General features: G+C 50.1%; 3 protein-coding genes across 4 annotated transcripts in view; 2 read left to right on the forward strand and 1 right to left on the reverse strand.

Moving 5' to 3' along the window:
• Positions 1 to 577: 577 nt before the first annotated feature.
• Positions 578 to 10867, forward strand: KLF11 (KLF transcription factor 11). 2 transcript variants are annotated; one of them, XR_010070457.1, is made up of 5 exons: positions 578 to 761; positions 2975 to 3229; positions 4572 to 5565; positions 7594 to 9552; positions 10022 to 10867. XR_010070457.1 is itself a non-coding variant. In XM_063330464.1 (4 exons), exons 1-4 carry the CDS (start codon positions 720 to 722, stop codon positions 7896 to 7898), a joined length of 1596 nt encoding a protein of 531 aa, XP_063186534.1. In that variant the 5' UTR covers positions 578 to 719; the 3' UTR covers positions 7899 to 10867. The 2 variants fall into 2 exon arrangements, 1 of the variants encoding a protein (XP_063186534.1); XM_063330464.1 differs by having other exon boundaries at positions 7594 to 10867.
• A 5417-nt stretch (positions 10868 to 16284) lies between these two features.
• On the reverse strand, positions 16285 to 32874 carry CYS1 (cystin 1). Its single transcript, XM_063330466.1, has 3 exons — positions 32610 to 32874; positions 23658 to 23710; positions 16285 to 17692 (listed from the first exon to the last, which is right to left on the reverse strand). The coding sequence occupies exons 1-3, from the start codon at positions 32829 to 32831 to the stop codon at positions 17587 to 17589; spliced, it is 381 nt and encodes a 126-aa protein (XP_063186536.1). The 5' UTR covers positions 32832 to 32874; the 3' UTR covers positions 16285 to 17586.
• A 29249-nt stretch (positions 32875 to 62123) lies between these two features.
• The window catches only part of RRM2 (ribonucleotide reductase regulatory subunit M2), a 7224-nt gene continuing 172 nt past the window's right edge, over positions 62124 to 69175 (forward strand). Inside the window, exons 1-10 of the mRNA XM_063331181.1 lie at positions 62124 to 62251; positions 62336 to 62413; positions 62650 to 62793; positions 63435 to 63551; positions 64065 to 64198; positions 65292 to 65386; positions 66188 to 66321; positions 66730 to 66834; positions 66970 to 67083; positions 68455 to 69175. The exon at positions 68455 to 69175 is cut by the window's right edge and continues 172 nt beyond it. Of these exons, the coding sequence (XP_063187251.1) occupies positions 62141 to 62251; positions 62336 to 62413; positions 62650 to 62793; positions 63435 to 63551; positions 64065 to 64198; positions 65292 to 65386; positions 66188 to 66321; positions 66730 to 66834; positions 66970 to 67083; positions 68455 to 68607 (1185 nt within the window). The 5' untranslated portion in view covers positions 62124 to 62140 and the 3' untranslated portion in view covers positions 68608 to 69175. The remainder of the gene's footprint in view (positions 62252 to 62335; positions 62414 to 62649; positions 62794 to 63434; positions 63552 to 64064; positions 64199 to 65291; positions 65387 to 66187; positions 66322 to 66729; positions 66835 to 66969; positions 67084 to 68454) is intronic.

A 69175-nucleotide genomic window follows, 5' to 3' on the forward strand; every position in this document is an offset into this window, starting at 1 on the left:
ACCTCCCGAGGAGCGGCGGAAGGGACAAAGACGGATAATCGCGGGGGGAAGGGGGAGAAAAAAAACCAAAAAGTTTATTTTTGGCTGCATTTTATCGCTCCAATTGTGAGATTTTTCACCAGACGCCGCCGCGCGGGGGGCGGATGGGGGGGGGAGGGGTGCCTGCGTGCGGCGCGGCACGGCACGCACGGCGCGCGGGGGATGGCGGTGGGGGAGGGGAGCCGCGCCCCCGCGCGCCCCGCCCCGCCACACCCCCCCCCCCCCCCCCCCCCGCGCGCGGGCATTCCCGGCCACCGCCCCTCTCCCCCCGCCCCCCCCCGACCTTTCCCCCAGTTTCCAGCGCGCGCTCCCCCGCCCGCCGCACGGCCCCGCCCCCTCCCTTCCCGCCCGCCGCGCCCACGCGCCGCCCTTCCCGCCCGCCACGAAGCGATCACGCCCGGCCGCCGCCGCTGATTGGGCGGAAGAGGGCGGCGGCGGGCGGCGATTGGCCAGGAGCCGGGCCCCCCGCCCGCCCTCCCGCCCCGCCCGCGTTGTCTGGCGCAGGGAGTGCCCCGCAGCGCGGCCCCGGCGGGCGGGGGAGGCGGGAACGGGGGGGAGGCGGCGCCGGTTCCGGCTGCTGGTGCTCGGTGTGTGTGTGTGCGCGCGCGCTGCTGTGGCTGCTCGCCGGCCACACCGCTGCTGTTGCTGCCGCTGCCGCCGCCACCCGCCGGAGCCGCGCCATGCACAGCTCGCCCTGCTCGGAGATGGGGGATGCGTCCACGGTAAGCGGAGGGAGGGAAGGGGCGGCGGGCGCCCCCCGAGCCGGGGGCAGCCGGCCCGGGCCGGGCACGTGCTCGGCGGCGGGCAGGGGCGCGGACACCGGTGTCGCCTCAGGAGGGGGTGGGTCGTCCCTCGGGACCGTTACCCCCAGGGGTTGGTCGATTGGGACCGTTGCTCACCGTGGGTAGGGGTCGGTTGGGACCGTTGCTCAGCCGAGGCGGGGGTCGGTTGGGACCGTTACCCGCCGCGGGGGGTGGTCGGTCGGTGCCGTTCCCTCAGGGGCGGGTGTCGCCCTGGTCACCTGCCGGAGGGGGGGGCGGCCCTGCCATAGCCGCCGTGTGGGGGCGGCGGCAGGGCGGCAGCTGCCTTTCTCCTCCTCCTCCTCCTCCTTCCCCTCTTCCCGCCATCCGCCCCTCCGCGGCGCCGCCCGGCCGGGGGCAGCCGCCGTGAGGCGTGGAGCGGGCGGGGGTGGCGCGGCCCCCGCCGGCGGGAAGAGGCGCTGCCCGGAGCGGGGAGGGAGGGAAGGAAGGGGGGCCCGCACCGTCCCTGCCCGCGCACGTACGGGGTGATGTGAGGACACCGGCCAGCCGCCGTCAGCCATTCCCTGGCAGCCGGAGAGACCGGGCTGCTGCCCTAGCCTTAAAAAAAGGGTGGTTGGTTTTGTTTTCGCTTTTTTTTTTTTTGAAAAGGGGAATATTTTGTCACGTTTCCTTAGGGAAAACTGCTCTCCTGAAACGTTGAGTTAGAAAAAAAAAATAATCTGGCGGTTTGGTTGCCTGCAGTCGGGCTCTGAGGAAGACTCGCAGGTTTAGCGCAGAGCTTCGCCCGGGGCGGCTCCTGTTTGACAGGCGCTCTAGGTCCCGACAGCGCTTTTTGCCCTCGTTCCCCTTCTCGTTTTTTTCAGTGGAAGTTCTTGGAAGCGCCTCTCAGAGAGGTTAATAGCTTCAGAGCGCTTTAACCCCTTCCCGCCCCCAACCTTGGTATCTCCATGCGTGGTACCTCTTGTTTTAGGCGAAAGTCCTCGCTGAGTGCAGTACTGGCATTATGTTTAACGTGTTTGCCACGCACATCCCCATAGTTGGGACAATGTCACACAGCTTTGCATCTTTGTGACACTGTTGAGCCAGGATCATTCCACCTTTGTTAAGACAAAATTCGTTGACTAAGTGTGTAAATGATGTCATCCAACAAGCCCTCTAGGGCTTTAGACTGTCTTAAAGGTGTGTGCTTGTTGTTGCTTTTTTAGTTAAAACCCTTCGCTGCAGTATGTAAGCACGCTGTGTAACAGCATTAGGCTCGAGAATCTTGGTCCACGCTGCTGAATCCCAGCCTTTGCAGTTAGTTGGTGTGCCTAAAGACTGGAAGAGTTTGAATGTTTAGTTGAGACCGAGTGGGCACGTGAGCCAGAAAGCAGCAGCTCAGCATAGCTTTTGGAATCACTGTTAAGCACTGAAGGCATTTTATGAAGTTTGTGTATCCTTTCACAGAGAAGTCAAGTGTTTTGCATGCATGCATACACACACAAATTTTCTGTGATGCTTGCATTTGGAAACAATATGATTACATTGGTCTTCATGTTACTTCTAGTGTGTCTTGGGATACCTAGCACCTTTGTAGTATCATACCTTTCTAAAGTACAATACAAGCAATTTCCACTGCACTTTGAAGACTACTTTCCTTCCCTGCACCCCGGCTTCTCTGTTGGTAAAATTAAGATTAAAATGCTTCTACAAGGTGTGGTACTCTGAATCAGTGATCATACCTTAAAGCATCTTACTGTCAGCTGAAATTTATCTTCTCAATGTTACCAGAATGAAATCAGTACTGAATAGGAGTCGCCTTTTGGGTCTGGGAAACAGCCTTGTCTAAACAAGGTTGGAAGTCAGGATTTCTTTGCTCTTTTTGTTTGTATACAAGTGTGGGATGTGTTTACTCAGAGCAGTGTAATCTAGGAAAGTAACTCTGGAAATGTGAGCTACACACATATCTGTTCCTTTCCTCCAAATCATACTATTTATTTTTTTTTTTTTAAAGAGTGGCAGGGGTGGGAAGATGAGCCTGTGGGGGGAGGGTAAGAGTTGAGCTGACTGGTAAAAGCCTTGCCGCAGGCATGGGATCTGTTTCAGATGACCTTCATCGTGAGCAGACAGTATGTGGGTGGTGGTGGCTTTGTATTCTGACTTGTCCTAATAGCCAGTAATCCGATTACATTTAGGTTGACATTGTGGACATCTATGAGTCTATCCGTGAAAGGCAGCGTCATGACAGCGAAAGGTCTACCTGCAGCACCTTGGAGCAGAACGACATTGAAGCTGTTGAAGCGCTTGTTTGTATGAGCTCCTGGGGTCAAAGATCGCAGAAAGGTGACATATTAAAGATAAGGCCACTTACACCCTTCTCGGATTCTGGTGATTTCACAATGCACGCTGAGGCTACATCTGAATTACCAAAGGACTATTTATCTACGCTGGTAAGAAAAACATGAATGCAAAATAAATATGCCTGATACCTGGGTGTTACATCTCTGCAATGTTTTAACTTGGCCAGCAAAGACAGCTTGATCATGTGTCCCTGCGTACAATAGCTATGGTGCAGCCAGTGCTGTGTGTGTACATGGAATAGTGAGGTGGGAGTGTTGAGTTTGTTTTTTTTCTGCTGTCTCTGGAATGGCGAATGTAGGGGTTTGATCCCTTGTTAAATCTAGATGTGAAAGCGCTTGCTGATGGGTTACTTAACTTGACAGCTGAGGATGCTGCCTGGGTGGTTATTGCAGGTTTCTTGGAGCACTTGGAGTAAAAATGGCAGAATGAGCCTCAGTGATTCAGCACCGACTTATCTGCAAGCACTATATGAAAAAGGTACTTGACGACATTTGGCTTCACTCTGGTCATTATAAGAGAAAGTACAGGTTACCATTATGAAATATACAGTTTAATTAGTTTCTGTGCTATGTGTTTGTACATGTAGTCTGTTATTTCTCCAGAGCATCGGTCTACTCTGGCTGACTAATGTCGGTTGAATCACAGGTTTTTTTGTTGCAGTTTATGTTGCAACAGAAGTAGGAATTAAAAAAAAAAAAAGGGCTTGGTGCTGTTCGGGTTTCAGATGGTTAAGGCCCATTTCAACCAGTACGCTTCTAGTATACAATTATGTCAGGAAGAAGGGGAATAATACAGGGAAGAGGCTGACATAGTATGGCAGCAAGTTGACGGAGTTCTGTCATACTCCTGCCGCTCAGTGTTGGCACTGTCTCTTGAGCAGCACAGGACACAGGCATGAGATTTCTGTGGTAAAGGAGGAAGGAGAGGTGGTGTCAGCAAGAGCGCAATGGATGAATAAGAAGGGATAGAGTGTTTCCATTTGTATATATCTCAGAAGTTGCCACCAGCTGATGGGGTAATCATTGATAAAAGTTGTCAGGCTTCCTGGAAGCTTGAAATTGAAATGGTACAGTATCGATATCTGTTGCTAGTCTATTTTCTGTGAACAGCAGAGAGAGTCTCATAGCCTCTTACAGCTGCGCCTGTTGCTGAGGAGAAAGGAATGAGAGAGTTTTTGTAGCACAGTGAGTGGACATGCAATGTTTTCTGCAGGTTTACATCTGCCTCATTGCCTTCGTTTTATTAATGTGCCTTTGAGCATATTCAGAGTGGCCATCAGATGAGGCAATGTGTGCTTTAATCAGTTTGTCCCAAGAGTCAGGTTCTGAGATTCTGAGAAGAGGGTGTAATTTTATTTTTCACAGTAAAGATAGTGAAAAATTGAGCTATGAAATTACCTGATGTATAATAATGGTATGTTCTTGTTTGCAGTGCATGACCCCTCCGCACAGCCCCGACTTTGTTGAGATATCAGCTGCTATGCTTCTCTCCTCACAAGTCACTTACTCCAAACCAAGGACTGTCATGGCAAATACAGCTGCCTGCTCAGTCACGTCAGCGACTGGTGCCTCCCCCATAACCAAGCCATCTGTTATCAACATGGAGCGACAGTGCAGTCAGAAGCCGGAGATATCTGAATCCTTTGCCCCTCAGCCTTGCAGGGCCATGGCAACAAGTGTGATACGTCACACAGGTGATAGTTCTGCTTACCATCACATTCCTGCTGTGCAAGAGAAAACAAAGGTAACTTCAGGCTGCAGCAGTTCCAGAGACTGGTGTGGGGCAGATGACCGAAGACATTCCAGGCTGCCACAGGACACGTGTGCCACGCATGATTTAATTAACAAAACCTCTCCAGTACATCAGCCTTATGCACATGACTCCAGTGATATTGTGACCAATAAAGGACAACTACCAGTCCGGCCTGTTTCGCCACAGACCCACTTACCAAAGAATTGTGAGAATGACTTGCAAAAAAGAGCTACCCCAGTGACACCTGTCCCCGTTTCAAGCCCCCAGGTTCTCTGTCAAATGATCCCTTTAAATGGACAAAGCAGTATGATCAATGCCTATGTCAAGCCTTCAACTCCAACAGTCTCAACTCCCATGAAACCTATTTTACCGCAGACAGCCCCGCTCTCTCAGCCTGTACTCATGGGACCTTCTGTGCCTCAGGGGACCGTCATGCTGGTTCTTCCACAGACTGCTGTCACACAGACACCACAGTGCCCGCAAACAGTAATGACTGTTGGGAACACCAAGTTACTGCCCCTTGCTCCTGCTCCTGTGTTCATAGCTTCTGGTCAAAGCTGTGCCCCCCAGATGGACTTTTCTAGACGGAGGAATTATGTTTGCAACTTCCCTGGGTGCAAGAAAACCTATTTCAAAAGCTCCCACCTCAAAGCCCACCTTCGTACCCACACTGGTGTGTATGACAGGGCAGGTCCTTTGTTACTCCAGCACTGTCTTGCCTTGGGGAGCTGAAATGCACATTTTTTGCGGGGAGGGGGTGGGAAAGGGAAGAGGCAGGTGACCGGGAAACTTCTGCTCATCTCGGGGAAGAGAGGAATGTTCATTCTCCGTGGGCAAGCAAAACAAGACAGACTTTGTTCTGAGACCTCATCTGACCCCATAGTGTTAGTTGAATTTCACATGCTTTAGTTGGAGCGAAGCTTTGCCGTCTGTGTGTGTGTGTTTAGGTTTGAGTGGAATCCTGCCATCTGGACTAGACCAAAATGAATTGTGCAAGTCCCTTTTTTTGGGGCATGGAGAAATCTGGTGTAAGCAAACCATAGTACAGGTAGTTGCTCTTAATTGTTACAAAAGCAAAAGAAAAGAGAGAAAGTCAGAAACTGCACATTTTTCTGGAGTTTTGTTTAGGCTAAATGGGAATGTGTTGAGATTTTGGGCTGCTGTGTTAGGAGGCAGAGCTACTACAGGAATGTAGCTGTTTATTCAGTTACAGAGAGGGAATTTTAAAGGTAAATGAAAATTAATTGTAATTAATATGAGCTGATTTGCTCCATAAAATGCAGTCACTGTGTTGTCAGTGTACATGTGTTTTACTTATCCTTTTTCTAGCTCCGAGATCCTGTTAAGTTAAAACTGACTTGAGTGCTTAGGGACTACTTTTGATGTTGAGGGATAGGCATAGCAGGAGATTGGTACAGAATAGCTCATTCAAAAGTTTGTCTAATTTTGGTTTTCCTTGGCTTTTTTCCCCCACTGTCCCTTGCCCCACAGACACTGTGGTTTATTGGATGTCAGCTTCTGTGGCAGGATTTGCATTAATTTTCCAGTTTGTCTTTACAGTTCCTTTGGGGAAAGAGCTTAAACCCTGTATGAAGCTGATAATCCTCGTAAACCAGAGCTCAGAGGTAGAATGATGCTTCTGCTTCTGGCTTGAGAATTAAGTGCTGCAGGCTGCTCAATTAACCTGGCACTACAGGATAAACATGGACTAGTAATAAGTGTCTTGCTTTGAGCCCGTGCTGCTGCTGCTCCATAGGGAAGCTGTGTGTGTCCTTGTATTGTGATTAAGAGTAGGACGTCTATGGGAGGTGAAGCACACAGACCCTTCACTAGCTAGTCCACGTTACAGGATCAGGAGGCAGAGCAGTTCAGCTTTCTTTTCCCACCTTTTCCCTGCGCACTGAGTAACTAGGTGATACCATGTACACCAAACAATAGACATTTACTCTCAATATCTGAAATAAGAACAACGCTTCTGTGGGGCTTCCTTTCTGCTGGTTGCTTTTGTTCTGCTCCAGAGCATTACCATAAATTTGTGTCATGTGGTAGATGTTTATCTTGAGCTTTATGGGGTTTGCTCGTGGTAGATCACACTGTTTAGGATAGCTTTGATGTTACGCAGTTGCCCAGGATGAGCAGAAGCTAACATGGACAGCCATCCTGACTGCAGTCATTCCTGGGCGTGCAGAACTCCCCTAGCTGTCTGTTGGACATCCAGCTGCCTGGGGATGGCAGGACAGGCCATTCCTTGGTAGGACTCGCTGGAGTGGTGCGTTTGTGTGTAGGACTGGAGCAGCAGAGCTCTGAGGCCTGATTCCAGGCTTCTTGTTTGCCTGTGGTATTTGCTGATGACATGCAGCAGCCCTAGAGCTGTGGTCATGCAGGGACAGGGGCAGGGGTTCACTTCTAGTTCAGTCAGCGGATAAGGTAGCTTTAAACCCAGTTTAAAGAAAAAGATGAAGAATGGTTTTGGATAATTGGAAAAAATAGACTCGTTTAAATAACATTTAAAGAGATATGTGTCAGGGAATAAGTAGATTTTTCTCTGGAACGCAACTTGAGCTTAAGCTAATGTTGACTGCACACATGAGCAGTTCTGTGGAGTTCATCAATTTTTGCAAGGCAAGATTTAAGTTAGCTCTTTGCTAAGACTGTAACACAGCTTCTCAAAAGTAAGTTATGCTTCTTTTATGTCCTGCAGGAGAAAAGCCTTTCAGCTGCAACTGGGAAGGCTGTGACAAGAAGTTTGCCCGCTCAGATGAACTGTCACGCCACCGTAGAACTCACACGGGAGAGAAGAAGTTTGCTTGTCCTGTGTGTGAGCGTCGCTTCATGCGCAGTGATCACTTGACAAAGCACACCCGCCGCCATATGACCACAAAGAAGATCCCCAGCTGGCAGACAGAGGTTGGCAAACTCAACAGAATTGCCACAGCAGAGAAACCGAAAAGCAGCAGTGCTCTGAGCATGCTCATCCCCATGCCGTCGTCCGTCTGTCAGGGCTAGTGAGAGGATGCTCCTTCTCTACAAGCTTTCTGAAAATCAGGAAGAGCTCTGATGGCTACAACAGAACTGACAATGGCTTTTTTCCCCTCCCGTGTTTGTGCATACTTTAGTTTCCCTTGAGTGCTCTATTAATAATGCTATGTGAGACACCTATCATATCTTTCCTTGTCCCTTCCCTATTTGTTTTTTTTCAATACTTGGGCAAATGCAATCACCAGCACTTCAGGAAACCAGAACTCTTTGGAAGTTATTTTGGCAATAGGTTAAAAAAGTCACTTGTAATGTTTGCTGTTGATATTTTGATGGACAGTAAAACAGGGTGATTTTTAATTTTTATACTAGTATTTTCTATACCAAATATATTTTGTATTTATTCATTTTGGTCTTGATGTGCAGGCAAATTACTTGACCTGCATTAGTAGGGGTGTGCAGGATGAGACCCAGAGTTCTGGAAACTCCTTTTCAGTAAACCTAAAGAATTGCATTCAGAGCATTTTGTAAACACATATTTGATAACTCTTAGTGGTTGGGATTTTCACACTTGCAGATCCTGATCCTGCAATGGGCTGGTGCTGTTACACCCTCCTTACGCAGGTAACCTTGGAGGTTTGAGATCTAAGTGTGTCGTCATTTTTAAAACAAACCAAACCAGAATGACTTTCGTTCAGAAAAGAAGTGTTGAAATCCTCGACATTTTGTAAATTCATACCCTTTGCAAGTAGAAGCCCTTGTGACTTTTGGTAGAAGTTTGATGTACTGGGCATTCCTGAGTCCACACTCCACTGGAGCGAAGTTTGGAGGAGCCAGGCTTCTCTGATGGAGGTAGAAGCACAAACACTGTTTAGAAGCTTTGACACTAAAAATTATGCTATACTTTTCAGTCCTACTAAACCAGCATATCAAAATCTACAGAAAAATGCAAAAATGGCAACCCGTGAATAATTAGCTGGGTCTCTGTAATTTTTTTTTTTTGAGTACAGGATAAATAGAAAATTAAGGTTGTTTTTTTTTATGTATCGTGGATGCTTGTGCACCTTATAGGAAATTGTTCAAGGCTTTCATTTACCTGTATCAAAGCACCAGAGGAAGTACTAATTGTGTTTTGACTTAAGAAATAGCCACCGTGTCAACTTGATGATGCTCTTCGTGTGGCCTTATACTTCTCCACAGTACTTTGTATAAAATCACCCTTTTCTATTAAATGAGGTATTCTCCCAGTTGAATGGATTTTCTTTTACACAAAGTGTAAATACGGCTAAGAAGTGGAATCGCTGGCTGCAGGAGCTCTGTGTTGCACTGGCGTGGTGTGAGTAATAAAATGCCGCTAGCACAATGGGACTGCTGGGTTTCCGCGGTGCGGAAGGATGTGTGTACGTATTGTAGCGGAGCTGACAGCGGAGCTGTTGTGCTGTCAGGCACCAGGTGGTGTTTTGCTGGGAGATGGCTCACCTGCTGAACGGAATATTTCTGTGGCGTTTATTCCTGCTGGACTCTTCAGCCACTCCTGCGCTGAAGCTTAGTTGAGCACTGAGGAGGACTTTTTTCCTGGATGTGTAAAATGTGGATAACTAGGAATGCGCTCTCTTGCACTGCTTCGTTGTTCTAAAACCCTGGTCTCGCTTCTCTGTGTGGGCAAAACGCGGTTCTCGTCGATGTAAGTGCACACTTGCTGATCTCGGCTAGAACTCCCCTGAAATCAGCGGAGACCCATTTCAGTTGAAAGCGGAGTATGTCATTACTTTTACACTTAAGGCTATAGTTATAATTAATGATAGTAAGTTTTCATACTGTACTAAATTGGAATATTGTGCTCGGTGTACTGAAGTTTTTGTGCCTGACCTTTGAAGTGTCTGCACCCTGTTGGCTCTGGTCACCACAGCTGCTGGTCTCTGTTGATACCCAGTTTCCCAAATTTGTGTGCTGAAGAAAGACATTGCTGCTCCTCTTTTTTTTTTTTTTGTTTGGTGGTTTTTTTTGGTTTTGTTTTGTTAAAATCCCTTTAGAAGTCCCTTAGAACAAGAAGTTTGACTTTTGGATGCCATTTTAGCATGCTTTTAACCGGGGAAAGAATGTCCTGTCTCAGTCTAGTAGCCAATTCAGTACTATTTTTTTTTTTTTTACAGACCAACCATTTATGGTGTTCACCTGAGCAAAACAGTTTGGAGACTCGTGTCATGATTTAGTAAATTGTCATGTTAGTTTGTTGCATCGTAGCGGGGGAAAGACTGGAGAATATGGAATTTCAAAAAGTGTGTGTCATGACACGGAAAAGCGATGGCTCCCTCTTTGTTAGTTTTACTTGGCCTGGGATTCCTCGCAGCTGGCTCCCACCAGGTGCGCGCTGCCTCTTGCCGCCTGTGCCCAGGATGTGTGGCTCTTTCTGCCGTGGATGTGCACGAATAGCCGAGCCGTGGCGTGGCTGTGTCTGCTCTCTTTGCTCTTTCTGTTCCTTCCTGCTGTGTAGGGGTTATTTACGGACTAAGCATGACTGAGGTAACTGCTCTCTTTGCACTTTACTGCCTGAACTATATTGTTCAGTCTTTTTATTTTGAACCTATATTTTAAAGATATGGAATCACATTTTTGTACCTGTTTTTAACTTTTATTAAATAAAAAGTATGTAATGTGACTGGTTTTAAATCATAAAAAAGTTGTGAATTTTCAGGTTTCGTACATGCCCTTTCTAGAACTATGTAAATCCATCTGGATTAAGTTATATATCTTGGCCAGGGAAGACTTTGGGGCTCACTAGTTCGCTTACCTGTAAAGGCAGGACTTCTTGGGTCCTGTCGTAAATTGGCCAGTGCTTGTCCATGTGTAATTTTACACACCCCTGCTCCTGTATTTGGTGGAAGGTGTACACCACTGCCAGGGTTAGGGGTTTTTGCATGCTGTCTGAAAACAAGAGTCTTGGGATTTGTAACTCTGTTCTAGCGTGGCCTCCGGAAGCTGTCGACAAAAGGTGGAGGTCTGAGTGCTGCTCTGCTAGTGTTGCAAGTTGTGCATGGCACAAACACTGGAAATAAAGAAGAGATGAGATTTTGACCCAAAAGACGGCTGCATTAGCCCTGGTTCTTCCTGTTCCCGCGCTCTGGTGAGGAAGTAGCTCTGGCAGTCTGGCTGTCACCTCCAGGTCTCAGCTGGAAAAGAGGTGACAGCAGCAGCAAATACTTAAAATTTTTAAGCATCTCTGCTGTTTCTTTCCCTCTGACCGGTTCCCAAACTGCAGTGATATTTATTTCTAGCAGGATCGTGTTTTGGTGGAAGAGATGGGGAGGAGAGGATGTAGTGACACCAGCTTTCTGTCACAGCCTTTCACTGCGAGGTGACTCAGTCTTTGCAGTCAGAGCCTTTGGAGAACAAACTGGGAGGGGTGACTCAAGGCTCTGTCTGCAGAAGAGCACATCGTTTTTGGAAGCGTGCAGAAGATGAAAAGAGAAGATCCCGTGGCTGGTCCTGCTTCCCCCTCAGGAGAACAGCTGGAAGGGAAGGCTTTACTGCAGGATCGATGCTCTGTCAGAGCAGCACAAACTCTTCAGCCCTTGGGCTCTGCAGGTCTCCATAACACTTTTGACTCCCAAGGGGACATGTCCTACCTGTCTGTTCCTGCTACTATTTTTCAAGGAAGATTTTCCTGGGCGTTGAGTCATGTCCTAAACAAGAGCTGTAATTTTTATGCCAATTTTCTTGTCTCCCGCGCTTTGCTTATGTGAAACACAACTATGGATTTCACAGTTCTGTGCTCATCTTTCTGCTCTTCCTTGGAACCAAGCTGAGTTCTGAGCTGTTCTGTGCAGCCAGGAGGTGCCCTCTGTACTCATCCTGATGGGGCCGGAGTCTGGAACGTCCTCATCCTGCGAGAGAAAACAGCTCGCACGTGAGGAAGCTTTTCTACCTACTGCTGTGCTAGCACCGGCACCGTGCGGGCAAAAGTCTTTGTCTTGCAGCTATTCTAAATCCATGAAAACTAATAATTTTCTAAAGAAAAATGCATGCGCGCTCAGATGCGTCCATTGGTTTAATGCTGCGTTTTGCAGTTAGACTAGCATTGCTTTCCCGTGCGTGGTTATGCAGCCAAACTTCAGCTTAGCAGCTGCTTGCCTCATCTTGCTCACAAACTGATGAGCACTGGTCTGCCTGTGGTTGGTAGCGGAAGCGTGAATCCATACTGGTGCTGAGGTGGCACCTCTGGGCAGAGGTGGCCTGTGGTGCCGGGTGGCTGCGCGCTCGGTGTGCTCCTCTGGCTGGCTCTCCATTCCCAGCTGTGAAAGCTGTGCGTGCTCAACATCCTGTGAATGATGAAGGTGGCACTTCATCCGTCACCTCTTGCGAGCCTCAGGGCTGCATCTGGCTTGAGTTCATCTGCTGGGATAAATCTTCTAACTGGTTTTGAAGTCTAATCTGTAAGCCCATCTGTCTTTTTACCTTCTGTTTGTGTCTGGTAGCTTGAGGCAGGCTATGGCCATGAAAAAGCAAACTTCTCCCATGTGTGCAGAAAGAGCAAATCATGACTCAAAACCCAACAAGCTACAGGCTAAGGAAACGGTGGGACGGATCGCGAGGAAGCCACAAAGCCTCAGCCACCTCTGCTTGCAGTCCATGCAGTCGGTGGGATTACCGTCCCTGCAGCGGGTATGTTAGCACTGGGACTTTTTCTTTCCAGATTGCTTTCATCCTCTGTCAAATGCAGCCTTCCTCGTTTTCTGCTTCAGCCCTTGAGTGTAGGAGGAGGAAATGGGGTGACGCTCACATCCTGATGTGTGCAGAAGGCCCTGGGCACATCTTAAACATGCAGAAAACTCAAGGAAGCTGGAGCATACCCTTCCCTGGGAGGGTTTTTCCTAGATGGGAAGAATACCTTAGGTTTAACTTTCCCCCTTGCAGTGTCTCTTGAGTTCAGAGCAATTTCTTTTCTGTTGGTTGTCATTGTCCACATAAACTCCCTTCACCCTGTGGGGGGAAAAAACCCAGCTCTGCTGTGGATACCATCTGTGCCAGGCAGCTGGAGCTCTGCATGCCCTGCCGAGTGCGATGGGGAGCTCCGCCATGCTTGTGTGGCACAGCTCCTCCGGGACAGTGACTCTGTTTCAGCTCCCAGGGGGTGTGTGTGAGAATAATTTGGCTGAAAACTTGTTGGGGTTTGATCCTTAGAGGAAGGAGGTTGGGGAAGAGCATCCCTGGGGTGGTGCCACCCTCCTTTCTCCTCTAAAATTGTGAAGGCAAGTAGATGGCAGCAGGGTGCTGGACACGATGCGTCAGGGAACTATTAGTTGCTCTGCTCTCAGGGGTCTTGGCGATGGGATGCTGGCAGATACGCACGTATGGGGACTGTCCTCGCATATGCTGGGCGAAAGGACCAACATTCAGCGTCCTGGAGACAGAGGTGGTCTATAAAGGCCTCCTTCCCTGGGTAGCTGTGGATATGGTGACTGGCTGCTCTTCATCATTCTTTCCAGCCGTCTCACCCTCCCACGGATCAAGCCACAGCTTTGTTTTCCCCACTCAAGTCTACCTACAGCTCCCGACTGCGTTCTTGAAGCTTGTAGATTTTACCGGATAGCTACCCACCCGGTAAAAGACAACTCGCTTCCTAAAACTACTCCATCACTGCCCTGTTTTCTCAGTTGCTCTTTGGGAAGGAGTTCTGCCCACTTACTGGGCTGCCGAAAAGGCAGAGCTCTGCAAAAAGCAGCAGCATCCATTGCAGTGCTGTCAGGGAAAAAGGCATCTACAAAGAAAAGGGGGGGGGGAAGGATTCAAAGCATTTGTTTGCACATGAAAAACCCAGATTTGAGTGAAATCAAGAGTCTGAGTAAGTATGCAAACTGGTTCTGTAGTTTCACGTTCATTAGTTTTGTTTTTTAAGATCTTGGGTTGAGTAATTTAAAAAATATGGCTTTAATGCTTTCACCACCAGAACCTTGCAGCTGGCAGCTTGCTGCGTGGCCAGGCAGGAAACCTCCTCAATGCATGGAAGTTGCTAAGCTCAGAAGTGGCGATATCTCTTCACGCACCAAAGAGTAATTTTTCATGATTAGCTGAAAAAATGACCCTCTTCTGTCCTCTCAGCAACTGTGGTTTTGCCTCGCTTAAAAAATAATAGTAATAGGAGTTAGCTACAGCCAGCCAGCTCTCCTCTTTTGGACTGGTGCAAAACACAGTCCATGCACAGTGTGTAGCGTTTGTCATCGTTAGATGAATAATGCAGTAATGTGGTTAATAGGCATGGCCTTTTGCTGTTTTATTAATGGGATTAATAGTGTTAGCTCAAGACCTGTGCTCAGCTACCCCGTCTTACGCTGTCCGTATTGGACAGGAGGGTAGTTCCTAAAATGATGAATGAGAGACTCTCCGGAACCCGACTTAATTCCAGCAGTACTTGCCAGGAAGTACCGGCAAGCCAAATAATTTTTTGTCTTACAAGCGGCTGTGATTTGATGATGGTTATAGAGGAATACAATGAAAAGAAAACAAACTTCCGGATAATTCACCCCATGGGACGTGAGCATTCACTGCCTGAGATGTGGCAAAGTGAGCCCTGTAGTGCAATTGTCCCCCCCGCCCCTTTTTTTTTTTTTTTTTTTTTTTTTTTTAAGAAAAGAACTATTGATTCAAGAAGTTTCTCTTAAAATCAGTCGAGGGCTCAGGTACTTCTTCAATATGATTATTTACCTCCAAATGATCTAGTGTCCTGTTTTCCCTGAGCAAAGGCTGGATTTAAAGTAGGGTTACGTGGAGACCAGGCAGTTGAAGTGTTGGTTGCTGGAAAGGTTACCTGTGAAACCCATTGCACGTTTATTCCAGGTGCAGAAACATACTTGTCCCTTGGCTATTTAATAAGTTAATTTTGTAAGGAAGCTTAATGGTTTGCTGTGTCCAGTCAAGAGGTTTCTATCAGCCCGACAAGAATATATTCAGTTTAGATTTTATTTTTTTTTTTTTTTATTAGTCACTCTCTACAAAATCCTTAAAACTTAGGCTTTCTTTTATGAGAGCCTGGGATGCGTTGTAGAGCCATCACCTGGGTCAGTCACCAAATGCAGCCTTAGAGAATGAATCTCTGCGAGGGGCGGAGGGACCCGGGGGGTGGCAGAGCCCTGGTCCCTGCCAGTGTCACGCCACGGGATGGAGCTGCCGGCCCTGCCCGGTGCGGGGGCAACTGCCGCGGTGCCCTGCCAGCTCGTCTTGCAGCATGGTCTGACAGCAGCCTGGCCTGACAGCAGCCTGGCTTTTCTTCTGGTTTACTGTGTTACTGGAGGCCACCCAAAAAGGAGCCTGCCCTGGCGATGGGGGAGCTGTGACTGAGCTCCTCGACGCATCTCCCCACACGTGCCAGAGAGGCGGGGGACCTCGGCGGGAGGAAGGGCCTGGCTGAAAGAATGAAATCCCAATTGAAGGGAAATCTAAAACACTGCGGCGATTAAAACGAACGAACGGAGTACTGTGGTCACCTATGGTGCTGGAGTCAGCAGGTCTCTGGTGTTTCTTCTGCTCTCCACAGGCACATTCTGCTCACCCCAGTAGGTCTTTGAGAGCTGCTGAAAACTAATACAAGCTCTGGGAGATCTGCCCGCTGACACGACATGCTGCAGAGAAACTGTGCTCCTGCCACAGCTCAGCAGCATTAATAGGTCTAAAAGTGACTGTTCCTGCCAAAAACTAAAGTGCTATCATTCAAAAGTGGATTTTTTCGGGAAGGTTGGAGAGCCTTTGCTCCAGAGGGCCCACCCGACTTCCCCCAAGCTATGCAAGGACACCTGCTCTCTGCTCTGGCTACTTCTGGGCCACCAAGGTATTGTAGAACCATAGATTGGTTAGCCTTGGAAAGGACCTTAAAGATCATCTAGTTCCAACCCCCTGCCATGGGCAGGGACACCTCCCACTAGACCAGGCTGCTCAGAGCCCCATCCAGCCTGGCCTTGAACACTTCCAGGGATGGGGCAGCCACAGCTTCCCTGGGCAACCTGTTCCAGTGCCTCACCACCCTCACAGTAATGAATTCCTTCCTTACGTCCAACCTAAGTTTCCTTGTTTCAGTTTAAAACTGAAACCTCCCCTGTTTCAGTTTAAAACCGTTACCCTTTGTCCCGTCAAAGCTGCCCGGGCAGCGTGCTGGGAGCTCTTGCCTCCAAGCTCGCGTAGCTTTGCGGGAGGTTGTCTCCCTTTCTGCTGCCCACCTCTGCGGGCTGCCTGGCAGCTCCTGAGCTCTCAGGCACCGCGCGATGGCCAGTCTCACGGAAGGTGGCTGCAGGAAAGACAACCAGAGCGTGAGTACATGTGCCAGGGGTGTAATCTAGTGTCTGCCTCACGGCGTCCCTCCTGCCGTCCTCGAAGGACGCATTTTGCTTACTCTCTGCAGGTACCATAAGATGATTCACCGTGCAAGCTAAAGACTTTTTCAAAACAACATTTGATGCCTTTACTGAGGGCTACATAGAATACAGACGCATTTATTTTGGTTTCACAGATACCAGGAATTACAGAGAGGTTAAAATACAGCATCTTAAGATGTGTCCTGCTGTTTCCTCTTGCATTTACACAGGCTATGTGAAGATTTCATCTGATGCCTTTTATGCTTCAGCTGAAGACAAAAATAAGGTATTTTCTACTTCTGATAATAAGTAGCTACTCATAATATGTTAAGGTGTAGGTAAAATAAAAGCAGAAACCCTGAAATACCAGGATTCCCTGTCTAGGACCACTGAAAATATGTGGTTTCCTTTGGAGAGACGACTTTCTGGTTTACGATGTGGTCAGCTAATGGTAAAACATAGTGATTTTTCTTCTAAGTTACCTAACCGAGGACAACAAATACACGGGAAGGCCAGGAGTGGTAATTCTGAAAACTGATTGCAAACAGCTGCTCTACAATAGCATGCAAGTCCCTCTCGCAATGGATGATCGCTGGCCACAGCAAGGCAGCGCTGGGGACGGGCCTCCTGCTTTCGCTGGAGGATCCACGCCAAGGAGCCCCAGGTAGGACACCGATGCTGGAATCCCGCCCCGAAGCCATTGTACAAATCCTGTGCTCCCCGATGGCTCCCAGGAACCTCATTCACCTCTGTGGTGGGATCTGAACTCTGGGATTACACTGCCGATGTACTGGGTGGTGGGCTCACTCCCCTTTTCATCTTACATCCCGTACCGGGGACCACATTCAAAGAGACAGTGCCAAACTCAGACCCGGACCTGAGGCTTGCACAGCGCAAGGAGTAAATTTTAAGTGGCGGGAACATGAATTTCATGCAACACCCCCTTATGTGAGATCTGAATCAAATGATATTGCTGCATTTTTCTTCTGCGAAGACAAACCAAGATCTGCCTTCAAAGCACCATGTCTCAACGCTTCTAGTGTGACACTTCAGTTCTAGTACGTCTTCATTTGTAAATACCATTTAGAAATGAGCTTCAAATATTGATTCGCAAGGTGAATTGGTCCCTCTTCCAGCGGCGCCGATCAGAAACCAGCAGTTGGTGAGGATCTCCACACTCTCACTCAGAGTTGGTCAGGAGGGCTTTCTCCTCCATGCTTCCCAAGCAGCCACGCTGCCTCTCACGCCCCACCTCCCCTCGCCACCCCCCTCTCCCACGCCGTCCTGCTGTGCGAGGGGTTATTTTGTCAGCAGCAGTTTTGCTCCAGCTGGGCTTCCAGGAACGTGCTTGAAGTTCTTGTGGCGCTGGGTTGGGTTCAGCGGCAGTACTCCCGCTCGATGCTTGCCATGAGCTCCTCCTCCGAGTAATCATATGAGATTGTGGACTGTCCCGATGGCTTCTTGCTGTTACTTTGTGGGCACCTGCCGGGGAAGGGAATGATTTATTGATGTTATGAGAGAGAATCAAGCTCTGGAGACACAAGAGGACCCTTCTTTTTTTTTTTTTTGTGAATGGAAAGATCAAGCTGCATGTGGCTTGCTGAGACACAGATACTCTGTCACGTCTAGTTCCCGTACCCCACTGGCACGGTGCTTGCTGACATTTGCTATCACTTGGCATCTATTTTAGTCTACGAGTTCATTGCAGTACAGCCCTTACAACGCTCCAGATCATAGAATCACAGAATGGTTTGGAAGGGACTTTAAAGGTCACCTAGTTCCAACCCCCTGCCATAGGCAGGGACACCTCCCACTAGACCAGGCTGCCCAGAGCCCCATCCAGCCTGGCCTTGAACACCAGGGATGTGTCCAAGGGATGGGGGGCATCCACAACTTCCCTGGGCAACCTCTGCCAGTGTCTCACCACCCTCATAGTGAAAAACTCCCAGAACCTTTTGGTGAGCTATGTTGGAGGCCCAGCTAAAGCACTGCATAACCTTTATGCTAGTTACTAGTTTTAAGGTTTTATGCAGAAAGGGATTTTTTTGTTGTTTGTAAGAGATTTGAGTTTCAACCAAAACCTGAACGCAGCTACCTCAAACTGCTCTTACGCTTTTCTTATTTTCACATCAACACAACTGTCCCACAAGTGGGAACTGATGTACAATTCAAAGGGAAGCGGTGTGGCTTTTACTGGTATTTTCAGAGGTGATTTATGTTGGGTACAAGGGAAACCTGTCCCTACCTGCATAAGGGAGAACAGTGAAAAGTCTTCTGCAAGCGTTGACCACTGTAGCTCACACTACCAAATAAGTCTACTTGACCTTGCCCTCCAGGGCTCAAGAGAGGAGACAGCAGCTGAGACGCGAGCGCTCCTCCTTGACCTTGTAGAGAACTGGGAGGCAAGCAAGCCAGGCTGCCAGGCTAGTCATCTCTGGAAGCTGGGCACATGGCTCCATCAAATGGAGATCATGGTGAGGGGTAGAGCTAAGTGGAGACTTGAGTTGGTAAATCCAAACTGTAAAGTGCTCTGCCATGCCACATCAACTGAGATTGGTGGGCTTACTTTGTGACCATCCACTGGTGGAGAACAAACCAGCAAGGGCAAAAAATGGCTTTGTATGTCAGTTGGTTGGTTGCCAAAGAGGAGAGGTTTTCATATCCAATAGCATGGCTCCAAATCTGTCCCAGACTCATTACGTAGCAGCTATTGACTTACCATTTCTCTAAGCACAAGATCTATCTCACCCTTGGTCTTGCAGCTGGGACGAATTTGGTTATTAGCATCCTTTAGTGAAAAAACTGAGGACTTACTAGGTGAAATCACAGGAGCTGCCCCAACACAGACAATTAAATGTACAATCATCAGAATCGAAGAGCCCTGAAATGCTTTTCTAAGGAAACTTTGTCATATAGAAAAGGTGCCTTCATAAACTGCCCTCCTCGGGCGAGGAAGCATCTGCAACGTTCCTCAAGCAGGCAGCGGAGCAAAGGGCAGCAACGTGACCCTTCCCCTGTTCTTATCTGTGCGGGTCAGAAAGGCTTCTGCCCAGGACAGCTGCCCTGACCTAGCTGCATTAATGCTTTTCCTGGAGCTGCCTGATGTCCAGCTGGCATGGTGGCTGGGTTGTGTGGGTGTCCTACGCTTGTTTATGCGTCACCGTGCCCTTCATGACAAGTTTTACTGGCAACAAGGAGGCAGCAAGTAGTAGGATTTAGCAAGTGGAATCTTCTGCTTATTACTTTTTTACGTTTTCCTTCTTCTGATGGGCTGCTTCCCAGGCAATCTGCTTCCCACCACAGCAGATGAGAGCTGGGGAGAAAGCTAAAAGTCCAAGAGCTTGAACCATACACCAGCAGCTACAAAGCAAGAACTGGGAAAAGGAAATGGAGAAAACTGACTTAAACACGCGATTTATTGGTTTAAACTCTGCACTGTGACAATCCTTAAACTAATTTTATATTACGTGAGGAATTAGAGGCAGAGCTCTTGGCAGCTTGCTTGCAGGCCCACAGAAGGGTCATTGTTTCTCTTGGCAGTTACATAATTTCCCACTGTTAATTATTCTTGATGCTTTGGCTTGCATGGCGACCTCTGAGCATGGGAGAAAATTGCCAGGTAAAATTGGAACTCATTAAAGCATAGATGCGCTTCTAAAAAGACAAAAGCAAACCCCACTTACCATGCCCATCCCAGAACTGAGATGAATAGAGGGCTGTGTTTATTTAAAGAGCAAAGGAAAAACAAGTTGATGCTCGTGTTCCTTCTCTCTATTTTTGTGTCAAAGTTCCCTCTCATTTAATATGGAAAAGCTGAAATAAATTTAAAAATGAGAGGTTCAATCTGGATAAAAGGAGAAACTTCTGCACTCTGAGGACACCAAGCAGAGGAACAAGAGGGACAGACTGTGGTTGCATCACAGAATCATGGAATCCCCTAGGTTGGAAGAGACCTTTCAGATCATCTAGTCCAACCATCAACCTAACTCTGACAACAACCATCACTAAACCATATCGCTAAGCACTACAACTACCTGTCTTTTAAATACCTCCAGGGATGGTGCCTCAACCACTTCCCTGGGCAGCCTCTTCCAATGCTTAATAACCCTTTCAGTGTAAAATCTTTTCCTAATATCCAGTCTAAACCTCCCCTGGTGCAACTTGAAGCTGTTTCCTCTTGTCCTATTACTGGTTATCTGGGGGAAGAGACCGACCCCCACCTCTCTACAGCCTCCTTTCAGGTGGTTGTAGAGAGCAAGAAGGTCTCCCCTCAGCCTCCTTTTCTCCAGGATAGACAACCCCAGCTCCCTCAGCTGCTGCTCATAAGACTTGTTCTCCAGACCCCTCACCAGCTCTGTTGCCCTTCCCTGGACATGCTCCAGCACCTCAATGTCTTTTTTGTGGTGAGGGGCCCAAAACTGGACACAGCACTCGAGGTGGGGCCTCAAGACCCGGTGGGACAAAGCCTGCGGTGCTCTGCTTGGACTTCACAGCTGATCTCGTTTGGAACAGGAGGTTGGACTAGACACCTCCTGAGGCCCTTCCCAACGTGAACGTCAATCTCAAAGGCATGTTGGTGTAGCTGTTTCTGCTGGTCCTGGCATTAAGTGAGAGGCTGCGGCAGGGAAATCCCCAGCACGGGAGGCGGGCAGGACAGGAGGTGGTGGACCACTGGCCTGCTCCTGCGCTCCTCCAGCTGCTCCAGCAGGAGAGGACGCCCCTTGCTGCCCTCATCAACACAGCCAGGGCTGTGGATCAGGGCTTGCAATCACATTGCATCCAGCTGAAGGCTGTTAGACTCCCTGATTCAGAAAATAACAGGTCAGTATGTTAAGGGAGAAAATTTTCAAACCCCAGATGTTCTGGGGGAGGGAGGAACCTGGAAAGCAGCGCTGGCGAGAGGGGAAGAGCGAGCTGAAAAGCCTACGAGAGGGGAATTTGCAACATGGTAGGACAGCAAAGAAATAAAAAGGCCAATGCAACTCCATCAAGATTACTGCGCAGGCTTCTGGGTGTCTCATTGCTAAAAAGTTATTTACAGCTGGGAGGGAGTTTAGAAAGCAGCAATAAAAGTGATTTAAGTGGCTAGAGCGAAGAAATTTAGGAGAGAGCAAAGCAAGAAATGTGCTCCATTTCAGCTAAAGGCCTCTCTGCGTTTACAGATTATTAAGGGGAGGAGGAATTTTATTTATTTTTTTTATTTTTAATGGAAAGATAACGACCTATGCAATGAGGCGAGGGAAATGCAAAGGGCAAAATTAGACCAGGAAATGGGCAAAACCCACCTCTGAGCGAGGCGTTGGGGGCGCTGTGCCCACCTCCCCGGCAGTGGGGATGGCTGCCCGGTGTGAGGGACAGCTGCCCGCGGGCCCTGGTGACAATATCCCTGAGGGGGTGGCCAGGGTGACAAGGTCCCGGGTAGAAATGTGAGTTACGAGGCTGAAAATTGGGCTGGGGTGAATCCAGGCCGCTGTTTTTTATCGTTTTGCTGAGGATGGGAAAGTCCAGGGTTAATCATTAAAACGGTTTCTGCGAGACCTTTCAGCTGAAAAAAAATGGGTCAAAACAAGGCGCCGGTGGCTGTGCCAGTGACACGAGCCTTGGCAGCAGTTACACGATCATTGCGGCGTCCCGGGGCTGTGTCATCCCACCCGTGCACTGCCAGGCGCCGGAGAGCGGCTCACAAAACGAGCTGCAGGGGAAAAAGAGGTAACGCAGCACGATCAGGAATCCATCCTCTGCATTCCCATGCCCATCAGAGGTATTTATTAGGCCTGGTTTAGATGCTTATGTGGTGTCACCCAGAATGTAGGTGCTCACCTACAGCATCTATCTCGCGTGACTGCCCTCTTGGCAGAGAGCATTAAGTCTCCATATCTAGCTTTTGGTGTTTTTTTTTTTTTCCCTGCTTGACATTTCTTTCTTCTTTAATTGGTTATACGGGAATTTCTTCAGTCAGCAACTCTGTCAAGACAAGGCTGATTTTTTTTTTTTTTTTTGCTGCTTGTAACGCGAGTGTTTACCCGCAAGCAGTGTGAAGGATGAGACACCTACGCACGTTAACCCCTGTTTCTGGGGCTCGATTTGATTTCTTCAAAATGCAGGTTTGCTGGGGGCTGGACCATTTCCAAAAAAAACCCCACCTGTTTACATGCAGTTCTTGCCGGCAGAAGCTGCAGCCCTGCTCATCGCGGGCAGTACCGGCCCCTCACGCGGGGGCTGTGCGATGGGGCTCTGCAGTGGGTATGGAGCAAACGGTACCCAAATGAAAACAGGAAAATAAGCTCCTGCCCCATCATCCCAGAGCAGAAACCAGTTTCTGCCGCCTCAGCTCTGCCCTTTGTGCGTTGAAGAGGGAGAGAGAAGGAAACCCTTCCGGCAGGGGGTGAGGGGCCAGCCAGCGCCTGGGCTGGGGACCTCGGTGGGGGACTGTGGCAGGGCTGTGGGTGCAGCCCCCGAGGAGATTGCTCAGTTGCCATCGTAGCCCAAAGCCCACCAAGGATGCTGGAGAGCCCACAGTCCCCTCAAGTGCCCATACAGGCCTTGCTGATGGAAAAGCCAGGGACAGGTATGTTTTCCGAGCGCTCCCGAAACCATCAGCCTGGCCAGGCAAGCCAGGGAGGGGAGGAGGAGGGGACGGCAGCTGGTGCCTGGCTCTCGTGTCACATCCGCCAACGCTGCTTGGCGTTGGTAGGTCACACAGCCCAGCGGCCAGATCAGTCTGCTCTCGAGCACTGCAGGAGCAGAGTATGCCGGTCAGAGGGAGCTTAACGTTGAAGAGTCACTCTTCAGCACAAGGAGACGTCATTTTAAGATGTTGTTTTCAAGCCTTTTCATTTCATCTGGGTTTCTTTAACACATGCATCCCGTCACTCTTGGTGCAGGCAGACTCGGAGGCACGGCCTGCTCAGCAGCTTTTGCTTGTGGAAGACACATTTCAGATTTCTTTGGTTTGACACCCAGAGCTGTAGGTCCCCACCACTCCCCTGTCCCTGAGGGATGCTTGTGTCTCGTGTGTTTTCTCTTATGATTCCTGGGGAGCGAAGAGGTATTATCCTCCTTTTCTCCATGCTGCAGAGCCCACAGATGACCTGTGGGTGAACCAGGGCCTGAGATACTCGTTGCAGCATTTTTCCCCAGCTTTTCACAAGCTCCTTCAAGGTGCCTCTGTGACATGTGGACATCCTACTAAATTCTGCATTGCTCATGACCAGGAAGGCATCTCTATACCGTGCTTGAGCTGGAGCCTGGAGCTTTCCAGGCAGCACAGCTCCAGGATTTCTTTTTAATTGGCAAACAAGTAGAGGACAGCATATTTCAGGCTATAAACGATGTAACACCATTCTCACCTCTCTTTTGCACAGAGAGAGGCATAGAGGAATAGCTTTCCCTTTTGTTCCAGCTGCTTTTCCCCACTGAAGATATAATGAAAGCAGAGGGTACTCACTGATGGTCGGCATTGTTGTTCTCTGGGGCTGGTGGGCTTCTGGTTGATAAAGCCTGGGAAAGAAGAAAAGTCCCGTATTTCAGTTATAACACTTCAAAGTCAAGAGCGGTGATTCCTCCCCTCCACTCCGCACTGGTGAAACCCCACCTGGAGTACTGTCTCCAGCTCTGGAGCCCTCAGCACAGGAGAGACATGAACCGATTGGAGTGGGTCCCTTGAAATAATCGAAGGGCTGGAGCACCTCTCCTGTGAGGACAGGCTGAGAGAGTTGGGGTTGTTCAGCCTGGAGAAGAGAAGGCTCCGGGGAGACCTTATTGCGGCCTTTCAATATATAAAGGGGGCTTATAAGAAAGACCAAGAGAGACTTTTTACCAAGGCCTGAAGTGACAGGACAAGGGGCAACAGTTTTAAACTGAAAGAGGGGAGATTTTGGTTGGATATAAGGAAGTTTTCTACAGTGAGATTGGTGAGACACTGGAACAGGTTGCCCAGGGAAGCTGTGGATGCCCCATCCCTGGAAGTGTTCAAGGCCAGGCTTGATGGGGCTCTGAGCAGCCTGGTCTAGTGGGAGGTGTCCCTGCCCATGGCAGGAGGGGTGAAACTAGATGGTCTTCAAATGTCCCTTCCAACCCAAAGAATTTTTTATTTCTATGAAACCTACCTCTGTCTGTAGTAGGCCATGTCTGCCCCGGTTTAAACCCCCAGACAACCTCTGTGGAGACAATACAGGCACAAGAGAGTCCCCTTTCCTAACCACCCTTCTGATAGTTGTGTTTCAGTGTTCAGGGCACCGGGGTGGCTCCAGGCTATGGAACCAAGCTATATGAACATCAACTCGTTAAACTTCCCAGTTTTCCCATGAATACGCACTGCTGCCAGGTAGCAGTATGAAAATACCTGCTAAGGACGGAAGTTACGTCAACACGGACCCAATTCTTTTCACCTGACAAAGCTGTTTCCCTGCAAGGATCCATCTGGAGTGAAACATCCACCTTCCCTATGCTGGAAGACTACCGGTTTCCAATGGGACACAAGGGAGGCAACCAAAGCCAAACCAAACAGCATTTAAAATGGGAAGAGGATGGGACCCTGTGTTTGCCTGACCCCCCGGTTGGACGAGTAATAAAATGATCCCCCTGCAGCCAAATGCCAGTGAGAAGAATATAACTTTTGTCTTTTTCCATTTCTTCGTTATACTCTTATGAGGAAAGGGAGAGGGACAAGGACAAGGGCTGAGGTTTTGCACAAAACTAGACCCATTCTGGCTTGCCGTTATTTTTCTGACCTGCAGTCCTGAAGCTGGGGGGCCTCCTCCATACGAGTTACCCTGAGCTTCATGATGACACTCACAGATGTTAAATGAGTAGCACCCAGAACTAAAGCAAGGGCTTGGCTTCCAGAAAACAGAAATGAAATCAGTGTGGAAAAGAGGAAAAGATTTTTCTGTACAAGAAAGAAGGGAAGCAAAGGAACCAGGGAGAGATGTGGAAAAGCCTGCAGTTCAGAGCCATTGCCTACGTATCTGCTGTGCGCTGTTTCTGCAGGGCTGGGCACAGGGATGATGGCTTTGTGCACAGTCTTGAGCTGATTTAAATCAGATGGTATCGGTCAGCCTCGTGTGTGCTGTCCACTGCATAGACATGTCCACGTGGGTGTCTGCTGTTATTGCATGGCACCCGAGTTTAACTTGAGAGGAGATGTCTTCATGAGAGTCCTTCCTTAGCTGCTTCACGTGCGGATGGACAGGAGTTGAGGTTTAAAAACGGTGGTCTCAGACTCTGCTAGGCAGATAGGTGCTCGGCAGCAAACTGTACAGCTCGTCCCTGTTTCTTGGGTGGGCTTTGTGCTGCCATGATCACCTTTGGCTCCCATGCTTAAGCAGGTGATGTGGGGCTGCTGCAAAGACACCTCTCTCATGGCACTGGTCAATGCCTCTTCCAGGTGAGTCTTAAGTAGCTTCCATTTCTGGAGTTGGGAAAGGTCTCTGGAGAACAAGTCTTAGGAGGAGCAGCTGAGGGAGCTGGGGTTGTTCAGCCTGGAGGAAAGGAGGCTGAGGGGAGACCTTCTCACTCTCTACAACCCCCTGAAAGGAGGTTGCAGAGAGGTGGGGGTCGATCTCTTCTCCCAAGTAACAGGCGATAGGACAAGAGGAAACAGCCTCAAGTTGCACCAGGAGAGGTTTAGACTGGATATTAGGAAAAGTTTTTACACTGAAAGGGTTATTAAGCATTGGAAGAGGCTGCTCAGGGCAGTGGTTGAGTCAACATCCCTGGAGGTATTTAAAAGATGGATAGACATAGTGATATGGTTTAGATTAGTGATGGTCTTTATCAGAGTTAGGCTGATGGTTGGACTAGATGATCTGAAAGGTCTCTTCCAACCTAGGTGATCCTATGATTCTATCCACGGTCTTTCATGTCCTAGCGGCTTGCTTAAAATTGCAAATTAAATCTCTATGAAAGTCTTGTAACATCTTGTCAAAAGGCACTCTGCTTCCTTTCAGAAGAGCCCCTGCTCTCTGGCAACACTTTGTTTTGTCTGGAAGAGCCTGAACTGTTCTCGTAACAGCTCCTGGATCCAAGCGGAGACGAGGCTATGTGAGAAAGTGAGGGCAGGCAGTTCCCTCCTGGTTATTTAACATCATTTCTTGGCAACGTCCCACAAGTGACAAGAGCAAGCAGCAGTGCCAGGAGGATGCTATGCTGAGCTCCGAGAGCTGACTCCTCCTGGGAGTGCATCCCACAATGCAGCCCCTCGTCCTCGCCATCGCCATCACCCACCGGGCTACTGCTGCCACCCCAGTTTCCTTCCACCAGGCAAAGAACACTGTTCATCCTCGGCACCAAGGGGAATACGGTTCTCCGGGAGGGCTTTCATGCTGCTCTTTCCACAGCGAGCACCCAGCTTCCAACACCGCCGGGCAAAGGATGGGTTTGTATCAGTTTAGGGAGGGGTCGGAATTGTACAGTAGGTTGTCTTTTTTTCTTCCCTTGTGGCTGACTCCTCCATCTTACAAGCTGTACGTGTTGTGTGGGTGGAAGACAGAATTAATTAGTCATCAGGACGGAGCGGCTCTGGTTAGCAAAATCTGCTTCTGTGTGCAAAATCAGCTCCCGCCTTCTCCAAGGGATCTGTCAGCAACAACGCTTATTTCCCAAGAGGATTCAGCATTGGCGCAGGTAGATCTTTACCGACATTTAATCCGATGCACCAGGAAAAAACCCGGGGCGGGGGGGTTGAAAACAAAAGGCACCTCCAGCCTCTGCCTTTCCACCACCGTGAGAGCCTGCCTGTGTCGGGAGCTGCTCCCCCCTGTTCACCCGGGCAAGGGACGCGTGGCTCGGCGATGCCCGAGTGACGCCACGCGCTGGGCAGGATGCGGAGCAGGGGCTGTCACGGGCTCTGAGACATAATAAAAACTGACCCCACCCAGCCCGCGCGGGATTGCTGTCATGGATGTGTTGCAAATTCAGCAGATAATTAGTATTAGCCCTTTATGTGGGTTAAGATGATGCGCACGTCACGACACTTTAATATTATGGGTTCCTATCCTGCAGCTAAGTGGGTAATTGCTGGCCTGGTTGGCCTATGCCCTGCTAAGAGATAAATGAAGTCAGCTTCTCCTTTCTGCAGCTTGCAGTCATCTTTTTATTACTCATCCAGACGGCAGCGTGTCTCCTTGTTTTCCACCCTGATCCCAGCATAGGCATCTCGTGCTGGGGTCTGCTGCGCTACAAAGCCCCACATTGATGTTAAGCTCACCCAGCACGTACTTGGGTTTAATTTAACCTAACGAGATGTGAGGTGCAGTGGTCTGACGGCTGTTGCACACACAGTTCGGCCATCCTGTGTGTTAGGGCTCCTGGGAGCAAGGCAGAGGGGAGAGCTGGAAGCGGGAGCGATTTCTCTCTACAGCATCCATGAACCAGCGCTCCCGGGGTGCAGCTTCCCACTTCCCCCAACCCGCTGCGAGCTGCGGCTGGTGTTCCTCACTGGTCCCGCCAGCCCTTACCCCTCCTTGCTCCCTCCCTTCTCCCTCTGTCAGCTCCAGCGGGTGGGTGAGCTGGGTGAGAAGAGCCACCCACGGGGCGATATGGAGCCGTGCACCGCCGGGGGGGGCTCTGAGCCGCCCCCGAGCTGCGTTGAAACCACTCCACTACAGTCTCGACTATTAAAATCACATCATCTCCGAAACTGGGTGACCAAACTCAAGCTGCCTCTTGGGGACGGTCCCCGTGCTGGCCCCTGAACCATGCCCAAGCGTTATCTGGGAGGCAGCGAGTTGGTCCTGGCCAAAACCATGCTGGCTCAGCGGGGCGGACCATCACGGTCTGATGCCAGGAACTGCTATGGTATAGTTTACCAGTGCAGATATAGACAGCCCTGTGATACAGTAGAGTAGAGATACAGACCCTGAGTGGTCCCGTCATGTACAGGGGAGCCTGGGGAGCGACTGAGCCACCCAAAACATCTACACAAGAGCAGCGTGGCCCCCTGCCAGTGCTGGTCCACTGGGCTGTGGTTTCATAGCGTGGCTTTTCTGCAGGATGTCAGCTAGCGCCTCCTCCTTCCCTGCCTCTGCTGCTCCCAAATCCCTCTTCACAAACGCGCCGAGAACCGGACCAGGGGACCAGTCTGAGCTGAAATGAAAATCCCCCCATCCCTGGGAGGGGCGGCAGGCGATGTCAGCCAGAGCGCGTGTCAGATGCGGTTTGCAGCAGAGCTGCAGATGGCTGAGCTGGTAGAGCAGAAGGGCAGCACCCTCCAGCGATGCCGGCAAATGATGTGTGTGGCTAAGCCAGCCATCGCTGCTGGAAACAGCCTCTCGTGAACCCACAGCCAGAGTTATCGCTGGCAAAAACCAATCATCTAGCTTACCTAACGTGCCGGTAGGTACCAAACGGGATGTATAACCCCAGCTGCATCCCAGGCAAAGCACTCCCAGCCTTGCTCCGGTCTGCAGCAACATCCTCTGGCCAGTGCAGGAATTAGGAGCAGGCGGTGGAAGGGAAGTGGGCAGGAATGCGGGGAGTTCCCACGCTTTTCCTCTCCTGCCAACTAAAACACCAGCTCCCAGCTATTCTGCGCATGCCCTGTGCTTAGTTTTTAGGTCAGGAATGGTTTCAGGGCAAAAGCGACTCGTGCTCTGCTGAGTGATGTTGGGGGAAAAAAAATACCTAATCAGCAGTTTTCCGAGTCCAGCTGCAACACAACTGTGCTGGGAGGGTGACACTGGCTGAGGGGACCACACAGCTCGCTGCTTGCTGGGCTCTGGGGAAGTTTCAGGTGCTTTTAAGAAGATAAAGTGAGAGGGAGACCTTTTGTTCGGCAACTGCCGGAAACACACCTGGAAATTAATGGCAGAATCTGAAATAATCTGACTTTGGACTTTTCCTTTAGCTGCTTCCCTAGCCCTAGTTTGAAGTTCAAGGAATCCCAGATGTTCAGCTGGAAAAGACCTTTTCTGAAGGCATGCTGGCCAGTGGAGCATGGCTCCCTGCACGGCGGTAAAAGAATGTCTTGATTCAAGGGCATTTTTAACCATGAATACGACCAGGAAGAAAAATGCTGAAATAAATTGCTGACAGCACTGAATTAGAAAAATCATATTTCTGTTTGGGGAAATAATATCAAGAGTAGAAAAATACCTCAGTTCCCATATGAAACTAATAGGGCGTGACATTAAATGTCCCCACAGGACTCCTGTGTGTTTGCAGCTGGGACCAGCCAGCCACGAGATGACACTGCGCCACATCCATCTGCAGAAAGAACATTTATCTGGCTGGAAAAAAAAAATCAGGCAAAGCTTTGAAGACCTGGGTGTTTTGACAGTACATGATAGTGCCTCTAGAAGACGGTTAGTACACCCTCTACCTGTGTTACTCCCGCGCTGCGTCTGGAGTGATGGGCTCACTGTAATCACACCCTGCCTCCAGTCAGGAGGAGTGACGGCGCCGTGGAAAAGGCTGTTAAAAGTAAGACCCTAACATGTCTGCACGATTTTTCCATTTCAGGAAACCACCGGGGAAATGCCTGTGGCTGCAGCCTCTCCCCTGGTTTCCACCGAGAGCTGCCACCCTGCTCTGTGCTGTGGCAGCATCTGCAAAACCACAAATACTCTTTCTGTGTTGACCAAAGAAATGAGGGAAAAGCATGTACAACCAAAGAGAGCCGAGGGCAAACCTGAAAATGGACATTTGATGCTGATGAGGAGGTGTTGAGATCTCCTCTGAGCTGTGTTCGGGCTCCCCATCAGGATTTGGTTCCCAGCCCATTGTTGTGATGTGCTTTCACCCTCTCACTCCCAAGCACTATCTGAATGCAACAGAGGTGGCTCAAGCCTTTGAATGCAGCCGCATCCCTCTCCCCCAGCCCTTGTCATCTGGCCTGACCACCCATCGGCACTGCCAGCTTGCTGCTGGATGACCGAGTGCATCGGGGTTCAGGTGGGAAAGCACGGCGTTGAGGCACATCACGCTCAGGAGAAACCCAACCGCGACAGCAGAGCGCCGAGTCCCCTTAGCAGGCAACCCCTCTCTTCTGGCCAGCAGCAAACCTCTCCTCTGCCTCCCACTGGCCAGACTCTGCTCCTCCACAGGCTATTTCTCATCAGACTTTTCTACTGTAATATCTCCTCATTGCCTTTCCTCCACCTCCCTCGTCTTTCCCCTATTAGCTCTTTTGAATCAACCCATCCTTTCTTCTCTGGAATTTCTTTGCCGGTCCCCCACGTTGCACCGCTGAACAGGGCAAAGGAAGGAAGTTCCCACCACAAGACAGAAATTATAAATGACTGGCTGAGAAGCTGGCATTCTGAGAGACCGAGAGAAATTGCCCTCAAAGTTTCTAGCAAGAAGTAGTGACGCAACGAAGCTGGCATCGCTTTCCAGAAACCTCCACCACCGGCCTCATGGGAAGGGTGGGACTGCAGTTTGCACAATGACCTAGAAGACTAAATTGCATCCAGTAAACAAGCAAAACTTGGTGCTGTGAACAGTTTCCCCCCCTCCTTCTCTCAGGCCAGTGACTTTTTAGGCCTCGAGGAGTCAGAATGGTAAGCCCATGACTGCTGTCTCAACAGGACCATGGCCACCTCAGGTTCAGGGAAAAAAAGCGCTACCAAGAAGAGCTTCAAGTTTGCCCTGAAAATACTTCTCTTGTATGTCTTTTATATCTTTGAAAAATGATGGTAATTCTTTGCTGTACTTCAAACGACCTGCCTGAGTGCAACTGGAGACGTGAACTTCCTTCCCAAACAAGAGGCAGCAGCAGCAGCTGGATGAGGAGACACGCAAGATGCTTGGCATCGCTGACACCTGCCGGGAGGCAGAGCTGCCTGCTGCACCCACTTGGCCACACTGGGTGACCAAGGCCCCACATACCTGCTTCAGGATGAATTTTGAGGGCCCTAATAGACATTTCTATGCTGCAAGGCTTGATGGTGTTCCCACCCTGGCTTTGCACTGGCTGTGACACAGGGTGGCTGAGGTGATGCTACGGGTTCTTCATCATCATTTCTGCCAGCGGAGGAGGTCTGCAGGAGGGAGATGGGCAGGGTGACCCCCCTACGCCACCTCAGGGGCCACATCTTAAATCCTTCATCCTTTCTGATTTGCCCCTTGTCATTATTTCACTAGTATCTACTGCCATGGTACGCTGTCTCTCTACTGATTTTTATAGATGGGGGCAGCTCCGTTGCCTTTCCGGTATGTGATTACCCAGAATCCACATCACTTCAGAACAGAGCTAAAATGCCACTTTATGCACAGGAAAATTCACAACCAATATAGTTATTATTTTGAAAGATCCGGCCACGCTATTCACATGTGGAGACAGCGGGAAAATGGCCAATGGCAGCCTCTGTTCCCCTAACCAAAGATAAAGGGGGGAAGCCAGGAGGACTGCTCGTAAACGAGAGTCATTCTGGGGAGAAGGTGGGGCTGGGCTGAGGTCCCGTTCATACCGCAGGAGGGTTTGCAGTTAAAAGGCCAAGGAAAAAATATGACAATACAAGATCTCTATTTTTTTTCCCCATTTCCAAATCTTGCTTTCTTTGAGGCTTTTTTTTAAAACTCGTCTAAAAAAACAGGGTCCTCATACTGAACCCTGCCAAGTTTCCTAATGGCAAAATTATTTTGTATCAAAGTTATCCTTAGCCCACGGACGTGCAGTTTGGCAATGGAAACGATACGCTTCTAAAGAGCAAAACTGAGGCAGGCAAGGCAGAAAGTTCCTGGGTCCTAAATATTAGTTTCTATTTCTAAAATTTATTACTTTAGTCTGGCAACTTCCATGCATCTGCGCGGAGCAGCCTCTATGTAACAAATGGCACATAACTTCCAAAGCTGAGCTAAGATGAAAGGAGACAGTGATTTTTGGCCTCGTCACCAGATGATACAGATGCTGCTGTTACTTTTGGATGGGGGGGGAAAGATAAACAAAAATCTCAGCTCCCTCAGAGGCAAATCCATTCGTTAAAGAGACTGAAATGCTCCTGTAGGAAGAGCCAGACTGCAGTTGCAGTGGATTGGCAAACATTAACTGGCAGCTTAATGTTCGCATTTTTAAACTTCTGTTTCCGAGCCCGACCCAGGGAAAAGCGCGATCCGTACTTTATAAAGTCGAGCGATTTCCACCAGGCAGGAAAAGAAACTTTCAGTAGCAGAGGGGAACCGGAGAAGGGGATGGCCCTTTACGGGACGACGTTTCCCTTGCACCACAAAGAGAGAAAAGGAAAAGAGAGCAGCAAACGGGACCGAGCACGGCTTGCCAGCGAAGATAAAAAGAATTTACTGCCATTTACGAGTCGAGGGAGCCACGGCCGCAGCGGTTAGCGCCGGCTATGGCAGGGCTCCCCAGCCCGGCGGGGACCTCCCCCCCCAGGGGATGGCGGGTCCCGGGGAGGGTCCGACCGGTCGCGGGGTCCCGTCCGGGTGCGGGGCGGGCACTTACCGCCTGCTCGGACGGGGACCCGCCGCCTCCCGCCGCCGCCTCCCCGCAGCCCCCGCCGTCCCGGGGCGGGGGGATGCCGCCGGCGGCCGGGGCTCGGCGACCTGGGGCGGGCGGCCCCGCCGCCTCCTCGCACTCGGCCGGCGCCGTCCCCGGCAGCTCCCGGTTCCCCGCCGCCGCCCCTCTGCCCGCCGCGCCCCGCCGCCGGCTGCTGCCGCTGCCCATGGCCGCCGCCGGCCCCGCAGCCAAGGGGCCGAGCCGGCGGGGGGGGCGGCGGGCAGCGCTCCCGGGCCCCGCCGCCTCCCCCGGCCGGGGCGGACGCGGGCGCGGTTCTTGGCCGCTCCCCGGAGCCTGGGTCTCCCGAAACGCTTTTTTTTTTTTTTTTTGCTTTTTTTCTCCCCCGCCACCGCCCCCGTCCCCCAGAAGTGCCCCGAAGGCCAAGGGAAGGGACGGGTGATGCCGGGGAGGGAGGCACGGAGGTTTCTAACCACGCTTTTTGAGCCCAGGCTGCCTGGCCCTGCTTAATCCTTCCAAAACCTTCAAAAGCAGCCCGTTATCTCAAAAACTTTCAAAAGCAGCCCGTTATCTCAAAAACTTTCAAAACCAGCCCGTTATCTCAGGCCTCCCGACCCTCCTGTTCCTTACATGCATCTCCCAGAGGTTTTTTGTCCACAAAAAAGACACTGAGGTGCTGGAGCGGGTCCAGAGGAGGGCAGCGAAGCTGGTGAAGGGTCTGGAGAACAAGTCTTACGGGGAGCGGCTGCGGGAGCTGGGGTTGTTCAGCCTGGAGAAAAGGAGGCTGAGGGGAGACCTTCTCGCTCTCTACAACCACCTGAAAGGAGGCTGTAGAGAGGTGGGGGTCGGTCTCTTCTCCCAGGTAACAGGCCACAGGGCAAGAGGAAACGGCCTCAAGTTGCACCAGGGGAGGTTTAGACTGGATATTAGGAAAAATTTTTTGCACTGAAAGGTTTGTTAACCATTGGAAGAGGCTGCCCAGGGAAGTGGTTGAGTCGCCATCCCTGGAGGTATTTAAAAGACAAGTAGACGCGGTGCTTAGAGGTATGGTTTGGTGATGGTTTTTGTCAGAGTTAGGCTGATGGTTGGACCAGATGATCTGAAAGGTTCCTTCCAGCATAGGTGATTCTATGATTCTATGATTGTCATCTTCAGGGACCGTGCAGGAGGAAGAGCAATCCTGGGCTAAACTCAAGCACACCTCACTGAGACGGGTCTTGCAGACCTTTGGAGAATAACACAGCCCAAAAGATGTCATTTGGGGCAGGTTTTGGGCACTGCGTGGCAGTTATGGCAGTGTTCCTGGGCCAGGGAAATTTTCTGCCCTGGGACTAACCAACAAAAGAAGCAGAGTTTCGGAGAAGCCCCCATGCAAAGGATGGGACAACTGGGCATCTTCACAGCCCATCCCCACAGCCAGAGTCACTCTCTGCTTCCCAGCAGCTGGTCGAGCCTGTGGAGCAGATGCCCCAGCCATCCTTGACTGCTCCTATCTCCTCGCTTCTGAGAATGACATATTTGCACAGTTGTTGGATGCTCTGGGAGGTATCGCTCAAATTAAAAAGTACTTGTCAAAGACAAGGCTGTCATTTCCCTTCTGGGGGGCAGAGCAGGGGCTGAAGTGGCCTCTTGGTTTCCAGCCCCATCTGCAGCACGTGGGTGAGTGGGAGGGAGAGCAGGTCCCGCAGGGCTGCTGCTCCCCTCCTTCCAAACCAGAGGCTGATAAAAGCAGGAGGGGCAGGGGTGTGACTCCTCTCACTGCTTCTCATCACTGATTGCAATGATTGCGTCTACCAGACATTCATTCTGCTGGTTCTTCCTAAACCACCAAGCTAAAGCCCAAGAGTCTGTAATGGAGGGGCTAGAGGAGGGAAGGCAATGAGTGGTCAGATCATTGCCAGAAGGATGGGCTTATAAGAATGGGGGCTTTTAAGAAAGACAGGGACAGACTTTTTAGCAGGGCATTTAGCGATAGAACAAAGGGTGTTGGTTTTAAACCAAAAGAAGGCAGATTCAGGCTAGATATAAGGAAGAAAATTTTTACAATGAGGGTGGTGAAGCACTGGCACAGGTTGCCCAGAGAGGTGGTAGATGCCCCATCCCTGGAAACACTCAAGGTCAGGTTGGATGGGGCTCTGAACAACCCGATCTCATTGAAGATGTCCCTGCTCAGTGCAGGGCGTTGGACTGGATGACTTTTAAACGTCCCTTCCAAACTATTCCATGATTCCATGAAGGATGCTCTGCAGGAAGAGGAGATTAGCTGTGAGTCTGGGACTGCTGTACCACATGCAGGGCCTGTCTCCGGGGCAGGGGAGGTGACAGAGAAGATGCTTTGGATCTGAGGCAGGTCTTGGAGAAAGGAGAAACAATGGGGCCTAGTTGCTGAGGAGATGGCACAGCTGAATGTGGAATTAAATAACCCCAAACAAAATGCTCAACATACAAAATGGCTGAAGGATGCAAGGTGAGAACTGCCATCACTCTGCTCTGACCTGGCAGCACACGCTTTATGAAGACCTTCCTCTTGGCAGGGGGGCCGAGGCACTCCCGGTGGCCACGTGCTCACATTTACTGGGCGGTTAAAGTCATCCCTGTCTCTCCCCATGCACCGTGTGGCTCCAGGCACTGGCACATCTCATGTGCGTTAGTGCGATGGGCTGTTCCAGCTGGAGGAGAGGGGAGGGACAGGAGAGGACTTTCGACCTTGGCGTCGTTAACTACATTGAGGGAGTTCAGTCCCAACCTTTAACTCATCTGCATCCTTGAGTTAACCCAACCCCTACATCATTTCATCCCAGGAAAGAACATTCCTGTAGTGGTATTGCATTTTGGATAAGATGTCAGCATCTCTGAAAGCAGCTGGAGGCAGCTGGGGCTTTGGCTTTGGGTGGGAGCAGAGGTGTCGTCAGCCCCCGTGGGCTGTGGTGGGGTCGTGGCTCGGGGCTCGCCGGGACACGGGGCTCTGCCGCCTTCTCCTGGCATGTTTTCTCCGTCTGGGAGAGGTGGCGTTTCTGAGCTCTCCCCAGCGAGAGCGGTGCCTGGGCTCCTGGGGGGCTGCGGGTTCGGGTTCAGGTTCACCATGTGGGGCACATCCCTCCCCAAGAGGAAAGGCTCTGCAGGCATCAGGGACAAAAAACGTTCCCAATAAGAAGTGAGCAAATTCCTCCTCCTCCACCATCCCTGCAGGCTGTCTCTGAAGGACTAGAGCCTCCTGGAAAGTTTCCTGGCTGCCCCCATGGAAACAGTTCATTCCAGGGCAGTCTCTCGGATTTGTTTGGAAGTGATGCCGGCTCCATAAACCAGCTGTTAAAATGAGCCAAATGCTTTGCATTTTGAAGCAGCTCGCTGCCGGAGCCAGGAAAACGTTTGAGCCGTGGTGACCCCAAATGCTGCTGTGGTTTAGCAGTGACACTGAAGGACTCTGAGGCCGTTTCAGTGATATTTCCCTGCTGCAAAGACTTTAGGACTGCTGAGAATTAAAGAGAAGATTTTCCAAAAGCTAAAGGCCCAATAAGCACACGGACTTCTCAGGAAAATCAATGAAAATCGGCTATCAAATTCCTCTTTACGATGGACTGGTGGCTTTTAACACCGTTTCCCAGCAGGGCCAGTGGATAATCTCTTGGCTGATCTTCAAGAGCAAGGGTTGGGAAGTGTGTCATGCAAGTGCCAAGTATGGCATGTGGATCAATTTTGGATGGCGCCTGGCCAGTCCGGCAAGGAGCCAGGAGCCTTCGCATCCAAAGCACAGCATTGACAGAGCCAACGGCGCCAGCTCCCGGCTTCTCCCGAGTCCTGTGGGAGCCCGGGAGCTCTTCTGGAGGATGATGGTGGAATTGCATGGTGGGTGGCCTCTTCTGGCTTCTGCTGTGCTGGCACCCTCAGCCTCTGCTCTGGGAAAGAAAAGGATGTATGCTGTACGTGAAAGGTTGCCTACCTCTGTTAGACAGCACTCTTCAAACCTGGCAATCATTTCTTCTAATAAAATAATTGATGATGGATATATATATGTGCATTCATACACACACACGTCTATACTTGCACATATTAACACACAAATCTTGCCCAAACCATCACGTTTCTTTGAGGAACATGGGATTATTCTAAGATTGCATTGAAGCCACCAGCACTGATTTGTCCTGCTGTGGTATTTGACTGGGCTCCCAAAAGCAAAGGCCAAAGTGGAGTCAAAACATGCAATTGCCTGGACAAAATGTGACTTTCAGATCTGATTTTCAGATTGCTTGTTCCCTGAATATGAGAATAAATCATAGAATCATAGAATCATTTATGTTGGAAAAGACCCTTGGGATCATCGAGTCCAACCATCAACCCCACTCTACAAAGTTCTCCCCTACACCATATCCCCTAACACCGCATCTAAACGAGTCTTAAACACATTCAGGGATGGTGACTCCACCACCTCCCTGGGCAGCCTATTCCAGTGTCTGACCACTCTTTCTGTGAAGAATTTTTTCCTAAATGTCCAGCCTAAACCTACCCTGCTGCAGCTTGAACCCATTCCCTCTTGTTCTATCACTAATTACCTGTGAGAAGAGACCAGCACCAACCTCTCTACAACGGCCTTTCAAGTAGTTGTAGAGAGTGATGAGGTGTCCCCTCAGCCTCCTCTTCCTCAAACTAAACAGTCCCAGCTCCTTCAATCGCTCCTCATAAGATTTATTCTCCAGGCCCTTCACCAGCTTCATTGCCCTCCTCTGCACTCGCTCCAGCACCTCGATATCTCTCTCATATTGAGGTGCCCAGAACTGGACACAATACTCAAGGTGTGGCCTCACCAGTGCTGAGTACAGGGGGACAATCACCTCCCTACTTCTGCTGGTCACATCAGACCAACTCTGTCTCATCCTATCCCCAGACTAGAGGTAGGACTGTCACTCTTCTCTCTCCTGACAGCCTTCCATCTCTGAAGGGACAGGGCATGTGAAAAATTACAGCCAGCTCCAGCCAAGTTGCCTGTTCCCTGCCTTGTCCCCAGGCCCTGGTCACTGCAGGATGGTCTCACAAACCTTATCTCAGCCTCAAATCGAGACCCTGTGGTCCCAGGCTTTCTCTCCATTGAAGCCAAGGGCTTGCTGCTCCCCTGTGATCCAGAGCCTGAGCTTTTTGCTTCCTCAGGTCTTTGCTCTCTGTCTCTAACCCCTGAAGGAACCCCCTGGCCACAGGACAGATCTACATGGCTTTAGCTTGTGCGAGGACCAGCATGGCCCATCTCCGTCACTCAGCAGCTTTAGTGCAAGGAGAGGATGGTGAGGATGAAGGACAGGCACCAACACACCCTCTGCCCTGCAGGCAAGGTTTCTCTGGCAGGAGCAACACCCTGAGAGGGTCCCAGCACCAGCATTTGGGAGGGGGGTGTTGTGGCCAGGCTGTAATTCCTGTTCACCCCGGCGCGGCGTGATGGGCAGCTATGGCACTACCAGTAGTTATTATGGGAGCACCAGAGAGCAAACATACAAGGAGTTTGCTTGCTGGGTAAAATAACAGGCTCCCTCCCATAGAATAACCAAAACAGAACCCGGGGAGCTCTTGTTTTTTCAGGTTTTTGTTCCCACCAGAAATTTTCCAGGCTATTTGCAGTTAGTTCATTGAAGAAGCTGATTTTGGAAGAGTAAATATCACACCACATGTGTTTAGGTTTTGTCTTTTTTCCTGATACTTGCTGTATTTTCAGCAAGTCTTCAATAGAGATAGTACGGTCCCTTGGCATAAGAACTCTGGAAAGTCATGTTGGGGTTTTTTTTGTGGTCGTCTATATTAACCACAAAAAGGATTAAAAATCAAAGTTAAAATACATCACGTCAGAGTGAATCTCTCCCTCTTGCTCACTGACTAAAAGGGTAGTTTCTCCTGTGCTGTCCCAACATCCCAATGTCCCCCTGTGGGCTCTCTGCTTCCCTGGGATGTGGCATGGAGAGATGTCACATCTTTCCTGGCTGTCCCCTATCGTGACACAGACACCGGCCCACCACTGCTGGGACCTGGACACTCCTGCCTTGCACCATGAGGACACACTGGCAAGTTTGGAGTGAGCTCAGAGATTTTTTTACAGATTTTTACTGTGGATTTGTCAGAAGCAGCCCAGTGAATGTCCATTAGAAGTTTGTTTAGATTTCAAAACAGCTTTTGCCACGCTCTGAAAGAAGATAATAAGATTTGGTCTCCCTGGAGCAAGCAGGAAAACCTTCATCTTTCCCACTGCAAACTGCTGGACTGGTGTTACCCTTCAGTGAACAGGTTTATTTATTAATCTGCCTTTCTCGCATTAACTCGTGTGTGGCAAAGGCAATGTGTACATTGCTCAAAGCAGAGCCAGCCTCTATCACCTGGCTTTCCAAACCTTTTCCCAGATGTCATCTTCACCTGAGTTTTCTACAGTTCTGACCCCCAAACCCTGCAAAATTTGTTTCTAAGTTTGGCAGGCTTTTGCTTTGATGCAGAGGCCTCACGTCCTGTGAGTCTGAGCCGGGTCCTGACCTGATGTGCTGTGAAATACAGCGTGTGGAAAAAGCTGGGCTTGAGAACAGAGCACAGAGCCAGCGTTGTCTGCCTGGGGACCCGAAGGGGGAGTGGGAGGAGGGAATTGGCTCTGCTGCCCCAAGCTGTTTGAAGGAAAATAACTGCAAGAGAGAGGCCGGGGAGACAGAGAGAGGAAAGGTCCAAGAGGCTGAGGTGGAAGCTGGTGGTTAGGAGTTAACGTTCCTAAACTTGCTCCATCCCTGTTGCTGCTCAAGATGCTGTCGTGTGCCCAGTGTCCCTTTCACCCGCTGGGATGAGCTGGAAAGGTGGGTGCTTTGCAGTGGGGGAGACCGGTTCCCTTGCTGAAGAGCTGGCCCGTGGCAGGACGGGGCCCAGGACACAACAGGGAAACCACAGCTAGAGGAGAGATGGAGCTTGCCCCTGTGTAATTAGCAGAGCTGGGCTTTGGCCCAGGGCTGGAGTTTGACTCATCTAATTGCAAAAAAACCTGCTGAGAACAGATGTTTAAATATAAAAGCACCTTTTTTTAGGACTGCCCTTTCAACACCTCTTGGATTTTACTGCACCCTAAGCATTGTCAGGAAACGCTTTTTTCCTCCCTGCTTCCCATGTTTTGAGGGAAGGGCTCTGCTTTGTTCAAAAACACAAGAACAAAGACCCAGTCCAGCAAGGAGTTAACATTTTGTGAGTCTCACCACTCCGTCTTTCTGTGGTCTTTCCTTTGGGAGCGCGGAGGACTGCACCATGGGAGTGCTTCCGCAGCTGCAGTCGGCTCCTGCCCGAGCTTCCCTGCGTGCCGGAGAGGCAGCTGTGACACAGCTGGAAGATGACGGTATGTCCCGTATGACCAGATTGCGTGCTGGCAAGACAAGCCCTTTCTGTCGAGTCCCTGTGCGAGGTTCAAACCATGGCCAGATGAGGAAAAAGGGGCAAAATCCCACTGTCACCCGTGGTGGGGAGAGGGATGCTCTTGGGTATCCTGGAGGTGAGGCACAGCACCGTGCAGACAAGTTGGTGTCCACCTGGCAGTGCTGTGTTCCCAGCAGTGCCTTAACAACTATAATTTCAAGTTAGTGACCACAGTATGGATGTGGTTACCAAGGTGGGGGTATGATTCAAACTGTCTGTGTGGTGTTCATGCCTTGTCGGTAGCATAAATGCCCTCCTGGCCCCACTCTGCTCCTTTGAGTTTGGCACGGCTTCCTCGTTTCAAGCCTGGCTTCCCCGTTTCAAGCCTGGCTTCCCCTGGACCTTCCCACTGTGACTCCTGATCCTGCTGTCTCTCCAAAGCAGGGATGCCCCATGGACCTCACACACCTGCCCCATTCTGGCTGGGCTGCCCTTCTGCAGAGCCCTGCTGGGCTTCCTGCTGCGGCTCCTCGGCCGTGTCCTTCTCCTCTCTTTGTCCCACTACTCGAGGTAGGACTTTGTGGGTGGCCTTTAGAGGTGGCTGCTTCTAACTCTGTTGGGTAAACACAAGGGTGTAGGGAGGCGGAAGAGCTCTGCAGAGATCTTGTGGGTGTATGAAGTTAATCAACAAGAGATGAACCTCCCCCTCCCAGCAGAAACTTTGTTCTTGTTCCAGTTTTGTGAGATTGTTTCTCCTCCTCAGTGTGGACAAGGTTGAAGCCTATGAAGACTGGCTGACCTGAGAAAGCCTAACATCCCCAGTTTCAGCTAAGCAAGGTGCTATGTCCCAGACTTCAGCAGAGTCAAATGTGCCGTAGGTGTGCTGGGCTTGGACCTCAGCAGACTCGCACAAGCCTGGGGTGACACCAGGCAGGGTGTAGGTGAGCAGGCAGATGACACCAGGCCTGGCTTCCTACGGCAGAAGCCGCTTGGCTGCCTGCGAGGCACCTGGCTGTCCAGCAGCTTTTGCCCTGTCCCAGCCTGGGAGAAGACATCGGGCTGCCCGCTCAGTGCCGAGGTGCCACAGCCTGGTGACATTTGTCCGCAGAGCAAAAGGCAGCATCACATCAGGGATTGCTGTCAGACCCCCTCCCCAGGCTGACATTGCAAATGTCTCTTACACCTCCAGCTCTGGGTGGCCTGCAGCCCTGCAGATGAGGCAATGGGGGATCACAGAGTCATGTAAACTACTCTGACTCGAGACACTGTCAGATTTGCTGGCCTCCAGCCCTGCGCCCCTTATCATCGCCAAATTGGGACTCCTGTTATTAAACAAATATTCTGCTATTCAGCTCTACGGAGCCAGGGTCAAGCCCTGTTTGTGCAGGGAAGTCTGATAGAGAGAGACCACCAAATATAGAGGCAACTGAACTGATTTATCCTGCACGGGGGATGGGGGCAATAGCTGAGGTTAATGCCTTACTAGCCAGCCAGAAATCTGACCCGGTATTTGAACACACATCTGAGTTACGGGAGCTGGCAGGGTTGCCCTTAGCCCACTTCAGGCTTGAGCCAAGTCCACGTCTCACAGATGAGCCGGGTTAAAAGCACGCACTTGGGTGATGTCAGGTTTTATGGCTCGGGCCATGGAATAACTTGCTGAGTGGCTGTAATGGGATCCTGCCCGGTCCCTTCATGGTATGCGTGACCTATCCTGCTGTTGGTAAACTTGTGTCTCCTAACGAGCCCCAGAGATGAGGCAGGTTTGTAACAAAGATCTCTGAAGCTGGCCCGTGATAGACCGTACCTGGCTCCTGGGTGGGGTGGAGAAGGTGATGGACGTGGTGGAGGGGGGACCACCAAGCTGGGTGGCCCCAGGGAGAGGCAGGGCAGGACTTTCCAGGGCTTTATCTGAAAAGTGTGGCACGAACCAGGCTGGATGGCTTGTGCTGGCAGTAACAGTTGTGAAGAGACCTTCCTTTCATCTACCCTGGCTTTAAAGTGCAAAATCATGGGCTTTTACCTCGAGGGGAAGCCTTTGCATTCTTCTGGTTGAAAGAACTCATACAATTTTTGGTATTTCACGTTTGAAGAGACTAATGGCAGGGAAGTTTTTAAAAGCATTTTCTTTATAAAGAAGCTAATGTACAATATACCTTTCAGCGTGCAGTTAACGATGTCAAGCTGTGCTATTCCAGAAGGCAGGCCTGAGGGTTGGGAGCAGAGCGATTGGGTTGCCTTCTCCTCCTTGCTGCTGGGAAGTTATGAAAGGGAAGGAGGAGAGCCAGGAACCCCCCCTTGATCTCCCCAGAAATATGGGTCACAGATCCAAGCCTTTGGCTCTTGTAAACTCAGTGACTGCATCTTCCCTGAGAGGCAAATCTGGAAACATGGAGTAGCTTGATGGGGACCAGAGATGGGCAAATCGATAATGCTGGCTAGGAAGATTTTGCTCTTCCAGCTCATGGAGGAGCAGAGACTCCAGCAAACTACAGTTCAACTGAATCTCCACACGGGAGTATAGAGCCATTTTAGATGCCCTAGAGATGTCCCACCTGGAAGGGTCTCTAGTCCAGCCCTCTGCTCAGTGCAGGGCCAGATAGATCACGCTGCTCGGGGAAGGGGCAGGTTGTGACCCCCAAGTCCCGAAACCGGCTGGGCCAGCGTGTACCTGAGGAGCACAGGACCCCACTCCCAGGCAGCCCACTGGGATGTCTGAGCTGCATCTAAGACTGGGCAAGTAAGTCAGGGTGGCAAACAAATGCCTGGAATGGGAGTGAGAGGGCAACAGGCAGAGAGCACCAAAGCCTGATTTCCTGTATGGTGGTAACCATGGGCCTGGAGCAGGCAACCTCCACAAGGCTCTTCCCACCTAAATGTTCCTGTAACCCTGTGCTGGGTTTGCCAGGGTGTAGCATCAGCTGTAGGACACAAACCTGCTGGGTCTTGGTGGCAAAGACCTTCCTGCTGGGAGGAGGAGGGGGAAGCAACTGCTGTGCATCCTTTTACCCAGAGTTCCCACCCATGGCCTGGACCAGCCTCATGGAGGTCCATCAGCCTGGCCGAGGAGTCCAGGAGGCTCTGAGGAAGGGGTCCTTCAGGTCACTCTACCACAGCCCCGCTGCTTCTTCTTAGTCTGTGCCCATCTCAGCACAGGGGGGCGAGCCTGAACACCATCCTCATCTGTCCTCCCCCACCAGCGCCTGGTGAGTCTAGGCAAAACTCGTGTCCCTGGTGTGTTGAGCGGTGGAGGCAGCTGTGTACTCCGGGATGGGTCTCAGGACTTGGGAAAAATCTGGTTTCCTCTAAATTCATCCATTCAGCTCACCCTCCCTCCTCCCATCTGCGCCTGCCCCAGTGCTCGGCTCAGGCCAGCCCTGTACCCACACTCCCTGCAGCTCCATCCTTCCCTTGGCCTCCACCAGCGTTGGGAAGGTCAGCTTTACATCCACACCTCTCAGCCTGGAGACTAGCGTGAAGAGACTGGAGCTGTAGAAAGGTGGCCAGCCCGTGTCAGATGGCATCTGGTCATGGACAAGCCCCATCTAGCTTTATTTACCAGCACAGATGGGCCCTCTGAGTCTTCTCTGGAGACGATGGAAAGCTGGAGGTAGATATGGATGTGTGTAAATGATAGTCTTTTTGGGTTTGTCACCTATGTCTGGCTGAAGATTGAAAACCTGAGCAGAAGAATAAGGGAGATGGAGGTACCATATTGGGGCAGACCCCCAGGGAGCAAAGGTGCCCTGCATAGAAAAGTAAGTTCAAACAAAACTATGGGACCTGTCAGATTATATGCTCATTACCTTTAGTCTCATATGCGATTTTTTTCTATCATTTCTATGCTTTTCGGTAGGCCTGAAGGGTTTATTACCATGATGCCAGGCACGACCTTAAGTGACCCTCTATGCCCTTGATTTTAAAAATCTCTGTACAATACCACCTGGACGTCATCTCTGCAAAAATCCTTCCTTTTCTTCCTCTAGGTCTCTTCTCCCTGTTCAGCCATCTCCAGAGTGGTATGAAGTGTCAGCAGCAGTGCTTGCAGTCAAGTCTGTGTTTCCAAAACATAGGGAGAGGTTCCCAGAAGAAGGTCAAGTGCCTCAGGTATTTCCAGGGATTAGCACTCAAATGACATCTGACAGTGAACAGAAGGAAGCATGGTTTTGCCCAGGAGATATCAAAAGATGCATCTGCTGAAGGCCTTTAGTGATCTTCCTTCATTAGCAGACCATACGGAAGCTCGTTGTCACATCTGCTCTTTTGATCAGTCGCCTTGACCCCAAGAGAGACCAATGCCTACACCTGGGGTCAGTGAAGCATTGCAATGAAAGAAATGAAAGAAAATTCCAGTTATAACTCAGGTCTCACAATGAACAACAGGGCTTTGGACATCTCTGTTAACCTGTTCTGAAAAACGTGTTGGTTTTAGCCCAGAAGGCACCAAGTCATTTGTCTTTCCTCTACTCCTGTGTCAGATGGTCACCTGAACCAGGCTTGTTTTCAATTAAGGTAGAACATCTTTTTTTCTTTCTTTTTTTTTTCTTTTTTTTTTTTTTAATAGTGGAGTAAGTAGAGCTCACTACATCAGAGACAGTTAGTTAAAGCAAGTTGATTTAATGTCACTGAGTCATGAGCAAGTCGAGCTTTTGCCTACTACCTGCTTCTTCTGAGACATGTCAGGGCATCTATAAGAGCTGAGCATACTTATGTGGGAATAATAGGTTGCTTAATAACACGGAATTTTTTGCTGAGCTTTGTGAAATGCCCCTCTTACAGATTGGGGATTAAAGTCCCGGAGACATTGCTGTAGTATGTGACACTAATTATTACAAGATGAAACTGTAAACACGTGGTTTCCCTGCAAAAGCGTTGTGTAACCGACGGTCCAATTGAGCTTCCCTGCCCCTGTTGGGGTGGATGTGGCCACCTCTGCTCTGCAAAGGGCAAAACAGGGAGCGCGGAGATGGTTCGTTGGCTGGTATAAACGCTTCCCACAGCCCCAGAAGAACTTAATGCTAAACCTCATGATAATGGGGGTAGGTTTGGGGTTTGAAGTAAGCATAGACTTATTTAATTAAAAGTTTTGTGTTCTTTTCTTCAAAGCCACAGTTACAAAGGCCGCAGAAAAGGCTGCCTACGCTTCCCTTAGCTGGCAGCGCGCTGAACGCCTTAATGACTAGATAGCGAGTTCTCGCCTTACGGAGCTCCAGATCGGTGGTTGTTAGTGAATGTCCGCAGTGTTTCTGCAGGATCCCTCGCTTAGGTGTAGTTACAGGCAGAGTAATTGTGTCCCCTCTAGAGGCACATGGTTAATGGATGTAACTGCAAAGCTTTCTGTGTAGACAGAGCAGCGCCGAGGTGGTTTTTGTGCTATCATGATAGGGCTTCCCATACAGCAAGGCAAGGATTTATTAACCACTGGCCCCCACAAACCAAGCGGTCTCATTCTGCTGGAAGAGTAAAAATGTGAGAAAAATGGGCAGCCAGGGCAGGGTTGCATTATTTCTAGCAACACAGGGCTCCGAGGAAGAGATGGAAAGGTGAGGATTTAATTGCAAAGTGCCAATGCCCAGGCAGGCTGCAATTTTTTTCCCAGCCTGAGTGGTTTGTATGCTGTGGAGTTGAAAACGAGTGTAGCTATTAGCATGTTAACTGGTGTTGTTTCATCTTCGGGATCTCGTTTGACACCTCGGTGTAATAAGGATGTAAATAATAAATTGTGTGCTATAAAACCTTGTGCGTGGACTGACTATGTGCTGACGGTGGCGCATTTCGTATAAGGCAGTCTAATGCCGTGCTGCTTTTAGCTGAGTCAGTCCGCAGCACCAGCAAAAGCCGTTGCTCAACAGTTGGCAGCGACTCAGAAGCTGTTTGGTTGGGTGCGGCAGATCTTCATGGTCCTTTTTTTTATCTGAGGGGTCCCCAAATGATCTTTATCTTAGAGGTGTGAGCCTCAGCCTGTTGTGGCAGTAGGTTCAGTTGGCTTTTGAAGACCTATTGAAATAGTACGAAGACTTTGGAGTCTATGGAAAATGGGCAGCAAAAACCTGGTGGTGGGTCGCTGACCTTGGGGTGAGAAGATGAGGTTTTGTTCTTCATTCTGCCATTGACCTGCTCTGTGACTGATTTTACCTTTCGTTCTTTCAAGTACATGCTCTGCATGCAGCACCCGGCAGAGTGGGTCCTGCTGTGCCCACTGAAGGTGTGGTTTGAGCCGTGCAGCTCTTGGTCACACAGTCATCTGAGAAACATCCACACCTTGACATTGGTGCCTGGGGGACATGCACGTGTTAGACCATGCTGCCCAAAATATGGGCAGAATATGCCAAGCACCAGGCCCTGCTGCATGCCTGTGCCCATTCCTACATGTCTGAGTGATAACGCCTCCTCCACCCATCTGAGAATAGCTTTCTCATCCCCGTCTGTGGTGTGACAGGCATGGAGTGCCCTGACCCAGCACGGCAGCTGGACACTTGGGCTAAGAGATATGCTTATAGCCTCAGCCACTGTCTCTGCCTGCTTTTTGCAGCGTTTCTAACTCTCCATTGCAAGAGCAAACCAAATGAGACCATAATCTAAATGATCTACCACCTCCTGAGATGGAGAAGTCCCAGACTGAGACCGCGGGTCCATGCCGGGGAACACCACCGCATTCCTGCAGTGCTTTGGATGCCTCTGCAGCAGGATTGCTTACAAATCCTGTAATCCATTAACGCTGACTGCTTTGATATTGTACTGAGGTTACCTTGATTTTATTAGCTATAAGAATGATGCAATGACTTTTAGAGTGTGTTGCTCTTACAGGGGTCTCCTTAAATTGCCACTTTCAGGCATCAGGGGAACAAAGCCCCTTTTTAAGTTGGATTCAGTAACTTTTTGTAAAGGAGAAGTAAATGTATATCATCTGGAGGGACACGAGAACTTCCCAGTGCTGTAATTTGTTACTTAACTACATTGCTTCCTTTACCTTTTTTTGTAGTATTCAGATTTCTATATGAATTTCAGACGTGGCTGTTTAGTAGCCTTTATTTTAAACATTTTTGATGATACTGAAACAATGTCATGGGAACCTACATTGTGCTACAAACACAGGCTGGTACTGACAGGCATTTTACTGAAGATTTCTATTGCTCTTCGTCTAGCTTTCTTTAAAAAAATGGGAAAACAAAAGGAACAGTCTGGTCTTTTAAAACAGTTGTATGACAGTTTATTCCCGTCAGTGTTGCATATTGAGTGTGGGCATCTGTAAGAAAATTCTTGCTCTCTGTGAGTCTAAATGTATTTAATTTTCAGGATGTTTGCAAGGGCATGTAGCGATAGGACGAGGGGCAATGGTTTTAAACTGGAGCAGGGCAGGTTTAGAATAGACATTAGGAAGAAGTTCTTTACAATGAGGGTGGTGAGACACTGGCACAGGTTGCCCAGAGAGGTGGTGGAGGCCCCATCCCTGGAGACATTCAAGGTCAGGTTGGACAGGGCTCTGAGCAACCTGATCTAGTTGAAGATGTCCCTGCTTATTGCAGGGGGGTTGGACTAAATGACCTTTAAAGGTCCCTTCCAACCCAACCCATTCTATGATTCTATGATGTCACAAATGAGCCTTTTAACCCTCACGGACCTGAGTCTGCTAATAAACACATGTAGGTTTGGGATGGGCACATGCGCTGAGCAAGGGGGATTACGAAGGACTCTTCACAATGGGGAGGGTAACCGTGGCAGCAGAGGTCTGCTTTGGGAAGAGGGGGGATATGATTTCTTTCTCTTTCTTATTTGGGTTTTTTTTTCCCCTTAAGCATTGTTTGTACACTGATTCCAGAAGCACTTCCCATAAAGAGGTTATTTAAGTTTGAGACGAGGCTTCTGTTAGCTCACCAGACAAAGCTTTCCCCCAGCTCTTGTTTAGCACAGATTTGACTCAAAAAAGCAGACTTGTGAAGGCATTTTAAAGAGAATAATAACCATCTTGAAAGGATTGGGAGTGGAAGACCCTCCACCCTCCCCCTGGTGAATAAAACACAGCCACTTAATGCTTAATAGAGACCAGTGAGCTCTTCTGGATTAGAAACTTGTTTTTTCTAGCTCACTGCCTGGAGGCTAATCTGGCTTTAGGGCCAAAAAAAAACCAAACCCAACAAAAAAAAACCCAACGTCACTGTGTTTTTTTCTCTGTCTAAACCCAAACTGTCAGGAGTCTTTTTATTTTTACAATGTTAAATGAAAATCAACCACAACTGGTTGTACAATGTTATAACAGATTGAACCAGCCTTGAGCAAAGAGCGAGAAGAAGCTATTTAAAAATATGCTCATAAAATGCCACCACTGGAAGCCTGTGAGGAGGAGATAACACAGAACAGGGAAACGTTTGTCCAATTTGGTGACAGAAGTCGCAGTTTTCTGTCACCTCAGTATAAGGTGGTTTTTATGAGCACCTCTCAAACAGTGAACATCTGAAGTGTGTCACCTTTTGGAGCCAGGAGTGGACCCCAGGGGTGCAGCCCTCAGAGCTTTCATCTCTGACACGGCACAGCTGGAAACACAGACGTACGTGGAAATGGGCTACTGCTTTGGGTTCAAGTTATGTCAGGGGAGGTTTAGATTGGATATTAGGAAACATTTTTTCACTGAAAGGGTTATTAAACATTGGAATAGGTTGCCCAGGGAGGTGGTGGATTCACCATCCTTGGAGGTGTTTAAAAAAAGGGTAGATGGGGCACTTAGGGACATGGTTTAGAAGTGGCTTTTGTCAGGGTAGGTTAACGGTTGGACTTGATGATCTTAAAGGTGCCTTCCAACCTCAGCAATTCTATGATTCTATGATTCAGCCACGTCAGGCACCGAGGGAGGGTGAAAACCTGACCGTGATGGTGGTGTGTGTCTGGGAAACCCCGTATTTACAACTGGGATGTGTCATCCATTCTCTGGGGTACCCAGGGTGGCCGCCGCTGCCTGGCACAGTCACCAACACAGAGCCTGGACCAGACCAAGGAGCTCAGAAGAAGGGCTGGAAAGGGATGCCCAGCTCAGCGGCATCTCCTTTTGCACAGCTCTGCCCTCCCTGCCAGGTCCTGGTCCCCTGGGAGTTTTGTTGGGTGGTTTGGCTGTGGCCACCAGGTTTTGAAGGCTGTGTCCCCCTCTGCTTCTTGTCACCTGTGGATGACGTTGCGGCTGCAGCCCGGGAAGCAGCGGGAGATGGAGGACCAGGCTTTCAGCCTGCAAGGTGCCTTGCCAGCCTCCCCAGATGGAGGGCTGTGCCAGAGCCCCCGAGGGGATGGCCACCGCCTCGACGCTGGGTACAAAACCACCTGCTCTGGGACATGCCATTGCCTGAGACTTCAGAAGTAGCTCAGAGGTCTGCAGCCCGCCGGCTGCTCCCAGCGTGGGTTTTGTTGTGGGCAGGTTTTGGCCCCTGCCCTAAATTTAGCTGGCTTAGAGTACTGAATAGCCGGGGGGGTGGTGTACCCACATCTCACGATGGCTGTGAAAGGCTTTCCAAGGGTTGCACGCAGGCTCTGGCTGAGTCCTGTGGTCCTTGAAACCTTGAAAGCCATCTCCATGAAACCCAAGGAGGGAGGCCAGCGTGTGGCCGAGCGCTTGCACCAACGCTGACGGGCTTTTGCAGGGGCACGATGTCCCTCACCTCTCTGCATGCACGTAGGTGAACCTGCAGGATGTCTAGTGAGGAATAAGGGACTGAGATATCTGCAAGGAGATTTTGGTTCTCCAGACTCCTGCTGGGCTGTATATAACACCCCGATGTAGCAGCGATGGTGGCACCTAAGTCTTTAGTGGGTTTATGGCACTTCAAGGAGGGGGAAGGGGACAGAGAGTAAAAACCATCTGAGGAATACCTGATGGGAGAGGTTTCTTTGGTCTCCTGCCCTTGGATGCTCTGCTGTACCAAGGGTTTTTTTCCCCCCCTGTTGGTTTGAGGTTCTGCTGTTGTGAGAGGCTTTTCAAAGAACCCTGAAAACGCTTTGCAGCATTTTCTAGAGACGACCACATTCACCTCATCGCCTCTGGAAGTTGCCGATTCTTTGTTCCCAGCTCTCACATCAGCTCGCTGAGCTGTAGCTTGCAGGGGGACTGCAAATCGTCTGCTGAAATGTGGGCTCACCCCACGAAATTAGGATCAAAAGCCCCAGCTGGGTCCGGAGGCTGAGTTAGAGCTGGTGGAGGGAGGCGTCAGTGGCTGCACTGTGCTCCTCCAAGGCCTGGACCACGCTCAAGGCAGGCAGCCAAATGCATTTTTTGGTGTGACAGCAGGATGGTGGTTACTCTTTACATTGTCAGGTACTTGTATACATGCCTGGCTGCTAAATATGTCTGGGTGTGCTGTATTTCTGTTCTGCCTCATCAGAGCAGATGATAGCTATTCACCTCTCTCTGCGGTGAACGGGAGCAGGGCCAGCTTAGCACCATGGGAGAGGTAATAAACTTCTCCTGAGCTGTGGTTGCTCCTTCTGTGCTTGCCAGGCAAGCTCAATACAGCTTTCTTCCCAGTTTAGCACAACTTTGCATGATTTGTGGCTGCAGTCAGTTGGACTGACTTGAAAAGTAAAGCTGTTGTAGGCCCTCCAAAGTTATGGACTATGTTCCTCACCACCCCTGACTTCCCCCAGAGGTAAGGCACTGGAGAAGGTGCTGGCTCAATGTATTTTTGGGTGATGCAAATTGAGGGTGTCTTTTTGAATGTTGAGCCAATTGACAAATAGAGGCTGAGAAGAGACTCAGCAGCAGCCTCCTGCCGGCTGACGTGAGCCACTTGCCGGAGCCCAGCGGTGCGCGCCGCGGTGCAGATGTGCATCATCAGAGATGCTGCTGCTGGCACAACCCCAATCTCTGCTTCCAGGAGCAGAGCGGAGACCTCTGAGTTGCCAAATATCTGGACGAAATAAGCTGATTCCCCTCTAGTGTTGCAAGAAAGAACACACTGGACCGACATTGTGTTTTTATTAGTGCTTCCATATGAAAGCAGCATGAGCACATTAGGAAAAGGCACGTTTTCCTCCCAGCAGCGGTTGGGAGCAGGAAAAGCTCAGACAGCAGTTAATGTATATTTTCCTTAATCACTAGCACTACTGTGGGAGACAAGGGCCTGCTCTTTGCTCTCATATGACTTGGACCATTCCTCTTGGCATTTCAACGCCTATGTGAATATGCGTTTATTTGTTTGCTGGTTAACTAATTCCTTGTGATGGCAGGAACCTGGGAAACTGGTGGCAGCCTTAATTCCTGCTGTTTTCTTCCCATGGCACATCTTTCTCTGGGCTTTGGGGTTATTGCTATAGATTATTTACAGGGTATCAAGAGGTGCTTTGTAGAAGCAGTGTGAAGGGACACATGGGACGTAACCAGTGCCTTGTTCTCCACATGTGCCAAGCAAACTCTTGCCTGGACGCGTTCCTGTGCAACCTGCTGTAGGTGACCCTGCTGTGGCAGGGGGGTTGGACTAGACGATCTCCAGAGGTCCCTTCCAACCCTATGATTCTACGATTCTATGAAATGGCTTTGAATATCCAAGATGTAACCAGGCTCAGGGTGGGTGGCGAGTGCTTGTGTGGAGGTACAGCATCGCGGCAGGCCCAGGGCAGGGGTGGGATGGAGGGACCCTCACCCTCATGCCCTCCCATGCCCTGTGTCTGACCTCCAGGTGCTGTGAAGGCTGCGTGTCCCCATGCTTGGCGGGTGTGTGTCCCTCGCTGATGCAGGACCCTTCTCCCTACTGGTTCAACCCCTCAAGAAAGTGGCTGAGGATGTTTTCAGCTCCCAGGCTATCCCAGGATATTTTAGCTATATTACCAGTTTCTTGCTTTCCTTCACCGTCTTACCATTTCCCACAAAGCAATAGGTGTGGTAATAGCGAATTGCTTGGGAAGGAAGTTACTGATCCCCAGCCCTGCTCCCACATGTCACCCTGTCCCGTAGTCTCTCCCAGAACCTGCTGGCAGAAGCTCCCCTAGATGCCCTGCAAGCACCCGTCTGCAGTATTGCAGGCCATGGTTTGGCTGAGGATAATTAGGGATAGGACTGCAGAGAAGGACTCAAGACATGGTCAGAAGAGCAAAACCCTAGCAGTGGTCCTCTGCAAAGACACAGGAGACATGTGTGTCTTTGCACCTCTCACATGAGGCGGAAAAGGCAGAGTTATCAGCAGAGACTTCTGTTTGGTGTCTTACTGGGATCTGAAATATTTCCTTCTCTCTCAGTAGCTGAAAATGACATTACCTGTAAAGGAACCCACTGAGAAACTCCAAGCCACCATATTTTAATAAATATTAGTATTCTGATGTTCCAGAGGGGAAGGGAGGGCTGCAACAGGAGCAGCCGTGCAGTGCCCGTTCTCGGCTGCTGCGGCTGAAGTCAGCTCAACCCTGCTAGCAGGGTGCAGCTTGCACCCCTTTTGGCCCATCAGCTGGGGAAAGGGGAGAAGGTGGTGTGGAGAACCTGAGTGTGGGGGTGTGTGAATTTAACCCAGTGCTTCTCTCTGTCTGGGGTGTTTCCTTTGCGCAGGGTTTTGATAATTGCCAGCGCCAGATGGGGAGAGCGTGTTCTGCTCAGGGCCGGGGCAGCTGTTGGCAGGAGTGTGGGTTATTTTAGTATTATTTCTAAAAAAAGGCGCCAGGGCACGTGAATTTCAGGGAGACCAGAAGGAAGGAGGACGGGAGCTTTTATAACCCTGGGCAAAATGCCTTTTTCTTTTGTCTCTAGGGGGCGAAGGATTTTTAATCATTTGCATTTCCTTGCTCTCTGTGCTATGTAACTGGACACAGCCCTTACCAAACCCTGCCACAGGCTGTGTAAATCTTCACTGGAGCTGGCGGCGTCTGTGCACGCTTGTATTCATCCACCAGCGCTCATACAAGGCAGCTGCGAGCGGCCTGTAAAGCCACCGACGCTTGAGAGGGTTTTGGGACGATGCTGCCTAAGAGGGGCTTGGAGCCATAAGCAAAAATACCATCTCTGGTTCATGGGACTCTGTGTCCTCGGCAGCGGGGCTCCAGCCGAGGTATTCAAGCCTGATGCTGATGTTGGTGTCGCAGACGTTTGTGGGGACTCCGAGGGGTCTGCAGCATCCTCTCCTGGGCGACACGGGGCGGTGCAGGGCGTGTTTACCCGCCTCCTCCCGCGTCCGTGCGGGACCCGCTCATCCCCTCCTGCGTGGGCAGCCGTGTCCCAGACAGAGGGGTGCCACGGCGGGGCGAGGGGTGACAGCCTCCCCGGCACCATTCCCCGCCGCGAAGGCGGCCAGAGACCTGAGAGCTCCCTCTCCCGCCCCTGCCCCGGGTCCATGCTCAGGGAAACCACTCTTCCTACACACACATCCCTGCAGGAGCGCTGGAAACCTCCTGCGGAACACTTGTCTTGGTCATAGGATTGCAGAATGATTTGAGTTGGAAGGGACATTAAAGATCACCTAGTTCCAACCCCCTGCCATGGGCAGGGACACCTCCCACTAGACCAGGCAGCTCAAAGCCCCATCCAGCCTGGCCTCGAACACTTCCAGGGATGGGGCAGCCACAGCTTCCCTGGGCAGCCTGTTCCAGTGCCTCACCACCCTCACAGGAAAGGATTTCTTTCTAATATCTAATCTAAATCTACCCTCTTTCAGTTTAAAACTGTTGCCACTTGTCCTGTCACTACGGGCCCTGGTAAAATGTCTCTCTCCATCTTTCTCATAAGCCCCCTTTAAGTACTGGAAGGGGCTATAAGGTCCCCTCGGAGCCTTCTCTTCTCCAGGCTGAACAACCCCAACTCTCTCAGTCTGTCCTCATAGGAGAGGTGCTCCAGCCCTCTGTCCCATTGCTGCTCTTTCATTTTTTTATTTTTTGTTTTTTATACCACGTCCAGGTGACTGTGTTTAAAAATGGATGATCTGAACCAGCAGAAACATCTCTGGGCTGTTTTGCTTGCTAAAAGAGCAGTTACTGCACCTGGTCTCTGGGACCTGGAGGACAAAAATGCCTTCGTCCATGCATCCCCCGGGACATTATCCTGGAGTTCTCGGGGCCTCAAGCTGAGACCGGAGCCTGTGATTGCTGCCTGTCCTTGCTGCCCTCTGGCAAAGTGTCTGATCCCTGTGCTGTGCTCCCTTCTGCTCCCCGCTCCCCATCTTGTGTGTGACTGGTCTGCTAACCCTTGTGAAGCCTTGTTCCCCCTCCAGGCAATGCCCAGAGATTTTCAAGAAGGATTATGGCTTTATTGGACCGGATTATGAAGTCCAAACAGTGCAGATCCTCTGCACCCTCTCTTCTCTCCCCCGTGCAGCTTTCCCGCTCTGAGGTCTGTGCTGTGCTCATAAGCTTTGCAGACGAACATTTCTGAGCACTGTGGAGAAGAGGTGACAGACAGGCTAGTAGTTGTGGAGCAGTCTCATCCCTTTTTTTGACTGTGATCTGAGGAAACCACTTCAAGGCTGTCATGTACCCATGTCCTCACTGCGTGGAGCTGGAGACATCAGGTCCTATGATAAGGGATGCGTACCTGGGATGTCAGGACTATGGCCTGGGAAGGGATGTGTCACCTGTTGGGGTACATGACGCTTTTCAAAGCTGCTTTTGTGCTGGAATCTGCAATGGAATGGGAGCTGAGGCACTGGGCTCCAGATCTGGGGCGATTGTGACAAATGAGGCTGGAAGTGGCCGGTGCTCAGCGGGACCAGCTCAGACACGAGCCCCAGGGCCAGCGTAGGGGGGGAGCAGGATCCCAGGGGAAAGAGGGTGCAAATTGCCTTGTTGTGAGGAATTCTTGTGGCAGCACCGGTGAAAAGGGAATAGATGGGAACTTAAAACTAACACTGAAAAATACCATAAAAAATAGACAAGAGTTGGGGACAGCCATGGGGAAGGCAACTGTTGTAGAAAACTGTGAAGTAGATCTAATTCTGTAATGCAGTGTAGGCAAAGAATGGTCATATAACGCCTTGCTGTATCCATCTGTAATTGATCTAGGATGCTTACATAGTGGAAGCTTTCCCAGCTCCTGCTAGGAAGGAAACACCAGTAGCAATCCGGCTCCAGAAACGTATCTGTTAACAAAACAAAATAATCCCTCATCTTCCCCAAGGCCTGGTGTGGGAAAGGAGGAGAGGGTGGATCTGTTTAAGGGTTTTAGAAGGAAGGGAGTATGGGAAATGCTGTATCCTTTAAAGGAATTATTTGTGTCTCGGCTTCACTGAAAATGCTAGAGGCCACTGAACCCCCGGATGGGACATGTGGCAATATGTGGTGCAGCAGGCTCAGTGGGTCTCGGTTGGCTAAAAGTTGTCGCCTGTTTTATTATTATTTTTTTTGCTGAAGTTACATGAGACCGGCTTGTTCTGCTGAGAAAAAGTGTCAGTGATTGACTTATTGATGTTTTCACTGTTAAAACTTTATCTTGGAGTTTTTTTCCCCCCCTTTTTTAGGTTGGGTGTGCCGATAGGCACAGCTGGGGGGAACTAAGCTCCTGGCGTGCCCTTGAGCTTGCTGTGCAATGAAAGAGCATCTTGACGGATGCCAGACAAAAGGACTAATTAAATAAACTATCCTAATCCTTTTACCCCCAGCAAAACTTGCCAGTAACTGCTGAGCAAATCATAACGTGACTGAATTAAAACTGTCACGTGAAGTCTTGAAATCATGACTGGAATTGAGGAATTTACTGCACTGGTTCAGTGCAAAATTACCACTGCTGAGAGATATTTCCTTTCCGAAACCCATGTTCTGGTTAGTGTTCAAAGCTGTAAGATCCTATGCCTTTTTTTTCCCCCAGGGGTTGATTCCAGCAGCGCTTGGTCAGGGTGGTTATCTAGTCGCTCCTCAGCTGTCTCTCCGTAGCACTGGGTAGGACAGCTTTCTCCAGCATCTTGCTCCGGGGCAGACTTTTACGCCCCCAGTCTGCCCTGGGGCTGTCTTCTGAACTGCCCCCACGTCCTCAACTTTTTGCTGCTGGGACCAGGCACAGTGAGTGGGTTCGGTTTGAGATAACGACAGTGCATTTAGATATCCAGACATGGGTCTGTCTCTCTCATATCGGATGGCTTGACTTGGTTGCCTAAATATGGACATTGGTGCCATTTGAGAGGCTCCAGGCAGGCTGAGATGCGTGGCTGGCGGGGGTGACACGGGAGGTATGAAAGACCTTTAGAGACTGGAGAAGGCAGGCAGGATGCTTGAGGACATCTTGGGTACCCTCAGTGCCTACACACCCCACCCCACGGGTAGACGCCTGCCTTTGGGTGGCTGAATCTTGAATTGAGCCCGCGCCCCCGGGCTGCCCCATGGATGCTCTCCCACGCGATGCAGGAGGGAAGCAGTGTTGCCTCCAGCTGCGATCCCTCTGCCTACGGAGCAGAGGACCTGGTGTGCCCCCGACAGTGGGTTGGCCTGGGAGGCTGCTGATGGAGCTGCTACATCTCATCACCCAGGAGCCCCTCTCTGCGGGGGCAGTCCAGCATTTCATGAGCGTGATCATTCACTTTTCTTCCCCAGTGCACGATCTTGCATTCAGGCTCATTAACACCAAGGACAGAGTGAGACAGGCCGCTTTTAAGCTCATTATTCACCACCCACCACATCTATCACGTGAAAACTTTGCAGACGATCTCAGGACACTGAGCTGGTTATGGTATGCCCCTACAATGACTTTCTAACGTCTATCAGTTAAACAGTTTTAATCCTCTCGATGTCACGAAGCAGTATATCAAATGTGCCCTTATAAAGCAAGGGATTTTGTTTGATCAGCGTGACTGTACTGCTGAAAGGATAATGGATGCCAATCTTTTTTTGTCTCCTATATCCCCATACAGACCTCTATGTCATTTTATCCACCTGTGGTTATCCCTTTGAATGCAAGTGCAATATAAAACCACTTCTCTCTGTTTTCATGGTCCCGTGAGTGCTGTGGGCACTTGCCTCTGTCTTTCTAATTTCCATTTTACCTCTTTTTTTTCCCCGGCTACAATTCCTATGGTCAGACCCCAAGGGACTGACCAGGTGGTCAGTCACCTTGGCCTGTCACCATGGGGGTCACTGCTAGACCACACAACAATATTTGCCCTAGCAGAGGAAGAGGACACGGCATGGAAGGAGCCTGCTTTTCCCAGTCCGTTTTTTGGCATAATCACAGTTGAACCCTGACAAATGCTTCTCATGCTCTGCAGGGAAGTGTCTGGCAGATCCCACCAGAAAAACATGCGATGGATGATAAGTCTCCCTGTTTTCTCTGCCCTGCTGGAAGAGTGCAGGTGTCATGGGCATCTGGAGCAGAACAGGGCCAAAACGTTGTACTATCCCAAAGACAAGAGTCAGAATCCTTTCTCAGTCCTTTCAGGCCAATCTTGACTAGGCGATTTCTTGGGGTAGGGATGCCAGCAAAAACCACAAAGTTTGGTGGTTGGAAGTGTCCACTTTGTTGAAGATAATCTGCATCTTCCAGGGGGAAAAAAAAAAAACAAACCAAAAATCTCTGCTGGGGAAGAAAAGGTCATTGGGAGCAGACAGAGCAGGGATGGGGCGTACATAGGGGCCAGGACTTCCCTGCAGATGGGTATGGTTTGGGTGATAACCAAGCTCCCCACCACTGACCGGTTAAGAAAAATGATTTGCAGTCCTGCCTTTGTCTCCTTGGTTATTGGCTTTCATGGTTTGGGGTTTCTTTGAAACCATTCAGCAGCAAAGGGGGGGGTCCTGGCTGCTTTGACAAGCTGGCAAGCTTTTTTTCTGGAGCAAGAAGGAAAGGGTAGCTCGGAACACTTGTTGTGTGTGGTAGCAATGAGTGAGATACATCAGAAACTGCTCGGCTCAACAAAAACAACATGAGCCTGCCCAGAAACAAGGGACCTGGGGCTGCCTTCCTCCAAGTTTTGGATGAGTAAGTGCTGAGGAATGTAACCCTGAGGAAAGTTCACCGTTCCTCCCCGGTGACTGACAGGCTGCGAGAGCAGGAACAACCTGTAATTTTCCATGTGGGGCAAGAGATCAGCCACAGTATCCATGATGAGAGCACAGGAGCTGAGACCAAACCCTGCTTGAGGTAAGTCAACAGTGGGCCAAAAGTCTCCTGCTGGTGCCATTGACTGCTTCTGCTGCAGGAAACCAGAAGGTGATGCTACCAGAAAGGAAGAGTCACAACATTCTAGAGCACATGTATGAATGCAGTGCCAGATCTTGCTACTCCAGCTCCACAATGTGCTCATAGATCCTGAGGAAGGCACCAAAATCAACGGTGCTTTTGCGTATTACTGACCGCTGATGACCAGCAAGTGCAGCTGATTGGAAAGCTTGATTTTTCCAGCTCTTGAAAGTCTTTTAACACTGGTTCCTCTACGTGACTCTTGTGGGGCTGTGTCTGCAGCACTGTGCACAGCTTTGCGAACAGGTCCAGTTACACCATTATAACCCCGTATATGGTTGTATATTACCTGCAGACTTTGTCCTGAGAGTTGTAAATGGTGGGTAAGGACCTTGACTAGGCAAGAAACATGGTTTTAAAAAATGAAAGACATCGGCGATGCTAAGCATGTGAGGGCTTTGCTTTTCAGCAGCTGGTCATTACCTCCAGAGAGGCTGGTCATTAGGTAAGCAGGCTGATAATGATGGTGCTCTCAGCCCCACAAATTAATGGGCTGCATCGGCAAATGCGATATCCAGCTAGAATCAAGCTAATAAAGATTTTTGTTCTGTTCTGCTCTAGATTTCTCATTGAAGCAGTCTGTTAAAGTGCCTTGCCCCAGCCAGTAGAGCCCTGCAGCTCAGTTTTTGCAGAGTCCTCCCTCAAGTTCGAAATGCTGCAGGGAGTGGAGGGCAACCACCTCTAAACTGGGAGACGAACTATTTGGGCAAATTTTCTGTTCAGACTGTTGAAATTTTGGTCTAAGTTCTTAGGGCTTGGATCAGTTCTGGGGAAATGTGGAACATCCTTCTCCTCAGCACAGCTGGGTGAGCGTGCGAGGAAATGCTGAGGGCTACCTCTAAGCTTTTTGGAGAAAGTGGTGGCCATGAGACCTTGGCCGTGTCACCTTGGCGGTATTGGCTGATAGCCTCCTTCTGCTCACCTACCCCATCTCAACTTATATTACGATTCCCTAGATTTCTTTTTGCTGTATGTGGAACTCACACTTTGGGACTTGCCGGCCTAAGCAGAGACCCTCCAGCAGATGCTTTATACAAACAACAGCCTGCCGGACTGAGCAACGGGTGAGGAATTTGGGATTTGGCATGGATGAACGTGGCTGGATGAGGCCATGCAAACAAATCACCTTCCTCAAATCAGGGGAAAACCAGCAGCAAACACTGTGTCCTCAGCCAGTGATGAGTCAGCCCATGGGTCCCATGGAGTTATCGTCACCAGCTTTCATTAGTTAGACCAGTCACTGCAGCAGTGGGAGGCAGACAGCAGCCTGGAGTCGCTGTCTGTCTGTCCTGTAGGCAATCTGCATTAAAATGGAAGAAAATCAGTCCTCTGAGCAAGGCAGATTCTGCCCTGAGCGTTACCCAACGCCACCAGGTAGGTCGGCTGAGAGCCAAGGCAGTACCCATCATGATGAAGATGATGTGTGATGGGGACGTGAGGTTTGGGGGCCATAAGCTGTGCCTGGTGGGAAGGGGCTTTGCCATGCTGGCACCGGGGACACCACAATGGCAGTGGCTGGGGCAGAGGCCGTTGCTGAGCTCCTCCTGCAGCTGATGAGCCGTGCCGGGGCCTGGGTGGAGGTGGGTGCTGGGATCTGGAGGGGGACCTGTGCGAACAGTGCAGTTACGCAACAGCCCACACCTGCCTCGCCCCCGGCTGCTCTTACTTCCACTTTCTGAGTGTCTAAATTCCTGTAAACGAAGAAGGTGTGAAACTGATTGGAGTTTTGGGGTGCTTTTTTTTTTTAACACACAGTATTCCACTGAGGGCCAGAAGTCAGAAGAGCAGAGCATCCTTTCACAGGCCCAAAGAGAGGGCGCGACGACAGATGACATCCTGCTGCTGATGACAGCCAGATGACATCTGACGCTGAGCGCTGGCTCTTCAAAGCAGCCTGCTGCCCTGAACCCGGCTCTGGCCAAGGAGCTAGCTTGAAAATGCTGGTCCCGAAATGCAGTTGCATCGTGGAGGGGGCTGTACGTGAAGGGGAGATGGCTCCCCAGGCCTGCTTTCCTCCACCACGCTGGTCGTAGGTACACGGCTAAGTGCTGTGCGCAGCCTGTAAACCTTGGGGATGTGCCTCAGGGAACAGATGTAAACGGGTTAAACTGCTGTCACAGGAAAATTTGGTGTGGACGCTCATTCCCAAACACCCTTATGCTGTAGGTACAGCAGCACAGAGGTGGGATGTGCTTCCTTGCAGGCCCTCCCTGCCCTCTCCCTGGGGTTTTTTCCTCCCTGCAGAGCCATCGTCCCCGGGGCAGGGCTTTGATCCCCTGCCATGGGCTTCCGAGAAGAGTGGCTGAGCTGCAGAGATAGCACGGCCGTTGCATCGTGACAGCCCTTGGCGGCAGCCCAGGGCTTGTGGGCTGGTGGCTTTGGGGTCCTTTATTGGTGTGGGAGAGTAAATGGGTTTGGATGGGGTGGGGAGGGTGCTGCTGTAGCTCCCTGCCAACCCCCCCAGCAGCTGTAGATGTGGCAGGAGATAATAGGAGATAACAGATAATAGCACTATGTGGGCGCTGGTGACAGTTTTGGGAGCTGCCTGGCACTCCTGCTCCTGGGAGCCACTTTCCCGGGACAGAGGAGGACCATGTCCCTGCCTGTCCAGGCTGCCTAATAGGATGGGATTTTGCAGTGCTTGCCCTCCTGGGATAGAGACATGTATTCAAATTTGTATATTGGGATGTATATTTAGCACAGTAGGTCCCACAGAACATCTCCTGGATGGGTGCCTGCATCGGTCCAACGTCCTAAATAGGACCAATAAATACTGCAAGCCATGGCCTCTGTGGCCATTTCTGATACGTCCCATCTGAGGAGAGCTCAGACCCAAGTTTGTGACCTTGACGCTGACCTGCTGAAATGAATAATCAACTTGAATTTACAGTGTCAGAGGTGATACTGGAGGGAAGGACTCTTTTCTTCCAAATCTACTCATTACAGCAGTAAATTTAACATAGTGTCATTATACAGTCAAAAGGGCAATATTGGCTCCCCTGAGGGGTCAGTCTTCTGCTGCCCTCCTGCCCTGCCTGTTCCTCTTCCAGCCAAGCGCAGTGCTGTGCTGGGCCCTGTAACTCATTGTCCCAGTTCCCAGGAGCACGTGCCCAGGTGACGGTGACCACTTAGTGTCATTCAAGGACATTGTGCATCCTACATGGCAGAAGAGCCTCCAAGCCTCATTAAACTCCTGGTTTCATCAAAACTGCTTCAGGGAAAACATTTTGGTTGATGAGAGCAGATCGTTTGCAGAGTTGGATGAGGGAAGTGATGTTGTTCAAATAAAAGGGAATTTTATTAATATAAAATAAATGCTGACTCTTTAAAGAAGGTGAATATTCGCCTCTTCTTCTTCATACCTATGTTCTCCCTTTCTCATGCTATTTATTTAAAACACATGGAACCAGGTGGCACATGGAGTCAGTTTCTCCGGGAAGCGAATTTTTGTCTGCGCATGTAGGAAAGTGAAATCTGCCTCCAAATGCAGGAATCGGTGTTGAAAGTGAAAATGAACCGGTAGGCGGGAGGGGCCAGAAAAGAGAGGGGGAGAGCGAGACTGGGGGGATGGGGGCAACATGGCATTTCCAGATCTCTGCCTTAAACCCAGATGGTGGCCGTTCCCATATCAGGCAACGAGTTTCCCGCTTTCCGCATCCCGAATCTCTTAAAAAACAGGTATAACATCCTGCGCCCTCCTTTCGGGCGCCCACACTGGCTGCAGGCGATGGAGGCCGGCTTGGTGTGTTTTCCCCTTCTCTCTCCCCGCCTCCACACCGAGTTCCGCAGCGCCCCGCGTTGAATTCCGCGCTCTCCCGCCTTTTCCTGCCTCCGCTCCGCTGGCGCCAAACCAAGGGGCGGGGCTTTTCCCTCCACAATGGAAGGCGGGGCGCCGTCCCGGCCCGCCAGCCAATAGAAGCGCGGGGGCGGGCGTTGGCAGTGGCGGGGCGGGCTGTGATTGGCCAGCCCGGCTTTCTGGCGCCAAGTTCGAAGGGGATATAAAGGGGCGGCGCCGCTCCCGCCACCCAGTCCCGCTCCTCCCGCCGCCGCCATGCTGTCCGCCCGCGCCCCGCTCGCTGCCCGCCACGACCAGCCCCGCCTGTCGCCCGCGAAGGGCCTGTCACCCATGAAGAACCTGGCGCTGAACGACAAGGAGAACACGGTGAGGCCCCCCTCCTCTCCCCGGCCCTGCGGCTCCCCAGCCCGGCAGCGTTCTCACCGTGCCCTTCTCTCTCTCTCCCCGCAGCCCCCCGCGCTCAGTAGCGCCCGCGTCCTGGCCAGCAAGGCGGCCCGTAAGATCTTCCTGGAGGGCGACGGGAAGCCGGTGAGTGCGGAACGCCCGGGCACCGCGCCCGACCTTCTGCCCTTCCCCGGCGGTTCACCTCTTCCCCCCCGCACCGCTGCCCTCTCCCTTCCCAGTCCGTCCCGCCGCCCCCGCGTCCCTCGCCCTCACGGGGTTCTCCCTTACCCGCCGCCCCTCGGTTTCCCGCCAAAGCCCGGCGTCCCCTCAGCCGCGCCGCTGAGACGAGCCCGCCCCGAGCCGCTCTCCCCCCGCTCCAGGTGCCGCGGGGTGCGGAGCAGGAGGCGGAGGAGGAGCCGCTGCTGCGGGAGAACCCCCGCCGGTTCGTCATCTTCCCCATCCAGTACCACGACATCTGGCAGATGTACAAGAAGGCCGAGGCTTCCTTCTGGACGGCGGAGGAGGTGAGGGGGGGGTGTCGGGCAGGGGAGGACAGACAGCCCAGGGCTCTGGTACGGGCGCAGTACCTGAAACCCAGTTTTTTTGCAGTTATTTGACCGCGGGGGGGCGGAACTAGGTGATTTTTAGGGTCCCTTCCAACATAAATCACTCTATGATCTCAGTACAAGAAGGATATAGACCTGTTGGAGTGGAACCATGAAGATGACCTGAAGTCTGGAGAACCTCTCCTGTGAGGACAGGCTGAGAGAGTTGGGGTTGCTCAGCCTGGAGAGGAGAAGGCTCCGGGGAGACCTTATAGCCCCTTCCAGTCCCTGAAGGGGGCCTACAGGAGAGATGGGGAGGGGCTCTTTATCAGGGAGTGGAGCGATAGGATGAGGGGTAACGGTTTTAAACTGAAACAGGGGATATTTAGGTTAGACATCAGGAAGAAATCCTTTCCTGTGAGGGTGGTGAGGCACTAGAACAGGTTGCCCAGAGAAGTTGTGGCTGCCCCATCCCTGGAAGTGTTCAAGGCCAGGCTGGATGGGGCTCTGAGCAGCCTGGTCTAGTGGGAGGTGTCCCTGCCCATGGCAGGGGCCTTGGAACTGGATGGTCTTTAAGGTCCCTTCCAAGCCATTCTATGGCTCTTTCTGCAATGTTTCAGGTGGACCTTTCCAAAGACCTCCAGCACTGGGAATCCCTGAAGCCTGAGGAGAAGTACTTCATTTCCCATGTCCTTGCCTTCTTTGCTGCCAGCGATGGCATTGTCAATGAAAACTTGGTAAGTGTGTAGAAACACTCCTGTCAGAAACACTGCTCTGTTAAGATAACCAGATACTGCAAGTTTGATGTGCTTGCTGGCTGATCTAGCTTGTTTGCTAGAACATGTAGTGTTGGAGCATTACAACATGTAATGCTGTCTTATGCTAATTAGCAAATCAGGGTTGCTTCTGTAATCCCCAATTTTGCCCATGCCCCATGGGCGTTGCCTTATGGTAACACTTGGCAGTTTCAGAGCCCTTGTTCTGCTTCTGCCCTCTCAGTGCTCTTCTCCCTAATGGGGGATAAGCAAAACTAAGAAATTTTCCCATTTCTCTTGGGACCAAAGAATAACTCAGGACTTGGATCTCTAAGGGGCTGCTGCTCTTCGTATTGCTGTTAATAATCCATATGTCTGGAATTAATCTGAAAAGGATTCTGTGGGCTGAACAAGAGCTGTTATAGACGGCATCAATGCCTCTAAACTGCAATTTAGTTATAAATGCCTCTGCAAATACTCTTTTATTTCCTCTAGGTGGAGCGGTTCAGTCAAGAAGTACAAATCACAGAAGCCCGTTGTTTCTATGGCTTCCAGATTGCCATGGAAAATATACATTCAGAAATGTACAGTCTTCTTATTGACACCTACATCAAAGATTCTAAAGAGAGGTTTGTATTGCTTGATGATGAAAGGTTTGAAACTCTTAAGTGTGGAGATTTAAATGATGCATATCAGTCACTTTCTGACTTTTAAGCTAATTTTAGGATTTGAACTAGATTTTATATAAAATACCACTGCTGCTTAAGAGCAGCTTTACTTCAGAATATTTTCTCCTCTGAAGTGTATAAGCAAGAATTTGCTTAGATTGTGAAACTGAAACCATTTAGTACTGAAATGAATGAAACTATGGAGCAGTCAAATAAAGGGAGTATACTAAATTACAGTAAGCGCTCATATGGAGGACCCCTGCACCTAGTAGAAAGCTATGTAGGAAAGATCTGAGAATGATACCACTTTTATTAAAATGTCGTCTCCAAAACCCAGTGCATTTAGTTACCAGCCAGCACTTTTACATAGTGTGTGCTGCCTTTACTCACTTGACTGTTTTGCTTGGGGAGCAAAAAGCACGAAGAGTGGCTGCTTTTGGTCTTAATTAAAAATAAAACCAAAGTGTACAACTTTCATAACAAGATGAATCAATTCAAGAATGGTACTTAAACTAAATGCGGGGCTTAAAGCTGTCTGACCTGAGTTATTCTGGTGTTGTCTTGTCAGACCAGCACTCCGGAGTGAAATGCCATGTGGTATTGCAGTGCTATTTGCAGTCTAGATACACTTAATTGCTGCTACTCTGTAGAAAGCTGACCATGTCACTTCTACTTCAAGATGCTTAATTCCACTAAAAGTTTAAGGAAGAACTGCTTACATAAGAGCTTTTGAGAGCTTTGGTGTCTTGCTACTGGCAAGTGGAGGCTGGCTGATCTGTAGTTTTGAAAGCCTTGTTCAAGTATATCACTTGATGAAACAGTGCTCCTCTTCATATTGTCATGGGAGTTCTTGTGAACTGCTGTTGATGTGATGGGTAGGCGATGAGGAGATAGTTGATGGGTAAGACTGCTGCAAAATAAGGAGAGGAAGGAGACTTAATTATCAGGGTGAAGGTGCAGAGCACTCGTAAGTGAGTAAGACCATCTAGGTCCGTGAACGCTTATTGTACTAATTGTGCTAATGTCCGATCCTAATAAGTTTTATCCTTTTCAGGGAATTTCTTTTTAATGCTATTGAAACACTGCCATGTGTTAAAAAGAAGGCTGACTGGGCCATGTGCTGGATTGGGGACAAGAAAGCAACGTATGGTGAGTGTATCTATTGGAAGCAAAGTGAAATCCCTTCCTTAAAAAGATGGAGGAACCACCATTTGTCCAGACTTCACAGTTCTCGGGGATTATTGTTGTCACAGAGGGAGTACGGGCTCTCCGGTATAAGATATATTGGTATCATTCTAGAGATGAAGAAAATAATTTTCATCTTGCAAATGAGCTACTGACATGAATATTTGTAAAATTGCTGGCAGTTTGAATAATGGTAGCTCATGTGGCAGTCTTCATCTGCCGGGCTAGATGACCAAATTGCTGTCACGTGTCCAGAGCTGAACTGGCTGTGTCTCTCCTGCAGACGTGTACGGTTGGAGGCTGTAGCTCCTCTGCCTTACTGATTCTTGATGTCTCACTTCAAAGGCGAGATAAGGTGATACAGATCATTATTTCACTAGTATTAAAGCATTCTTCATGGCCAAAGTTCCTTACTTAATCAAAGAGGAGCAGGCAATGACTAAAATCCGCTGCTAAAATGACTGCTCTTTTTCAGTGTGTAATCTGTGGGGAAAAAAGATGGTATTGATGGTTAACCTGGGGGAAGGAGCCTTGGCTTCAGCTGCTTGGTAGCTACTCTAATTAGTTTTTACTTCTCATGTTTAAAAGTTTTGCTTGCTGACTAGAAGTCTTTACTGGAATAGTTTTTAAGGACAGGCTGTAGCACTTCAGCAGGAACTTCTTCATTCTCCTTCGAGGAGGCAGTTCACTGGTCTATTTGGAACTTCTGGGTATTAATCCTGTTAAGTTTTCTGTGTGATATGACTATCAGTCTTTCCCTAACAGGAGAACGTGTAGTAGCTTTTGCAGCCGTGGAAGGAATCTTCTTTTCTGGCTCTTTTGCATCAATTTTTTGGCTGAAGAAAAGAGGATTAATGCCTGGACTCACTTTTTCTAACGAACTCATCAGCAGAGATGAGGTATGAATCAAATCCTGGCAGTTACGATGGTAATGTGCCACAGTAGCTCAAAGTAATGGTACTCAGTTGGAGCTGGTATTTTAAAACAGGAGTATGTTTAGAAACAGGCGGTCTGTAAAGCTCATTGAAGTGTGTAAACATGTGTCATTGTGGATCTTGCAGCAGAGAATGAATGAACTTAGCATTTTGCTCCCTTTATAAAGTAGTTTGGAGCCGGTGCAGCTGGTATTGGCTGAACTTGCCCATGCCTCCTCCTGGTGAGGCAGAAAGTTGTCTGTAGAGAACTCTTTAACATGGCAAGTGCAAAGATGGTGCCTCAATATTGGACTATTTTATTCTGTGCCTACTGACTTTAGTGTCTCTTTTAAATCAGTGTTTCAGAAATAACTTTCTGCAACTTCTTTCCAGGGCTTGCACTGTGATTTTGCCTGCCTCATGTTCAAGCACTTGATACACAAACCATCAGAGGAAAGAGTGAAGGAAATCATCATGAATGCTGTTCTCATAGAACAGGTAATTGCCTGCTCCTTGTTTAGGAACTTGATCGCAATTAAGCAGAAAACTGGGGAGCTGTTGGGTATAAAATTAACCCAGACGGTACAGACCGAATACCAGTTTTGGTACATAAAGTGCTTCCATTATCTGCAGGAATTCTTGACGGAGGCACTGCCTGTGAAGCTGATTGGCATGAACTGCACTTTAATGAAACAGTACATAGAGTTTGTAGCGGACCGGCTTATGTTGGAACTGGGATTTAAAAAGGTAAGGCTCTAATACACCAAATCTTTCACAGAAAAAGATAATATTGAGTTTAATTTCCTCTAGAAACCCAAATCCTAAAATGGCTGCAGCAATATTATTGGTATAACTTGTAAAACCATTTAGCAGTCCTGCTGCTAGACCCTGTTGGGAGACCCACAGAATGGCAAGCAAAAGGATGCTATGGAGAAACAGCTGTATAAGAGTTGCTGTGCTTCTGTCTACTGCAGCTAAGAGACAGGAACAAATCCAGTAGAGAAGGCTTGGGGCAGAGGTTTTTATTTGCTACATAATAAGCCTGTTGATGTTTCAGACTCCTTCCAGCTGATCTCAATATTCTCATGTATTCAAGATCATAGAATCACAGAATGGTTTACGTTGGAAGAGACCTTAAAGATCACCTAGTTCCAAGCCCCCTGCCATGGGCAGGGACACCTCCCACTAGACCAGGCTGCTCAGAGCCCCATCCAGCCTGGCCTTGAACACTTCCAGGGTTGGGGCATCCACAGCTTCCCTGGGCAACCTGTTCCAGTGCCTCACCACACTCACAGTAAAGAATTTCTTCCTGATAGCTAAATCTCCCCTCTTTCAGTTTAAAACTGTCACCCCGTGTCCTATCACTCCACTCCCTGATAATGAGTCCCTCCCCATCTCTCCTGTAGGCCCCTTCAGGGACTGGAAGGGGCTATAAGGTCTCCCCAGAGCCTTCTCTTCTGCAGGCTGAACAGCCCCAACTCTCTCAGCCTGTCCTCATAGCAGAGGTGCTCCAGCCCTCTGATTGTCTTTGTGGCCCTCCTCTGGACCTGCTCCAACAGCTCCATGTCCTCCTTCCATTGGGGGCCCCAGAGCTGGACGCAGTACTCCAGGTGGGGTCTCACGAGAGCAGTGTAGAGGGGCAGAATCACTTCCCTTGACCTGCTGGCCATGCTTCTTTTGATGCAGCCCAGATGCAGATGGCTTTCTGGGCTGCAAGTGTGTGTTGTTGGCTCATGTTGAGCTTATCCACCAGCACCCCCAAGTCCCCAGGGCTGCTCTCAATCCATTCTCCTCCCAGCCTGTATTTGTGCCTGGGATTGCCGTGACCCAGGTGCAGGACCTTGCGCTTGGCCTGGTTGAACTTCAGGAGGTTTGCACAGGCCCACCTCCTAGGCTTGTCCAGGTCCCTCTGGATGGCATCCCTTCCCTCCAGCGTGTTAGACTGTGTCACACAGCGTGGTGTCGTTGGCAAGCTTCCTGAGGGTGCACTCAATCCTACTGTCCGTGTCGCCAACAAAGACGTTACACAGCGCTGGGCCCAGTTCTGCCCCCTGAGGAATGCCACTTGCCAAAGATGGGAGCACCTGCAGTGACAATAGAATCGCGTTTGTGTTTCAGATATACAGGGCAGAGAATCCGTTTGACTTCATGGAAAACATCTCTCTGGAAGGCAAGACCAATTTCTTTGAGAAGCGAGTAGGTGAATATCAGAGGATGGGAGTCATGTCGAAGCCCACGGACAACTCTTTCACCCTGGATGCGGAATTTTAAATGAACTGAGACAATGAGTTAATGTATGTGCTCCCCTCTTTGCAGGGAAACATGAAATATATTGAGTCACAGTGTGACTTGATTCCTGTACTAAAATCCCGCTCTTGAGAAGTGTGGTGATATTGGTACATTCCAGGAGGCTAGCGTAGCTCCAGCAGTAAAATCCCTTTTTATTAGCTTTTGCCAATGGTGTTAATTCATAGAATGTTTAGATGTATCTCTTACAACATATGCTACTCCATTTTGTGGAAGACACAGGCACCTTCCTTCTGCAAGACGGGAGCTTATGGGCAGTGACCACTAATTTCTGCTCTTCTCCCCGTAAACCAAGGAGCAGTTGGGAAATTCTGGTCTTAAAATTTGTTGAATATTCTGCGGAAAACTCTGGAGGCAGCTACATGACCTCACTGCTTTCTTAGCAGGTTTTAAGTTTACCTTTTTTATTATTGTTTTAATAGTTTGTACACAAACCTGGCACTTTAATGTTGACAATAAAGAACTGTGGTGTAATACTCGACAATGGTAAGATGCAAGTCTAATTAGACGTTTGCAACCTAGCCTTTCATGA

This window comes from Chroicocephalus ridibundus, chromosome 3, assembly GCF_963924245.1.
Source record: "Chroicocephalus ridibundus chromosome 3, bChrRid1.1, whole genome shotgun sequence".
Lineage (NCBI taxonomy): Eukaryota > Metazoa > Chordata > Aves > Charadriiformes > Laridae > Chroicocephalus > Chroicocephalus ridibundus.

What these genes read in the sequence shown, in the direction of transcription:
- KLF11 (XM_063330464.1), top strand. Translation starts at nt 720, where the DNA reads ATGCACAGCTCGCCCTGCTCGGAGATGGGGGATGCGTCCACG. An exon ending in AGATGGGGGATGCGTCCACG is followed by an intron (nt 762 to 2,974) that starts GTAAGCGGAGGG and finishes GATTACATTTAG; the next exon opens with GTTGACATTGTGGACATCTA. An exon ending in CCACCTTCGTACCCACACTG is followed by an intron (nt 5,566 to 7,593) that starts GTGTGTATGACA and finishes TATGTCCTGCAG; the next exon opens with GAGAAAAGCCTTTCAGCTGC.
- CYS1 (XM_063330466.1), bottom strand. Translation starts at nt 32,831, where the DNA reads ATGGGCAGCGGCAGCAGCCGGCGGCGGGGCGCGGCGGGCAGAGGGGCG. An exon ending in GGTCCCCGTCCGAGCAGGCG is followed by an intron (nt 23,711 to 32,609) that starts GTAAGTGCCCGC and finishes CTTCTTTCCCAG; the next exon opens with GCTTTATCAACCAGAAGCCC. An exon ending in AACAACAATGCCGACCATCA is followed by an intron (nt 17,693 to 23,657) that starts GTGAGTACCCTC and finishes CTTCCCCGGCAG; the next exon opens with GTGCCCACAAAGTAACAGCA.